Source organism: Lygodium microphyllum, chromosome 17 (genome assembly GCF_053477565.2).
Source record: "Lygodium microphyllum isolate KBCC chromosome 17, Lygodium_microphyllum_v1.1.10, whole genome shotgun sequence".
In the NCBI taxonomy this organism is placed as follows: Eukaryota; Viridiplantae; Streptophyta; class Polypodiopsida; order Schizaeales; family Lygodiaceae; genus Lygodium; species Lygodium microphyllum.
Window position 1 is genome coordinate 98,235,967 of NC_141151.1, and position 72,089 is coordinate 98,308,055.

The 72,089-nt window shown below is 41.3% G+C and overlaps 1 pseudogene; it reads right to left on the reverse strand.

The window, feature by feature from the left end:
* Positions 1–35,316: 35,316 nt before the first annotated feature.
* Positions 35,317–36,143, reverse strand: LOC148022177 (uncharacterized; annotated as a pseudogene).
* Between the last annotated feature and the right edge of the window lie 35,946 nt (positions 36,144–72,089).

Here is a 72,089-nt window from a genome sequence, read left to right on the forward strand (position 1 = left end):
GCTTTGTTGAGGATATGAAAAATAAAGGTCGCTTGATAGCAAAAGGAAAGAAGAAGGGCAGAATGTTTACGTTGGATGCAGACATGTCTGAATTGAGTGCAGCAATGTTTGCACATGGGACCGGTGTAGTTGCAGATATTGATATCTGGCATAAACGTATTGGTCATGTTAATGTACAGCGACTTAAATCAATGCAGGCTCAAAATATTGTTGCAGGATTGCCCAAATTCAAGGTTGCAGAAATGCATAAGGTATGTGAAGCCTGTCAGTTTGGAAAACAGGCAAGGAAACCATTTCCTAGACATGTTCAAGAGAGTGAGAAGCCATTGGAATTAATCCACTCTGATGTGTGGACTACTAAAGCTGCATCTCTTGGAGGCTGTCATTATTTTGTCACTTTTATTGATGACTATAGCAGAAAAGTTTGGGTGTATTTTATGAAAAAGAAAAGTGAAGTTTTTGGGCATTTCAAAACTCTTAAAGCTATGGTTGAAAAAGAAACAAGCCTGCAGATAAAATGCCTAAGGTCAGATGGAGGGGGAGAGTACCTCTCAAATGAGTTTGCAAGGTTCCTGCAGGAGCATGGCATAAAGCAGCAATATTCATGCAGTCATACCCCACAACAAAATGGAATTGCAGAAAGGAAAAACAGGCATATTGGAGAGGTATCTCGTGCCATGCTCAATGAAAAAGACCTGCTAGATTTTTATTGGGCTGAAGCAGTTGCTACAGCAGTTTACATAATGAACAGGACTCCCACTGCAGCAATACATGGAATGACTCCAGAGGAGAGGTATACTGGTAGGAAACCAGATATTTCTCATTTGAAAATTTTTGGTTGCATTGCCTATGTACATGTGCCAGATGAGTTGAGATCCAAGTTGGATCCAAAAGCTGAGAAGTGCATCTTTATTGGTTACTCTCTGCAGCAAAAAGGGTATAGATGCTATAACCCTTCTACTCGTAAGTTTACAGTGAGCAGAGATGTTGTTTTTGATGAGATGAGTAGCTAGTATAAACCAGTAAATGTGATTGATGATGTAGATGCACAAAATGGTAATGCTGCACAGAATTCACAGCAGCAGTCACAAAATATTAGTGGACCTGGAGCGTCCTCTAGCAGTGGTTCACATTCTTCGCCATGGACAGGCAGATTGAGATCAGGAGAATCTTCTCAAAGCAATGCAGATAGTGGTATGCAGGTATCACGAAAAGGAAAAGAGAAGGTTGATCAGCCCATGTTTGATGTGAATGCAGGTCACTCTTATGTGGATGGTGAATCCAGTGGCTCAGAACAGAGCATTGATGATGAGTTGGGTATTCCTTCTATTGTTACACCTGGAGTAAGGAAGACCAAGGATGTTTTGAGAGCACCTGGGAGTGAACCTACTTTGCGCAGGTCTACGAGAGCTAGGTATCCTGTGGATAGGCTGAAATATGATGGATTTACAGCCATTCACTATGCATATATGGTCAAGGTGATACAGGAACCAGAACCCACTTCTTTTGAGCAAGCCATGGGAAAAGAAAAATGGGAGAAAGCCATGGATGAAGAAATGGATGCCTTCGAAGCAAATGCTGCATGGAAATTGGTACCTTTGCCTAAAGGTAAGAATGCAATTGGCTGTAAGTGGGTTTATAAGGTGAAGCACAATGCTGATGGTTCTGTGAACAGATACAAGGCAAGATTAGTAGTCAAGGGGTATGCACAAACATATGGCATTGACTATGAAGAAACATTCAGTCCGGTTGCAAGGATGGCAACCGTAAGAGCAGTCATTGCTATTGCTGCGTCAAAGGGATGGTCTTTACATCAGATGGATGTAAAGAATGCCTTCTTGCATGGTGATTTGCAAGAAGAGGTCTATATGGAGCAGCCACCAGGTTATGTGCATGATGTTCATCCTGAGTTTGTTTGCAGGTTGAAGAAAGCCTTGTATGGCTTGAAGCAAGCACCTAGAGCATGGTCTGACAAGATAGGACAGTATCTTGTCACTATTGGCTTTCAGATTTCCAAGGCAGATTTCTCACTTTATGTGAGAAAAACAGAGAAAGGTATTATGCTACTTGTCATTTATGTTGATGATTTGATTATGACAGGTGACAGTGATGAAGATATCCTTCATGTGAAAATGCTATTGAAGCAGAAGTTTGAGATGAAGGATTTGGGAGAGCTGCGTTATTTCTTGGGCATTGAGGTGATTAGATCACCAAGTGGGATATAGCTCTTGCAGAGGCAGTATGGATTGGACATGCTGTCCAAATATGGGATGACAGGCTGTAAGCCTATTTCAGTTCCTTTGGAGCAGAATGTGAAGCTGAGCACAGATGCAGGTGAGCTTCTAGAAGACCCTACTATGTACAGACGCATAGTAGGAAGCTTGATTTATATGACTATTACCAGGCCAGATTTGAGCTATGCTGTTGGATTGGTAAGTCAGTTTATGCAGGCTCCAAGGAAACCGCATTTGGATGCAGCTAGATGCATACTCAGGTATGTGAAGTCCACATTGCAGTATGGAATATTTTATGAGACTGGGGTTCAGATACGGTTGCATGGATACACTGATGCTGATTGGACTGGTAGTATTTCTGATAGACGATTTACCAGTGGATATGTGTTCTCTTTTGGGAGTGCTGCAGTCACTTGGAGCAGCAAGAAACAGCCTACAGTTGCCTTGTCGAGCACAGAGGCTGAGTACAGGGGTGCAGCAATGGCTGCATGTGAGGTAGCTTGGTTGCATAAGCTACTTTATGATATGCATCAGTCTACAGATGGGCCAGTTGTCATTTATTGTGATAACATGAGTAGTATACACTTGGCAAATAACCCAGTCTATCATGCTAGAACAAATCACATTGAGGTGCATTATCACTATGTGCGAGAGAGGGTTTTACTAGGTCTTATTGATCTAGTTTATGTCAGCACAGAGGATCAGGTAGCTGACATATTTACGAAGGCATTGGGCGCAGAGAAACTGCGCAAGTTCAGAGACTTGCTTGGTGTGCAGGAATTGGGATTGAGCTCGAGGGGGAGTGTTGAGATATCGAGCTCCACTCGTGATACGCCAGGGTGACCGTTGTGCATTTATGTCACCGACGTGTTAGTTGCAGATGCGGTTGGTACACCGCCCATGAATAATAGCTACATGATAGCTATCCTTATCTACTCTAGTTCGTGGCTCAGTTAGTATGCCACCTTAGTTAGTTGAGTTTGGTTTGAGACCCATATATAGGGTTCTTCTATTTCTTTGTATGAGAGTTCTTTTGGCTTACACAACTAAGAAGAGGAAAACTATTTTCAGCCTCCACCCTTGTGTGTATTCCCCCATTGTGCAAGCAAGAAAGCTACAAGTGAGACTCCTTCCTTCTCTCCCACAATCTTGACACTCTAAAGGTGAGCTCCCAGTAGGTATGTGAACATATTCCTTTGCATCCTTTTCAACTATTGGAAATGCAAGACTTTCAAACTCAGCAAAATCTTCTAGAAAAAACTTCTTACAAGAGTTCAAGACATGGTCAATATCCTAGTTAGGGTTGAAAATATCCTTTATAGTTCCGTAGTAAGATAACTCCATGCCATTTTGAAGAAGAAAGTTTAGGAGCCTTTTTGATGGAGAAACCTCTGTGATCTGAGACAATCCAAGAACCCTCAATGGTGACTTGTCTTTGATTGGAGACTTCCTAGGCATTCCCACACTTGTTGTACTGAACAAGGGGAGGACGCAGTGGGAATTTCAAGGGAGAAGGTAGGACAACCAAAAGCCCTTGACCACCTTGATGATAATATTCTTCTTTTTTTATTAGGGGTGACTTGCTCTTGGGAGCCTATAACATCCTTTGGGTCAAACATGTGTGAAAGCATAATACACTGCAAAAATGTACACCCGACCTCATGAACAATGCCTCCTCGCTTTGTATTTGGGGATCCATGATACGGCGCGAAAGTGTGCACATGATCTCACAAACAATGCCTCCTTTCTTTGTATTTGGGGATTCATGATACGGTGCAAAAGTGTGCACTTGACCTCACGAACAATGCCTCCTTGCTTCGTATCAAGGAATGCACGTAATGGCATGAATCAACAGATGAAAAACTGCAAGAGGAGCTCAAATCTAGCTAGGCTTGACAATTTGTAAAAAAAATCATAAATTTCTATATAGATAAGGACAGTGATTTGCCACGTGGAAAGCCACATGGATGGCCCTCGCAAAACCTAGCCAATAATAACTACCATGTGTTGCCTACCCCACAGGTATAAAAGACCAATGCCAGCTTACCTGGCCCATTTTTTGCATCCACGACCGTAAAAGACAATATAGAGTGAGTGAACACTTGCATTATCAACCATCTTCAAACATCGAGCTGTATATCAGTTAATCCCATTTCAAAATTGGCTCAAAAAACTATGCTTTCCAAGATCTGAAACAGAGATATGACGCGAATACACTTGGTGCGTTATCTCGGTGTGCCTTACAAGTGATGTTTGATCTGTAGACACAAGGCGAATATCCAAAAACATCGAGCCAATGATTGTTGCTTCACGCTGTATCTATCATTTACTTGAATGTTGAGTCGAACAAGTCAATCTCTACTTGTAGATATGGTGTGAATACCCAACAATGTCGAGCAGCCCAAGGATTGTTGCTTCACGCTGTATCTGTCGTTTGCTTAAACATCAAGCCAAAGGAGTCAATTTCGACTTGCAAATACAGCATAATTAGGCAAATTTCAATATAGCACTTGAGTGCATTCGTGTTGTATTGGTCATGCAAGCTTCTCTCTACAAATACGACGCGAGTAGACAAAACCTTGTTCATGCCGCTTGAGTGTGTTCACGCTGTATCTGCCGTCTGCAAATATGGTGCAAATGTATGGCTCGCGATCTGATTCTTGCTTGCATTCGTGCCATATTTTCTATACAAATCTTTTTTTCATAGATACGATGTGAATAAATCACCTTCCATCTTGGGCTTCCCTCCCTTCATGCCATATCTAATGTTTTAAGTTTCTGATTAGGGTTACAGGTTTTTGATTTGTGTTTAAGGCTTCTGATTTATGTTTTATGTTTTAATTTTTTGATTTGTGTTTAAGGGTTTTTATTTGAGTTTAAAGTTTCTAACTTGTGTCATTTTCCAGCAAGTGATGGCCAAGACAAAGTAGACTGCAAGGAAGGTGTATATAGATAGCAAAGATAGTGAGGAAGAGACAAGGCTATCAGTGGTTCCTCAATCTTTCCCTCGTGAGATCCCTCCTACCCCTAGTTTCCCTCAGTCTCCTACCATGCGATCTACATAATCTAGTGCAGAGACATTGTCTTCTCTTGCCCATAGTAAGCTTCATTATGTTGATAACCAACACTGTGACCTTGCTGGACAGTCCTCCCCTACAACTACCAAGTTTCCAACCTCCCCGAGAGCCCCTATTCAATAGATAGAGCAACTTGGACCCTCTTATGCCCATGGAGAAGATCCTTTCAATTTTAAGAGAAAGAGAAAGTCTATATTTTATTATGTTCAGAAAATTTTTAGTGAGATAAGGAAGGCATAAAGAGCTACACAACATGTGATTCCAAAGACACCATTTATCAAAGTTGTCAAAGACATTTCTTATATAGTATCAAGGGTGTCCACTGAAGTTGGCATGCAAAAAAAAAGGTAGCTTGCAACCATTCTTTGTCTTTAGGAGACTGCTGAAGACTTTGTTATTGATTTTATGAATGATGCTTACATTATTGCTGCTCATGCGTATAGAGTGACTTTGATGAACAAAGACTTTAGTATTAGCAAAATCAAGTATAGGTTCGACAAGGTATTAAGGCCCTTGTTGACTACTATTGACAAAAAAGCCTTTGAGATCCTTAAAGTTCCTCCAAAATTGTCTAGGAGAGCGAAAGGACCAATGATCGAGGAGGTGACACATTTATACTCAACAAAGACCACGTCCCAACAAGTGTCTATCCAACAAGAATGACCACAATAGGTTATAGAGTTGGATATGAAATTTGCAAGAGAAAAATAATTATCCCCTTAGCCCTCTCAATCTAAAGAGAATGGAGGAGGTATACGAAAAAATGGTTGTGAATGTCTCTTGCACTTCTTCAAAAGAGGACTATCTAAGTATATCCCCTAAGGACAAATCCATGCTTGTTAAGAAAGATATTCAATTGCTAGATTCTGTAGTCTTTTGTTGTATAATTTTGACTCAAAATTTTTACTATATGGAATGATGGTGTTGTTCATTGCAAGCGACATTCCTTTGTTTTTGCTATTCATTTTAGGACATTGATTGTTTCTCTCAACCAAGAAATCTCTAAAACTATATTTATTATTGATCCACTATTATCAGTGGAATTTTTTTCAAGATCTCGTTCAAACATAGAAATTATTTTCAAAACATTCGATCCAATCACAAACACCCTTTTTTTTTCCTTACTCCAAAAGGTATGTAGTTTGCAAATGACTTAATGTATAATTCTTTATTGTATGCATTTCTTACTTACATTTCACTTTGCAGAGGATATTGAAGCCTAATATATATTGATATTCTCACTAGAGAAATTATCCTTATGAACTCTCTCAGTGGTATCCACGGCCAAGCAAAAATGTGCGTTGAATAGAATAATGCTTACTTTTTGGTTTATTGTTTATTTTATTTGATTTTCTTTTTTAGTAACATGTTTCCATTTACAATGCTAGCAGGTTAGTGGTTACCTTTTTGGACACCACATCTAAGGATATTGTGGATCCTAAAAAATGATATAGCTTTCTCCAACAAGAAATGCCCTTGCAAAATGATACGCATTCTTGTCGATGGAGAGTGATTTCAAATGTTTGTAGGACAATAGATTCAAAGATTCTCAAGATAAATGGGATTAATGTAAGTATCTTTCACATTGTTTTTTGAGCAACATGTCTCTGAGTTTTCACAACAATTGTTGCATTATCATCAAATTTTATAATCATTCCATTTCTTCGTTTTAACTCCCTACGAGTATGAACTATTACTTCCCTAACAACTTTCGATTTTTTAAGAGACATGTTGGGTACATTTTCCAACTTATTACAATTTTTCTCACAATGCTAAGATTACCTCAATTCATACACATGTGGATAAGAGAGAGATGTATTGAGTTGAATTTGGATAGGGCAATCACACTAGTCAACCCCGATTCCCCTCCACTAAAATCCTCAAGTAAGAGTAAGGGTAAGGTGAAGGGCAAGTCATCAGGAAAGACAAGTAAGGTAAACTCCAAAAAGAAAGAAATGCTAACACTTTCTCATCCATCTCCTCATCAGCCTGAAGAGAAGAGGCCCCCTATCCAAGTCAAATTCTTCAAGCAACCAAAGAAAAAAGCCAATGTAAGGAGATTAGACATCTTTGCAAAAAGTGATGAAGAAGTTACAAAGCTAAAAGAATACAAATAGATGCAAATGAAGCAAGATCCTTGTATATTTACACTTCAATTTTGTAACTCTTGATTCAATGAAAAGGTTTTTGTCAAATGTAAATGTCATCAATGTTTTCATATTTATGGCTCGAAGCTTATAATTGTGGGAGGCAAGTAACTCATACAAGAGAAAGAGCGTTCAGCTCTTTTCCCAACTGTTTTACTATTTACTTTCAACTTATATTCAAGGGATGTACAGTCTAGCATCTCCAAGGTATCCCTTATATCTTTAAGACTCCAATTGGAAGTGATATTTACCTCCTTTTCTATAACTTACACCTTAAGTTTGAAGGGCGTGCAATCTATGTCATAATCCAAGGGAATCCAAATGTCTAGTTTAATTTTGTATCTCCTATAATCAAAGCCCAAAGTAAGAGTAGGTTGTGCTATATTATAACACATAGACAAGGATTGGGGGCATATACACCTCATGGTGTCGCCCTTATGGTCAACCTCTCTAGATTTCCAAAGCCTTCGTATAATATTATCTAGTTCTGCTTCTGCAAAAATTTTACATAGCCAAGATGCTTTTGTTCTTTGTAAGTTTGCTATTTTGAAGTAGCCCACAAAGATATGTAAGGGGATAAACCATGACAGACATATTATTCTTCAGATCCTTCTAGTTGTCATGGACTTTTGAATATCTTGACATATTTTGAATTTAAAACTATGCATCATTGCTTTATTAGGAACCTCCCAAATTAGAGATGAGAGACTTGGCAATGGAAAATCCTCGATACGTCCATATGTACCCTCTCTAGACAGAATCACAAACTGTGCATAATATATAAAAATTCTTCTCTCACTAAAAGAACTGATGGTCTCATTAGTATGGATAATGTTTGCAAATGCCTTATGAATTGCATTGAAAGTTCCACTCACACTCTCCACATGCTACCATTTAGTACTTGTTAATGTAAATATATCTACAAACAAGAATTCAATATTAATACTTGCTTAAATGATAAAAATATCACATATGTTATCAACTTAAGACTTACAATGTGTCTGTTGGCAAACATGTTCGTCAGGAGACAAGTGCATATCCTTAGCCATGCAAACATGTTGCACTATTTGAACAACCGCCCTTCATGCATAATTTTGAAAGCAATGATATGCACCTTCCAGTGATGCTTTATATCCTCTCTCTTTTTTCTTTTCACCTTGTGAGAACCTTTGCAAGAGGGCAACATGGCAATCCAATTTTTTATGTAAAAGGTTTTGGGCTCCCAATTTTCGTCTACTCCTTGGCTATAGATAGTGCAATGAGAAGGGTGCCTTTTGGATGCCATACTTAGATTGAATTTGCAGAGAAAAATGCTCACTAAGAAAGGCGAATGAGCAAAGAAAGAAGCTCACCGAGAAAGGCGAATGAACTAAAAAGGAATATTAAGAAGACTAAGGAAAATATATTGGGAGTGCCAAAAGATCCCGACTTTCAAAAAGTCATCATTAACTTCACAACATCTTTATCATGTCCTTTGTCAAATTTTATAAGTAAATAAGGACTTCGAGACTACCAAAACATGTGAAACTTTGAAGATTTTGGCTACAAGAGAGGAGGGAATCACAAAGTGGAGTCTACTATCTCCAAAAAGGAGGCGACAAGAATACCATATTCATGCGCATGTGGCAAACTCTCTTTGGACCTTTCCTTAATCCCGTGATTAACAAAAGTGCATTTTTTGAAGCATTTTTGGCCCTAATGAGCCATTTGATCTCAAGCTCATAAATCTCTTCGTTTTCTCACTCCTCTTATCTCATACATGTCACTAACATTCTAATCTACTGCAATACTCAAGCTACCAGCAAGGAGGGGATTCAACTCAAAGGTCAAGCATCATAGTTCAACACCAAGTTCAACAAGCATAATATCTTTTAATACTCATTTTGTGATTTTTGGCATGATTACTTCTTGTGTCTCTTAACACATCCAATTTAAACTCACTTGTTGGTTATTTGTTGATGCTCAAACCTCTAGAGTGGGCAAGATTCACCATCATGTCACTTCAAAGGAACATGCTTTCACACATGGCAGACAAGGATAAAACTAATTTTTATGAAGAAAGGTCTATGGTCAATAATCAATGGCTAGGAGAAGAAGCCCACAGATGCTGCTATAAGCCTTGTAATCCTCATGTAACTTGTGAACTACAGCCTCTACACACTTAGTGAGGCCTTGTGATAGCCTCTAGCTTTATATAGTTGGGTTTTCCATGTCTACACTTAGCAAGGTTCTACTCATGATAGCCTCTATATACTCAATCTTCTTATGGTTGTGATTGAGAAGGGGTGTTGAGAAATATGCAATCACACTCCTATAATAGTCTCTTTGTATGGAGTAGCAAGGCAAGGAATATACAATAGCCTAAAAGAACTGTCATGTATCCCATACACATAGTAGGGAAAAGTGGAACTATCTTGCAACTATAAAGCAATGTACTTGACAATGATTTTCAGATTGCAATACTATTGTACTTTGTACTTTTAGTCTATGTCTCTGTCTACTCAAGATTGTGTTTATAAGTGATCCAAGGTCATCTATCGTAGAACCTAATTTCCTTGAGTAATACCCTTAGTCATCTTGCTTCTTGTCCATCAATTTCAACCACCATAGCTAAACATTGCTTAAGGATCTGTGTTTCTCAATAACCTAGTGGTAGCCATATATTATGTAATGGAGACAAGAGGTGATTTCATCCTTGTAAACATGGACCTTGACAAGGCCTATGACAGATTGATATGGGATTTTTTATTGGTTATCAAGGAAAAAATAGGATTTGGAAGTCCAATCTATAAGATGGTGGGCACCCTATTCACAAACACTATTGCCAAGGTTGGTGTCAATGGATTTATGTCACATACCTTAAGGTTACAAACATTAGTGAGGCAAGGATGTCCTCTTTCCCCACTCCTCTTTGCAATAGCAACAAACCACCTACTTAAGGCAATTGAATATAGGGTGGACAGAGGCCTTATAAAGGGGCTTCCCCTTCCCAATGGGGCACAAATGTGCACACAACTCTTTGCCGACAATAATTCCAATATAGTGCAAGTAGAGGATTAGAATCTTTAGCGATTTTTGGATGTGTATGGTGAGTACACCCAAATATGAAGGGCTACGATTAGTAAACTGAAAACAAAGATGCTACTTTTTGTTCTACAAGACCACCCAAACCGGCAGCTCCAGAGGTGTGGGTTTAAAACAATCAAAATGAGCAAGGTACTTAGATATCTAGGAGCCCCCATTGGATTGGCTATAACCAATAACCAAAAGATGAACTAACTTCTCTAGAAAATTGAGTAGAAGATATTGAAATATTTCAAGATGTCATTGTCCTTTGCAAGGAGACTAATGGTGATAGATAATATCCTATTCCTAGCATTGATGTTTGTGGCAGTGGTCACACCCTTCACTAATACACAAATGGATAGACTAGAGAAGGTACTTAGATCATTCCTATTGGCATTTGATAATGTTAAGAAGTGGCATGCCATTCTATAGGATATGATAGTTGAAAGTATCTATAATGGCGGCTTTGGGCCTTGAAAAACTTGAAGAAAAGGTCAAGAGATTTTCCTTCAAAGTGTTATGAAGGATAGAAAGTGATGATCCATGGGCAATTATCGCAAGAGTTTCTCTCCAAAAGGGCACCTTGAAAGGGGGCATATGGGATATTAGCAAACAAGGGCATTGTTAGATGGTTGGACATGTGGAATGAGGCCAAGGGTGAGTTTCTCAATGCCCAAAAGATTAAAGACGTATGCACTAGGAACAGAGGATAGGAGGATGATAGTAGTAGTGCTGAGAGACAAAAAGGAGGAATGGCCACCACCTATGAAGATAGGCCCTACCAAGGTCTAATTTAGCATGGGAAATGCTAAGGGTAAACCTACTTGCAAGATGAAGAGAGAGAGAGAGAGAGAGAGAGAGAGAGAGAGAGAGAGAGAGAGAGAGAGAGAGAGATGGCTACCAACATTAAGTCGAGTTGGTAGGTACGGCTCTCACATCACTCACCATCAAGGTTTGGGAAAAGGAGGGTTTGCTTCAACCTAGAACTTGTTCACCTTGAGAAAAATCTAGCTGGTAGGCATTGCTCTCACATCACTCACCATCAGGGTTCGAGAAAAGGCAGGTTTGGTTCAACCTAGATACTAGAACATGTTCATCTTCAGAAAAATCCTTCTCAATTTTTTGGAAGAAGGAAATAAGTTCTCTTCAAATTTCTCAAAATATAATTATATTTTTTAAATGTATGTATAAAATACCATTTCAATAGAGGATGCTTTCTTACGAGATGATGGTGAAAAAGATTTACTTCCTCTTCCTTAAATTTTTTTCCAGAAACATGTTCATCATTGCCCCCGGGCCCCAATGGTTCCATCTGATTTCTACAGCGATTCGCCATGCTCCGAGAGAGAGAGAGAGAGAGAGAGAGAGAGAGAGAGAGAGAGAGACGGGTCACGACTCACGGCTCACCACTCACACGGCCGTTACGGCCCTCAACTTTCAAGCGTCGAGCGTCAGACTGCGAGAGACAGAGTAGGTATGAGAGTTCCAAAACTAAACGTTGCAACCCAGGTCCTGGTTCCAGCCTCCAGGGGCTGGGCGTCGTTTAGAAGAAGAAGGCTCTCAAGGCACTAACTCTCATAACAGACGTCTCATTGTCGAAGGTTCACCGTGCATCTCTCTCTCTCTCTCTCTCTCTCTCTCAATATTGTAATGCGTAACTAACTGTCGCTCTGTTTATGATGCTCTCTCTGATCTGATAGTTCTGAATATTGTTTCTCGCAAGATACTCTCTGTTTCGGGTTTTCTTTCGCTATAAGTCATAGCAAGCTTTCTGTACGGACTAGAAAATATTTAGTCTCGATAGCGATCTGCCTCTACGAGTGGAGTAGCAGCAGGCTGCAGCTCTCTATCTCAAGGGATCTCCCGAGTCCCGAGTCCTGACGCCTGAACTTTGCTGCCCAGTGCCTAGGCCCTACACTATCCCGGCGAGTCTCTGTCTATCAGCTTGTTATCGAGCTACCCAGCTATTAAAACCGAAGGGGGTACGCCAACTTCCAAGCCTATGACGCTGTAGCTGTTTACGCGAGAAAGGCAAGGCCCAAGAGAGTGTGGTTGGGTGCACCACTGCACGCAGTATTTCGAAATTAATGCATGTCCCGGTTAACGAGCAAAATACCCAGTGGCCAGCTCCATTAAATGGGTAATATAATAATGTGCTATAGCCTATGTCACATCACATGTGTCTTCTCTTCCTTCGAAGTTCGCTTTGTTAGATTCTTGCTTTGCTGTGCTTTGAAGTCTGCGCCCAAGACAGAGCGTGAAACGTGCGTCGTGAAGGTTTGACTGGCGCTAATTTTACGAAATGCCGCGGCAGCTCCAGAGCCCACAGTACGTAGTATTATTGAGGCCTGAGCCATCTCCTTTTCCAGGCCTGAGACCAGCATTTTCGTCATCAAGATGCAACGAGTATCGATCTCTCCCGTTTCCATGCACCATGGATGAGCAGCTGCTCACGTCCTCATCTACCCGCAAGGTACCGGCAACTCAGATGACAGGCTGTGAACTTTTGGGACAGGGCACTGCGCAGCACCTTCCATAGAAGGTTCCCTCGTTCACAAGGAGGGTGGGCCGTGGACACTCGACCTTCAAAGTATATAGTTTTAAAATGAGAAACCGAAGATCATTCGGAGCACCGCCTAATGCAAAAGAGAGACCATATTGGAAGGTGCTAGGGTACTCGTAGACCACTTCTCCCATTCAAAAACAGGTAGATATCTTTGGCACGTAGAAGGCGACCCTTCTTTCTCGATCGCCGCTCATCATTTCTTGAGCTTGCTAAGCGCTAATTAAGAACACCACCACATTCATGTCCATCTAGATGGTGTAGATGTGCCTATTATGCAAGTCCATATGAGGGGAGGGAGACTATATACTTCCCAAAGGAGAATCACCCTCCAATTGAGATCATGCGAGTGATATGGTAGGATCAAAAAGTGGAGCCACTAGAGTTTGTTCATATTCTTTTAAGGGTTCTAACCTCTATCTTTTTAAGGCATGAGATATAGATATATATAACATACATACAAAGCGATATACATATATATACACATGTGTGTATGTGTACACACACATGCACGCATGCACACACATGTGTACACACACACATGTTTATATATCTTAGTGGATAAGCTTGTGTTTTGGATTTTCATGGGCTAGAAAGATGACAAAGATGTTTTTATGGCACCATTTGGGGTAGATCAGTGGCTTTCACAATGGAGGGGGCTAGATATGGCTGAAGAAGAAAGAACATACTTTAAAGGAGGAAATAACAACTACCTATATAAAGCAATAGGAGACAAATGGCCAATAACTTAGGAGAGGGATTGGTAAAAGGTGTGGATGTGGAGATCATACTATGGATCTAAGATGTGGCAACTACGAAAAACTCGTAAAGATGAGAAAGAATGTGAAAGCACTATTTGGTTATGGAGAGTTTTGAGTCCAAAGCTATGGGGAAGAGGCAAAATAATCACAATTAAGAGATACATGGAGGCATTTGTGGTAGCTCATTAGTTGCTATAGGAGTTTATAATCATTAGGGAAATTTTGAAACCAAAAAGGGCATTTCATTAGTGTCCACTACTAACAAGATTAGTGACTAAGCCAATAGGACATTGCCATCAATGGTCTAGTGTAACATTTGACTTTCCACTAATTTGGCCAATCCTCATCTATCTCTAGCAAAAAGTTAAAAAGAAGCCTCCAAACTTATTCTTACAAAATAATTGCAACCAAATGGTATGTCATTAATCATGAAAATTTTGAGTTTTTTTTCTTGCTTTCAGTACCATGATGTGACGTTTTATAAAGTGGGGTCTTTTAACTCACCTCAAAATGACAAATCTAAAAATATTGTATTGTGATTTAAGAGATATTTTCAAGAGTTTTTGTTGTTTGTGCCCTCTTTCTATGCATTCCTCTCATGTATCTCATTGTTTTCTCACCTTAGCTCCTCTGAACTCCTTTGTACACATTACCTCTACTATACTCCAGCTTCATTTCTTATCAACACGCAAGGTTTCTTCTAGGCAACCATCTAAGTCTATACAGACTACACATGGCAAAGTAGAAGAGAGGATGATATATGGTACCAATAACTTACAAGCTCCACAATTAGATAATAATACTTATGCCTTGTTAAACTCCTCCAAACTCAAAAATTTGAAAGTAGAAATGTGAGTTTTCAATGGAAAGGATAAATCTTTTGTTTAGATAATAAGATTCAAAATGGTATGTAGATATCCAATATGTGTATTCTACAAACGATCTTCAACTAACTCCTTCTATGTAGCAACAATTTTCATCCTATTATAAGTTACAAATTTTACATTTCAAAGAATTTTATAATCAATATACATTTTTCTATAAATTTTTATTATCCCATTTAGCTTGTAAACTAATTTTGAGAACATTGTGTAGGTATATTTCCCATGAATAAGTGAGGAATGATAGTTAATAGAGTCACTCACAAGTACATGCAATGTCATGCATGTTGAATTTTGTAATCTACTTAACCCTAGCCATCCTTTAGCCTTTTTCATTGGAAAGAATTTGTTTTTTTCTTTGCAACTTATATTGTTTCCTCAAATGCATAGGCATTTGGAAGATTCCAAGAGCTTACTTTACCTAGTCTCAATTCATTGACAAATTTAAATACTTCCAATGTTGGAACCATCGAAGGCTTCAAGTTGAAGGTCATTCAAGATATTCCAAGCTCTTTGAAGATTGGGACAATATCAAGGAGAGTCACTTTATCTTGATTTATCCCAATTCATGTTTTAGATTAATTTTTCAAGGAATGGGTTTATAAAGAGCAAAAACCATGTGGTTGAGTAGAAAAATACCTCCATTACATTGGTTAAAATCTTTGGATCAAATTGAAAGTCAATGGAGAAAGTATACTTGGGTGACCTTTTTCTCTACAAATGTTTGGAGAGTGTCATCACATTGTCATACAACATTCCTAGTCAAACACTATATCTAGCTTTGCATATAAAAGAGATGGAAGAGAACTAGGGGTGTATGGGACCCTTTAGATTCTCAGAAAAGAAATGGTTTTTATCATGACTATCTATTCAAGGGATAAGTATATGTCAGTAAATAAGAAATTGACATTGATGATTATAAGAGAGGCCATTTAAATACAACAACCATGGATATGAGATCTTGATTTGTATAAATGGTAAATTGATTGAAAGAGGATAGAAAAAGCTTATGCATGTGATGAGTTGCCCTAGTAGGGCATTGTATGATTTTTAAAGCCTTAAATTGACCAATATTATCAATTTTAAAGTGCTTTATTAAACATTATTGTCAATTTTGTGAGAAATATAACATTCTCATGAATTGCTTGAAATATTTAGAAATACCTTTGAGAAGGTGAATGGTTACTTGCCTCATAGAATAGACAAAAATACAATTCTTGAATCCAACAATTCATAGGAGGATGGAAGGAAAAATAAAACAATTAACAAAAATCATTGAGCTTGTATTGATTTTATTGATTACATTCATGATTAAAACTAGGGACAGTTTTTAGCCCAAATCCTATTTTTCAAAGTCTTTTTTAGTCATTGGACTAAACTTTTAGGCTTGAAAACTCAAAAAAAAACCCATATGTCCAAACATTAACATATTTTGGCCTCAAATTAAACAAAAAACAACTCAAAAATAGGATTTTCTCATACAATTTTCCCAATTCTCTAATGTCTACAAACTAAGAATCATGGGGGTCCCTTAAAATTTCCTTTGATTATGTTAGGTAATCATTGAACTTGTATTCATTTTATAGATTACAATAAGTAATGCATATAGAAGAACATGCATTTGTCTTGTTGGCTATAGCTGGCTTCTTAATTATAGCTACCTTCTTTGTTGTTGTAGAATATCTTTGTACATTTGGAGAGTCTAGATTTTGTAGTACCACAATATGCCTATTAAGGAGAATTTTGATTGCTTGTGCCTTGACCCACTAGATAGACTCCTCATTATAGTATGAATTTAGCTTTAGAGAAATAAGTGAATTAACTGGTCGTAGTTATTCTATTATCTTCAAGTATGAATTTAGTCTCCAAAAACCTCCATTCATTAGCAATTACCTTCCATCTTTAGGAGGAGCTATCTAGTTGATGAGGGACTTGCAGGTTTTACATAAAGATCTCTTTCTCCTTGTTCCTTCATTGATGGATATGTTTCCTCCATAGTAGCAAACATACTTTTTAAAAGCATATTTACCAATTTTTTAGTTAACAACTCTCATATGCTTCAAATATCTAGAACCTTGAATATTTTTGCACTTACAATCTCACATCTCTAGGAATGTCATGGAGGGAATTCATGTGGCAAATCTTCTTGAACTTGAATCTAGGATGGCACTACTCTAGTGTGGATTGTTTGGAAATAAAATTAATGTAAGTTCAAGATCTTCAAAAGTTTTTAATTCTAATATAATCCTATCTAAAGAACCAAAAAAAAAAAAAAAAGCTTACCCCTAATTATATGGAATGATCACATATTGTAGATCCTCAAGGAGGAGGACTAACAAGAGACCAACCCTTGTAAGAAGAAATACTTAAACCACATGCCTTTGTAAAGATCACAGGATCCATAGCATGGATTTTCCAAACCTTGACTTGTGGCAATGAAAGCTTAAGACACCTACAAAGATTTACATAATTTAGTATGTGGGACAAAAGGCATGTGCTAAACTAGCTCAAACAACACTAAAAAGGACCTAGAACCTATGGCACAAAAATAGGCCTTTTGAAATTGTTGAAAGGCCTATTTGCAAATTGTAGGGTATAAGTGTAAGATTACTATTTTGTCTTCTTTATACCTCTATATGCTATGGGAGACCATGAGACATACATGAACTAATCCAAAACTAGAAAAAAATTTACATGCTATGGGAGACCATAAGACATACATGAACTAAGCCAAAATTAGATAAAATTTACACATTTTCATGTTTTTTAGTGACTCAAGACAATGCAAACAAAAAATACTTGTTTAGACTTACTCTTTCTTTGAGAAGAGAAGGAATCCAAGTAAGGTTCTTCTCCTCAAGTATGAGCATAGAAGTCAAGTTTGCAAAATTAAGGATATCATCCCTCATATTCATAGATGATCGAAATCTCTTGTATTCATCTTTAAGTCCACCTAAGTATGCACGTATCACATCATCATCATCAATTACCACATTGATAGATCCATGAGCTTTCACAATACTCTTGATATTCAAGGCATAATCATTAATGGATATGTTCCCTCTTTTCACTTGGTTCAGCTCTGACTTGAGTTGCAACTTTGTGGCCTTTGTGTTTACTTCGAACAATCTTGCCAAATTCTTCCATACAATAGCGGGGGTATCAGATTCCTACAAATAGCCCATCATGCTATCTATGATACTAATAGATAGCCAATGCATGATTTGACTCTATCTCCACTTCCAATCTTTCTTAGCCTTTACTTGTTCTACAGTAGCTCTTCGTACAATAACTTCAGGTGCTACTACCATGTATCCTTTAATGTAATTATGAATACATTTTCTCTTCAAGAAAATTTTCATCCTTAATTCCCATGTAGAATAACTGTTCTTATCAAGCTTCTTGTTAATAATTTGATTAAATTTTCCAAGCATTAAAAAAAAAACCTTACAAAAAACTACAATATGCAAGCAAGCTGATACTAGGTGCACACAATTAAACACACAATATTTTTCAATGATTGCACAACAATAACCACAATTTGTAATTTGTATGCAGATGCTCTTTGTGTCTGCAACTTAGCAAACACTTAAAATCTTATAGATTTTAAATTTGTAAATTATGTACCTATAAATGGTTGACATAGTTGAAATTGTAGTATACCCATAATTGCTATTCGGACCACTTATAGGTTCAAAACAGATGCCAAAATGACCTCAAATACCAAAAATCACATTGGGAAAGTCCTAAAAGGGCAGATCTATAGATTTTACAATGTTCTTCCTACTCATTAAGTTTCATTGCAATTGGAGACTATATCCTTATTTGCCTCATTAAGTTTCTAGCAAGATGGAAGAGCTTCTTACCCATTGCCTGCTTGCTTTATTTCATTCTCCAACTATTGAAATGTATGGATTTAGAGCATGGATATGGTAGATGGAACACAAAGATAATGTTCATGATGACATAGATTAGATATTAGACCAACTATTACTCAAGTGAATTAGGTTCCAAGATGGAAGCTTGGACTCATAAACACAATCTTGAGTATGACACTGACTATTACTACAAGATACAGGCCTTATACCGACATTTAAAGTGATGAAAATGTTCATAAAGAAATTTGCCCCCGTCGTCACAAAAAACGTCGGTATTGGCGACACCATAGAATAGTTGGTATCAGGGTCGTTATCAGCGTCGCTATTTGCATTGGTATCAGCGTCATTATCAATGTCGCTATTTGCGTCGGTATCAACATCGCTACTGATGCAAATAGTGACGCTGATAATGACGCTTTGGGATGCATATTGCGATGCTGATGGCGACACGTGCAGTAAATTTGCAACACTAATAGTGACAGTAACATGGAAAAAAAAATTGTGGTAGGACAGCTTGATATAGCACTATGTGTTTTATTTGGGCCATACAAAATAATTTTAGTAATGTGTACAATGCTCGTGTAAATAAATGCAAACTGTACTTGAATCATAACACTAATACATTAAATAAATATATAATCACGTAATGAAAGCGATCGGTACCATCATGGCAAGATACTACTACTGCATAGAAAATGCCTACACAAATCACGTGACCAAAAAAGAAGAGTATGTGAGTTCTAGGGATCCAAGGGTGAGCTATAGATACTCACCATCCAAAACCTCGTCCCGTCGCAAAGGAGTATCGAATGGACTCTGCAAAAAAAGAAACAAGTACACATCACTCCACCATACAATAATGCATTTTAATTAAACTTAGTAACTACGGACAAGAAAGATGAGTGACTTACAGGGCCACCACGTCCATATAATCGGTCGATCAATGTAGTGAGACCTTGTCTCTTTGCATTTTGAGTCTTTAGACCGGTGGGATCGCGGTTTATAATGGAGTGCTGCAAAGAAAAAAAAATACAACTGTTAGAAACACGATTGTTAGTGCAAGGGATATTGCAAAAAAATAAGCAAGTAGAACAAAAGAAAAAAATACAAAGTCCTCTAGATATGTCCTATGGCCGCCACTCCCAAGATGATGGACCACTCCGGCGCCCAGTCGTTCCCTCACTATCTCGCGCTGTTGTCTCCAACACCCTGGAGAATCTGTAGCCTCCACCTTGAGTCAGCGCCATTCGTCCTCATCTAGTCACTTGGGCTTTGAGGCCCCACTCTTAAGTGCCTTGCGTGCGTCTGATCGTCTTTGTGACATGTACATACACATGCACTCCGCCATCTAGCCCGTGGAAAACCTATTTGTTACGGCTCTCGTACTGGAAACTCCTCATGAAAGGATGCTACTATGTAGTCCTTGCTCCCCTCCGGTATGTTCTTCCAATGATCCAAGACTTTGTGCCGAAAAACTTGTTGGCACAACTCTCTCATAGGAGCCATCATCCTCCTTCCCTCATCATGTCATATTATCTACAAGGTATCCATACCCCTCTGGGGTATGCCTAAGATGTGTCCTCTCCCACTTGCGACCACGCTACTGGGCATATCCAGGAGACCCCTGTACATCTGGTGTACCTACGGGGGTAGTATCTCTCGAAGTAGCACCCATAGGGGTTCCACCTATGAACGGTTGAGCAAAAGCTGGAGTGACTGGAGTAGACGTCCCCACTGTGGGAGCTTTCGCTCAACCGCCAAGACCCACGGACCGCTTATTGTTTCAAGCGTTCCAAGCCGAGCACTAATGGCTACCTCTCACATAGCCAACGCGCCATCCATATCTACGGGTGTAGCGAGCTTAGCTCCATGCCGATCGAGTTACCTCCTCTCCTGCGCACTCCGGTAGCTCCATGATCTAAGTGCAAGCTTCAAGCAAGCTCCATCCTCAATCTCCACGCTCCAAGCTCCATTGCCGCGAGCAAGTCAAGAGAAGAGAATAGAAGAGAAGAAGAGAGGAGAAGATGGAGAGCTTCTCCTCCCCAGTCCCTCACCCTCACACACTCACTCCCTCACACTCTCACACACTCTCTCTCAAGCATAAGCTCAAGCAAGCAAGAATAAGAAGAAGAAGAAGAAGAAGAAGGGGAGAGCCACTTTTGGCCACACACAAGAATGAGCTTCTCATTCACTTTTCAACTTTATATACAAAACCCTAAATCCCTTTTGGGCAGTCATCCCCTTATCCCCCTTTTTTACATGGCCGGCCATGGCCCAGGCCCTTTTTCCCATTGTTCTTCTATCTTCCTAGCTTCCTTTCCACCGCCCATCTACATTTACAAATTGCACGGGTGAGAGCCCGGTGCTACTTGAATTAAACCATGATGTGCTTGCGCTCATTTACAAAAGTATTGACTTGTGCTTTTCCTTGCGCGCCTTTCTCCCTTATTTAGGACTTTTCTCCTTGTGCGTCTTTGTCTTCCGTTTCACTTTGCCTTGGCCTTTGTCTTTTGCTTTAGCTTTTCTGGATTTTCCACCTTCGTTCATTTGAGGGTTAACATTACCCCCTCCTAGACGAGTGCCAGTCCCATGGCACTCACCGTCGTAGGTAGCAGGCTTTAGCACGCACCGAAGACGTGGGTGGCAAGAACGTCTGTGGTTGCCATGGAGGAGTGTTGGTAGTGGTGGGGAGGAAGGTCGGTGGGGGCACATTGGTGCTTTAGGTGGCTGGTGGTAGGGCTATTCTTTGTGGGGATTGCACCGATGGAGTATAAGTGGCGGTTGGTTGGGGATTCTCCACATGACGATTCTTGGTGGGCTTGCAAGATGATAAAGGATAGGAATTCAGAGTTGAGTGTCGATGAAGAGCAAATGACACCTTCGTTGGAGTCTTCAATACCTACAATTGAAAACCTCTCATAGGTGGTCTCTCCCTAGGGGTAGTGCTAGTCTTCTCTATCGTGCACAAGAGATAGCTTAATTAGTTTGGGAGATAGGTCAAACTCTAAGCAAGCTGAGAGTATTGTCCCGCACTTGAGGACCCAAAATGTGTATATACTTCAGTGCATATATTATATGAGTGCTCGTGCATACTTAGATATTACATAGGTAGAAGATCGCGGGCTGGTTTCTCATAACGATGTGTGGATGAAGCAAAGTTGTCCATGTTGAGAAGAAGTACACGTGAAGGTGTCTGCGACATCCTTTGCAATGTGACTGCACGACGTAACATAATTGAACATAGGGACACTGCACAATTGGTAAACTGGTAGCTATTGGACCTACGTGATGAGGACAGTGTACTTCTCATGGCCATTCGTGCGGTGCTTACCACAATTGATTGCAATGGTATTAAGGTAGAGTGCAAGAGGGAATCATGTGAATGGGTCAGGGTGACAGGTCTAATCATAGGTGAGACAAGCTCCCTAGGTATGTCCTGCCCTTGGTGTACCCTGAACAATTGTGGGTGATGCTAAGGGGCTAGGGGACTAGGGACGGAGCCAGCCGACCAAGGTCACTAGACGCACCTAATTTGAGGACCCCTAGGTGTTGTGCTGTAATCGTGGGTGCTTGTTATCTTTTCGTTCTCTTCTTTTTTTTTTCCTTTTCTATTTTTTTAATTTTTTTTTCTTATGATTTTTTTTTTGACTTGCCTGAGTACAACCATTGCAATATGTTGAGGCTATCAGCCTTTCAATGGGTTGGAAAATTTCAAGCTTCGAAGGCTCAGGAAATGGATATTACAGTGATGATTGTGCCCTAGCCTCATTGTTAGAGGAGCAGTTGTTGAGATTGGGAGATACACTTGAGATATTGCAAACCTCTTTGTGACACGCGATGTCGGTATAATTGAGGTAACAATTGTCGTGAGCAAATTGTAGAGCTTGACCCAGAAAGAGAGTGTAGCCCATGACTATGCTTTGGGTCATGCGATGTGGGCACTCGTAAGGGTGATTCTCTGTGTTTGGCAGCGTGGTTTTGTCGCGGTTATTTGTGAGGTTGGTGGTCTTGCGGTGACCTGGGCATTGAACACGTTCACACGAAGACCTGTGTCATCCTGCATCCACTTGTCACTTCATGAGAGTATATACAAGTCGCATGTATCAAGTACAACGAAAAAATGCAATCATGTCAAGATATTACTTTTTCAAAATCCTATGATGCTAATTGCAATGCCTATTCTGGTGCTTGTTAAAGACTTGGCATATATTAGCAATAGGTGAGAAAAGTGTGTACAAGTGGGGAGTCTACCCCTTTAACCATCAAAAGACAAAAAGTTATGGCAAGATGGCCATTGTTAAGTTGCTTGCATATCATAGGAGCTACTCTATTTGCACAAGGTGGGGTGAGTCTGGGTGGTCAGGCAATTGAGGCTCTACTGGGGAGGGGCTCCTGTGAAGTTGGGCGGGGAAGATGTCGCCTGGGACTTGAATGGTGTAGTCTCTGACCGCAACCGTTTCCAAAATGCTTTTGAACAATGCATCAAATTCTTCCTTTTCTCGAGCTGCCCTCTCCGCTTTCGAGCATCTGGTGCCCGAGCGTTTGTTAGGGGCCCGCACATCCGGTGTTGCCATGCCTTGTGTGCTCCCTTGAGCTTCTATTCCCTTGGCCTGGGGATTTTTGGGCTTACATCCGGGGCAGTGTCGCTTGGGGCCTCGTTTCTTTGCATAACTTTTGAGGCTAGGCATGTAGTACAGCGGTGGAGGAGCTTGTGCTGCATGTTTCCTTCGACGGCAGAGAGCATCTCTGCAAGCCAGCTGCCCTGGGTGCTCCATGTCTTCCATGTAGGGGGACCTGCAAAATGCGAACCAAGGATTAGGCCTTGTTACAGGATAAAACCATTCGCATGGAAGGGATTATAGTGTGGGTTATCCAGCGCATATGATGAGGAGGGAAGAGGTGAGGCATGCAGTGGTTGTAGTAGAGGGATGGCCCCTGTGATGATGTTCATTTGGCCTCCAGCCATTAGCAAATCTTGGCTTATGCTAAGTTGCATGGACTGGTTGTCAGGGAGCGGGGCAGGGCTCATCTTCGAAGGATAGACCATAAAGGGAAAAGGTGTATGGGAAGGGACGGTACCCTGTCCACACCCTCAGAGATGTTGGTGAGAGCTTCCTATGGTGGTGATGAGGGTTGCATGCCCTCCACCTGGAGGCGTTAATGGTCACACAACTTCTAAATGTGCGTTGAGAGGAGGGACTGAGGAGCTTAGCTTGTTGAACCCAACTCTTCTCCCTGCGCTTGACTATCATTGCTTGTGTGTATTGACATTGTCTATACAGGGTCACAAAAGTCATTGTTTACTTATATACATATCTATGAATCCATGTCACTTTATGAGGATAAAAGCCAATTGTAGAACTCCAGATCGTACTGGAGCGTGGCACATGCATCTAGTACTTGTGGCAGCTTACTCAATACCCATAGATATTTTGCAACATTGAGTAGCATGGAACCTTGTCCGAGTCTACTGGCAACATGTAACTCCTCCTCAGTGAAAACCTTATCAAATAGAGAGTTCTCTTGGTTAGTTTCAGCTAAGTCCATACCCCGAATGGCAGCCAGCACTTGAAAAGAAGTTGGTGCCACATAGGTTGGGTCTCTTTGAGAATGCCATTTGGCCAATTTCTCCTTTGAGACTGTCATGATCTGGGCTCCTAGTTTGGTCATTGCAACGCAATTTTCACACCAATGTTGTTCAAATTGACTTTGACCCTCTTATAGTCGCTTTAGTTGCTCTATCTCTAAGAGATTTGGTTGGCAAAGCACATCATTGAATGTTACAGTTAAGTGTAGCTCGTCGGCTTCCTCATCAGAGATGAGTCGCATGCGTTCATATAGGAGCCTCTTATAGTGCTCGTCAAGATGTTCTTGCTCTTCCCAAGATAAGAAAAATGGCAAGTATTCTTCAAGCTGCTCTTTAGGGAACACACCCATGTCTGCCAGGACATAGACACGTGCGAATACTTTGAGCTTAGTATCCAACTTGGTTAAGCATTCTGTGACATTTCTATGTTTAACGAGGGCTTGCTCGATTGCTATCTCATGCAAGGTTCTAGGAGTTTACCTGGGCTTCAGCGTTGCTGGGGGACTCAGGCCTAGACGAGCAAGTTTGGCCAACAGTAAGATTTCTTATGCTCTTGGGGTTTCCATGTTTCTCCTGAGGCTTCATTATTGTGTCATGTTTCTCCTTGGATGTGACTGGTATAAAATTTTCACCCTGTTGTGACAGCATTGTATCCACTCTTAATTGGTCAATGCGAGTTCTATTGTCAGTGGATTGAGTGTTGCAAGCAGTCGTTGATGGTAACGACTGCTTTGATTTTTTAGAGCACACGGATGTGTCTAAGGTTTCACCGCTATTAGGAGAGGCATCAATGGGGTCATTGGTGGATGGACTCGATGCTTTATTCCTCAACTCTCCAGCGCTCTTGGTGCCAATGTTCTTGGGGTCCACAACCACCTGTAAACTGCTATTGTTTTCACTGTTTTCTCCTCTTTTTCTTGGTCAGTGAAGGTGCATCTCTCAATGACTCAGGACCTTGGACTAGGTCAACTGTTGATGTGCTTGGTTGGGCCTTAGCAATCTCTCTCTCTGGTGTGTCCTCATGGGACATACCCACAGCCTGCTGAATAGCCTCGCTAGGTTGTGAGGGTACAACTGCCTCCCTTTTTGGAGAGTCTAGCTCTTCAGCCAATTCCCTTGTGTTTAACTCCTCTAGCCTAGGCTTTAGGCACTTTGGAAGTGCTGGAGTTGTCAAGGAAGTTGGTTGCAACACCTCCTCCACAGGTAAACTACTAAGGACATGTTCCACAAGGGGCATTGTCACGGCCAAGGGTTGTGGTGATCCTTGATTGGAAGTAGTAGCGGCTAGTCCAGTGGACTGGCTACCCTTCGTGGATTGCGGTGTCAAGTCCCTAGGGTGATCGGAAGTGGTCGTGTCTTTTGTTGCCCTTTGAGCATTCATCTGTGTGAATCGAGAATGAGTTGATCTAGTCACATTAGGTTGCTCAGGCATATCCTTGGGCCAAGAGCTACAGATGGTGTCATGTCCCACCTCTTGGACATTTGGAAGCTTAGATGGAGATAGAGATTGGGATTGAGCAGCCGCCCTTGACAATTGTTGTTGTGCTTCCTATGTCTGTTTGGGACAAGAGGGTGTAGGAGATCTAGGACTCTTAGGTGGACTTGGCACTGCCTAAATGATTTGCTCGAGGCTATTAGACGATTGTGCCATGTGCTTTGTTGAGCGATCAGCCTTGCCATGAGCAATGCTGTGCGTATGATGCCTGTTATCCTCTTGGGAAATCAAAGGCTTTTTTGGCTGAGGCTCTTTCTTTCGAACACTCATGTTTGGTTTCTTTCCTTGAGACCTAGAGTTTCTCTTAGATTTCCTCCTGCGCTTCATTGCTTTTGGTGCAATCTGGCCTTCAACTGATAGAGGTGGTTTAGCAGGGGGTTTTGGTATCCAAATCCATCGGTTACCTATGTAATACCCTTGAGCACATAGCAATGCTTTGGATATCCATCGCGGCGTTGTGCTAACCCTCCATCGATGCCTGCGTCTATAAGGCTTGGGCTTCTTTTGGGGTCTTCTACGATATTTGTAAGTCCAAAGCCCATCCTTGGCCTTGTCTCTTGACCTTCTAGTTTCAGGCATGGTGTCACTCACTCGCTCTCGTTGTTCGACCTATGCTTGTATCAACTCTTCCACCAAGTCCTTGCTCTTGTTAGCAGGCTTGACTGTTATGTCAGCACCCTCCTTGCCTTTCCCTCGAGGTTTGATGAGGTCACCCTTGCTAAAGGTTGTGACTATCCTCACACCCGGTAGTGTCAGGTGTATTCTCTGTGCTACATAGTCGGCTTCACACTTGATCGCCCTTTTGAAGGGTCTTCCTAGGAGGGTTTCCTTCCCGTAATTAACACTACTTGGAGGAACATAAAATAGGATAGGCAAGCTTTCAGTTTCAATTGTCGCAAGGATTTTACACTTCCCTATGAGTGCTTGTGGGTGTCCCCCATAAGGGCTAAGAGTTGCATTAGTCGGTGTGAGATCTGATTGGCCCAATAGGGTCCATGATTCATAGGTCAAGATATTAAAATCTGCTCCTTCATCAATCAGAGCATCGATATTGTGCTCTCTTTTCGCGGTGAGTTTGACCCTAAGATATGCAGGTGGTACTATGTCTTTATCTTCCGGGTCTTGGCTTGTAAATTTAAGCCTTCTGACAAATGCCCTTGAGTCCCCAACTGCACGACCAGATGTGGATTCTCCACTATTATCTTGGATCGTCAGTGCAGTGCTATTCAAGGAGCATCTATCGTCAGGACTGTCATATCTAGTCAATCGCTATTGTAGCTTGATGCTGTTGCTTTCTGCTTTGCGAAATCATACCCATGAACTTGCTCCATAACCTCAGGTGCCATCCAGCATGGGGTTCCAACGAAAGTGTTTCTTGATCGTTGTCTGTCACCAGTATTAAACATGCAAGCAGAAACACCAAAGTCCCCAAGTTTCATAGCACCATTTCCATCAACAAGAATATTCCCTGCCTTGACATCTCGATGAATATGTCCATGATGATGAAGATACTCTAAGGCCTTCAAGGTCTCTTTCAAAAAGGATCTCGTCATCATCTTTTGCAACAGTCTCTTTTTCTTCTCCTTTCTGCTGCTGCAAGCTCTTGATCCCATGAGGTGAATCTGCACTGTCTTGATCTGGATCATCCTCGAAAACATCAAAGCGTCCAATATGCTTGGGCTCCTTCTTTCCAACTCCTGGATGTGGAGGCTTGGTATCATTAGGTATTTTTGATGTAGCTGGAGAAGGAGAAGGCAAAGTCCTGAACGAATACGTGTAACACGTTCACCAGCATCAGTTGTGCTTTCCACTTGACCTTGCTCAACATAGGCTGAAAGCATCTCATCATGCTCACCACTATGCCTCCAACTCCTCCCTACTATACTCATACGCAGAAAATAAATGTAAACACAACAACTAAGTATGTACAAAGTATCAAATCACACACACAACTTTTGGGTGGTTTTCACACCTCGAATGCGCAGCAATATGACATCCACCCCCTCTAATCCTGCGCATCCTCCGGATGGGCCAACTATCCATGATCGTTATCATCAAGATCCACAAACAGATCAATCTCTTCATTATGCATTTCCGGTATATCAACAAGATTATCTGTCATATCATCTGTCTCTTCCATTGGAGTTTCTTCTCGTTGCTCTTCTCTTGAAAATTCTTCCAATGCATAATCTTCATCATGTCTTTTCTTGAAAATCTTGATTCTTTTTCCAGTAATAGGCACTCTAAGCACTGTCCCATCCAATTCTGTGAACTCATATGTTGCATTATCAAAAACATGTCTGACTATGTACGGCCCAAACCATCTTTTCACCATCTTCCGAAGTGTAGTATGCTGATTTCAAGGCTGCTATCAAAGACCAATACCCAATCTCCCTCTTCTATTGCTCTAGGCCGCAAGCGATGCCTGCTATCAAACCTGTCCTTATTTCTTAGTCTAGCAACCTTCAACCTGTCAATAGCTAGCTGAATATCCTCTGGTCTCCTCTCCAACTGTCGAATCCAAAGAGCTAAGAGCTCCTCTCTCGTCAAATCCTCCTGCCAAGGTAAAACTGACCAAGTCAAAGCACAAGTCTCAGTCGGCATAACAGGTTTCTGACCATACATCAACTCTGCGGGCATATATCCTGTGGTAACACTGTGAGTCATACGATCAGCCCATAAAGCAAAAGGTAGAAGTCTCGGCCATTCTCCAATCCGTCCTCTGCATGCTTTGGCTAATGCTTTCACTATCGGCGGATGCCCTCTTTCACTCTTCCCATTTCCCTCTGGATTATATCCTGTGGTTAGAGCCAACTTGATTCCTAGCTGAGAGAAAAACTCCCTAGCTTCATCTGCATCCAATTCACCACGATCCGCAGTGATCTTACCCACACAACCATACCTGTAGAAAATTTCCTCCAATAAGAACTTACACACTGCACTAGTGGTCTTCGTTCTCAAAGATCTGCCCTCAACATGATTGGTAAGATCCTCTCTAGCCAAAATAATGTATCTCATCTGCCATAGACCCATAGGCATGGTAACCAAATCAACTACCCACTTATAATGAATGCATAGCAGATAGGTCGGATGAAGCTCATCTCGATGACGCACTACCGAATACATCTAGCAGTCTCTGCAAGTCTCAACAAAGTGAGAAACATCTCTGTACATGCCTTTCCACCAATATTTCTCCTTGATTTTCTCATAAGTAGCCCACACTCCTCTATGACCAGCCCAAGGACTCTCATGAAACTCCCTCATCACCTGTAACTGTGTCTCTCTATCGCAGACAACCCGCAAAGGTAATCCGCCTCTTTTCTTCGGATGCTTCCAAAGGAATCCGTCCTTGAGAAAATAACCATAGGCTTTCCTTTTGATCTTCTTGAACTCTTCATCTGTCCTTTCATCTCTTTTGCTTAGTGTACTAAGGTACCTGCCAATCTGCAACCAATCTCCAACATAGAGTTCTTCTATGAAAGCCAGAATATCATAGACATGACAAACATGATCAACCATAGTGGCTGAAATTTCTGCATCATCCTCTTCTGCAAGTAGAGTCTCCTCATCATCATATCTGGCTCTGGACAACATATCTGCCACTGGATTATCCTTCCCTACTATGTGTTTAAATTCCGGATTTAATGACTTGATGTATGCAATCCATCTCAACATAGCTATATCCGGAGTAGAGCAACTCGTGATCATACCAATCAATGGCAAACAATCTGTCTCTACCACAACTGAAGCTCCAATAAAGTACTCCTTGTCACATTTAAGAGCCGTAACAATCCCCAATAACTCCCTCTTGATTTGGGATATCTCCTCTGTCTCTCGTTTAGGACTTTCGCCCCAAACCGAATAGCATAACTATTTCCATCTGCATCATCTTGACCCACAGCCCAACCTATGCCAATTGGACTAGTGTCAACTGTCAATATAATAGGCTTTCCACAATTATAATCCACTTTCATGAGAGTAGGAGCATTCTGCAATAACTTCTTCAATTTCCGCATAGCTCTAGTGTGGCTCTCATCCCAATAGAATTTCTGCCCCTTTCGAAGCAGCCGATACAAACAATCTGCTATGTGTGCAAAATGAGATATCCAAATCATATAAAACACACAAGCTCCAATGAATCTCCGTACCTCTGAAGTGGTAGAACAATACTCCGCAATCTTACCTATAGCATTCACCTTATCAGGTGAGGGTTTCCTGCCATAATATCCACACATATTCCCAACAATGACAACCTCATTCACTCCAAAAACAGATTTTTGCCTTGAAAGTGTCAAGTTCACTTCTTCTAACCTGGCCAAAATCTTCTCACATGCTGAAATATGATCAGCCACAAAGTATCTGCATCCCTGCTCATTTAGACTCTCATTCTTCTCTTCTTCTGCACACCCCTTAATGGGCACATCATCCAAGAAAGGCATAGTAAGCTGAGATATATAATCACGAAGGACCTTATGCATGGCATTCATCATATGCACAACAGAATTAGTGGCACCTTGAGGCAAGGTACACATCCTGACAAGCCCAATAGGAGTTCTCATGGTGGTTATGTCCCTGCTTTCCAAAGCCAGTTGAAACTGATCATATCCTGAATACAAATCACCTAAAGAATAGATGGCACATCCAGCAAATGCTTCTGCAAACTCATCCACAACTGGACCTATACCAACATTCCTGATAGTAACTCTGTTCACTGGCTGCATGTCCTGTATAAATCGGAGAGTACCATTCTTCTTTGGAACTGTAAACCACCTGTTTGAGTATGGTGCAGATGAAGGCTCAAGAATTTCCATTCTGATTTTCTCATTCAATAAATCAATCAACTTTGGCAGGTGTGCTTTAGGCACTGGAATAGGTCGGAGATTCCATGGGATATAAGGAATAGTAAAAATGACCATAGGAGCAACAATATCAGGATTCACACATCCAATCTCATGCGGGAAAAAAGCAAATCCCCTTCCATGTTGCTCAAGCATCTCCTGAAAGCATTGCTTCTCTATGGGTAACAAGAAATCACCATTTCCAATTTTCAATTCAGCAAGAGTCTCTGCTGAAAATTTATGACCAATATGCTCCGGATTCCTCAAAATTGGCTGTTTAGCAGCCCTCTCTATTTGCTGATCACTGTCAGGTGGAAGCGGTACAACAACCGGCTTCACCTTCTTATCCACAGTTTTGTATTTTGTGTCAAACCTGGCTTCATTATGCTCTTCTGCATTACTCAAATCTTGCTGTAAATCAGCAATTCTGCACTTCAATGGCTGAATATCCTCAGCCCGCTGCTCTATGGACTGCATAGGAACAGCCCTAAACTCTGGATGCTGAAATACTTCAGCAGTAAACTCTGTTGGCTGAAAGTTTTCAGCCCTCTGTGTCTCTGAAAGCTGATCATAACCAGCTGGAAACTCTATTTGCTGAATTTCTTCAGCACTCAACACTCTTTGCTGAGTTACCTCAGCCTCTGACTCAATCTGTGACACAAAATCTGCAATTTCATGAAACATGTCCAGGGACTGCACTAATACATTACTGTGACAATTCTGCATATCGGTTTTCAACATATCTCCCATCTCTGTCATCGTATCTGCACAAATCACACTGTCATACATCCCATGTAACAGTGCAATCTAGCCGCTTTTATACATTACACACCCGTCCTCCATAGTTGCCACACCCCCTTACACTCCCAGAGCAGGTGGGTAACGTTGTTATCTTCTCTATGACAATACGCACCACGGACTATCATTCTTGCAACCCTTAAGATTATCTTTCATAGGTAGCCTTTTGCAGTGACTCCCCACAGCAGAACATTGAGCCTGAAGGACTTCGTAGCAGAGAAATGGTGGTGTATCTTCTTCAGGAGGAGCTTCAAAAGAAGCTGTCTTCTACTCAAATGCTGGAAAAGATAGAGGCAGAGGTAGAGGAGGCCGATCTGGAGGCTGTGGTAGAAATCAGAATATGCAGCAAACTCAAGAAAGCCAGTCCTATGGAGGAGGACGTGGTAACTCTAGAGGCAGGGGGAGACAAAGAGGTCGTGGTGGATGGCAAAGAGGCCAAAATGCAAACAGCAATGTTGAATGCTACTACTGTGGTAAAATGGGTCATATAGCTAAAGACTACTATAAAAAGCAGAATGACATCATGAATGGAAAAGTGCAACATGGAAATTATGCATCTTCTAGTAGACAGGGCAATGACAGAAATGAACATTTGTTTATGGTATTTTTCAAATTTTTCTCCTTCCTGCATATGTACTGCCTGGCAGTCCTAGGCAACCTAGAAGTCTTCTGATAGCTCATCGAACTGTTTGCTGAAATCCCAACAAAACCGGAGGAGAAAACACTGCTGCCAGGAGGCGAGAACTCCAATCTCCTCTGCTCTGTACCACCGTCGTCTCGCGAAACGGCGGTACCTAATGAAAACCCGAATCCCTCACAGTGGGCAAAGGTGCATCTCTGAGAGTATCCCTGTTTCTAACATGGTTCACACACACAGTCATAAACTGAACTGCTCTCATGCCATCTTTACTGCGAATCCGTGCATAAGCAGATCCATCATCCATGACCTTTGTTTCCATGCGCATCTCTGTGATGAATGGCTGTCCAAGAATTATAGGATAAGAGCATGAATCCTGCACAAAGAAATGAAAATCCTCCTCTACATCACCAATAGAAACCCTGACACTAGGACAGGCAACATACAAATCACCTGCAGTGTTATTGGAAGCTCTCATACGCCACCCATGCTCTACATCCATAGGCCACCTGTTACTCTCATAAACTCCACGAACTATGAGATTAATCTCTGAACCATGATCCACCAATGCAACATAAGGCACCTGTTTCTCTCCAATCTTTACCATCGTCTCTGTAGTTGCTCTAGCCCAATGGCTCCGCGAAAAGTGACTACGCGGTATCAAGACAGGCTCATCAATTTCAGCATAATGCATAGGCTGAACCCTCTTCTCTACCTGCGGAAAAACAGAAGCATTCTCAACCATAACCTCATCCTCATCCTCATCCAACTCCCCAATCAAAACTCCCTGTGTATCAGTGGTAGACAATGCATGTCTTTTCCTCTTTAGGACCTCCTGAAACTAATCCTGAAACTCTCTTTTCGAGATGCCCAAAACCTCAGAAATAATGAAAGTCACCTCACTGCCAAGTATCTTGTCATTAAAGATTTTCTTCATGTCCATAGATGTCTCAATATCGGACATCAATCTAAACCCTGGCTGCTTTCTCTCTCTAGGCTCTTGCCTCTTTTCTCTCTTTTGAGCATCTTCCATCTGTCGATCTGGCCCTGGTCTTGAAGACGGTCCTGCAGTAGGTGGAGTAACAAACTCACCCCCTCTAGTCTTCTTAGCTTCACTTGGATTTTCTTCATCCCTCTTACGATTCTCCTCAACAAGTACATCTGCTCCCTGAGACTTAGCCAAATAAGCATAAATAGAGTACCTGTCAACAGGCGAGTCCCAACCTGTCTCTGATCTGATGCTAGAGCTTGCACTAGTCAAAACAGTTTGCTGAATTTTTCCCTTGTTTGCAGTCTCCATAGCATAAGTTCATAGTGCTGACTGAGTCTCTGATCCCTTCTCAATCTGGACTCCATATGCAGAAGCATCACCTCTAGCTGTCACATAAGAAGTACGTGCCGCCATATCATCCACTAACTTCTTCATTCCACCTTTACCAAAGTTGGTAGCAAGTGGAGCTCCTGTCTCAGTCAACCAAATCTTACCATCTTGCCCCCAATATACCAAATTCTTCCTCCTTGCATCCTGAAAAGATTCACAATCCCTGCAATGCTGATGGTCCGTACTATCGCACCAAATACATCTCCGATCTCTCCTAGGTGCACTAGGAGCACTCCTAGGTGTAGTAGGAGCACTAGAAGAAGTAGTAGGCGCAGTCGAAGAAAACTGCTCTTTCAACTTTCCCACCAACTCCGCTTTAACTGACTCCAGTGTCAAATCTGTTATGCCTTTGATTATGTCATCAAGAGAAGTAGGCACCGATGGAGCGGATGGTTTTGGAGCAGAAGGTGTAGGCATCGGTCGTGGAACAAGAGGAATAGGTAGAGTGGAAACAGTAGGCACTGGCATAGGCCAAGAAACTGGCTGAGGAGGAGAAGAAATAACAGGGATAGAAGCAGGCATAGGAGCTGATGATGGTGTAGGTGTCATGGAACCATTCTGCAGGCGAGTCTTCCATATCCTTCTCTTGGTCAAAGTCGAGACTGCATCCTGAGCATCATGCCAATCCGTTTTAAGACCCATAGGCTTCATGCGATCCTCAAGAAGCTCACCCAATTCTTCTTGAAGAGCAGGATCTGCAGCTTGCAAGACAAGCTCAACTTTTTCAACATCCAATGCTCTTTGTTCAATGGCATCAAGCTGACTATACCTCTCCTCAAATTCTCGAATCAACTCTGAAGCAGCTAGACCTTTGTTTGGCATGTAGACCCACTCTCGGAATGACCGCCGAGTAGCCATACCAAAGTTCTCAAGGAAATATTCTTCTTTCAAGGCCTTCTTAAAATCTTGCCAATGTGTATTTTGAATAAAAAGATCAGTCACTTTTGCCCTCAAAGCGGGTGTGACAAGACGAAGGAAATACTTACTCATAAGTCCAGCTGGAACTCTGAAAAACCCCATCTTGATCTCATATGTCTTCAAATATGTTGAAACATTACGGCCGTCAAATAGCTTCTTCTCATTCTCAACTGCTTCAATAGCCTTAGTCGCGCTGTTTGCATTCTCCTGCTCCGAATAGAGTTGCCTTTGCTGAGACAACTGCTATTGATGCAATTGTTGCTGCTGCTGCATATACAATTGTGTCTGCTGATTTTGGAGCTGCATATACATGGACATATTCTGCAAAATCTGCTTTAGATCCTCTGTTGAAGTACTTGACGCAGCAGTCATTGATGGAGCTGAAGTAGACGCAGCTAGAATTGTAGAAGAGGCTGAAATAGAGGCTGAAGTATCTCCCATCCTGAAATTTCTGCGACGCTTTCACGTCGGGTTCACCAAAGATGTCGAAGGGTTTGTGAAAGAAATATCGCATCCACAGAGGACCTTGACTAATTTCAAGATAGAAGATCAATCAAGCGAGATCAAATTCCATTTGAAAGCTCAATTTTAAATAATATGTGGCAAATATCCAGTTACATCTGAATGAGAGCATGTCCAATAAACAACTTGACGAATACTCATGTCATATAATTTGCAATTCTCTTGAATAGATAAAATTTCTGTGGCAGCCATCCAGATCTAATGTAATCTTGGATAGATATACACAGCTCTTGTACAGTTAAAACTCTGTCATAGGTCTTCCAAAATACGTAATTCTTCACCATATAGAATTGTGATAAGATCAAACTTGAATAACATGCATTTTCATTGCCGTGTTGATAATGGCTCGTGGTTCACAGATCATAATGCAGAATCTGAAAGTCTGAGATCTCTGTTGCAGGTTGAAAGTTTCATAGGAATGTGGAGTATCAAGCTTTGATAGAGTTTTACAACTGGATTCAGTGCGACGAATTTCAGCTCAATCGGACCCGAGAGAGAGAGAGAGCTTCCCTTTTCTCCCTGTTTTTCCTCTTTCACAAGCGCTGTGTAGCCCCAAATGCCGCAAGCCTCCTCCCTAAATTGGTTTTTCTCCCTGAACCAGAAAAGCACCCATGGTCCCAGTCGCAGAATTCTGAGGAAAAGCAGCCCCTTTTTAGCCACTCTTCCTTTTCATAGCATACCACACGCAGAAAAGCGGCATCTTTCATCTTCAAGTCATGCACACGTTCCCAAAGAGGAGGAAGAGGATCCAATATTGTTCGAGCAACGTATTCAGCAGAGCGAGCATGCTTGAAGAAAGAGTGCTTGAGCAATTTCTCTGCACTTGGACGTTTTGTAGGATCTTTCACCAAACACATTGCTATCATCTCTTTGAATGACTTTGAAAACATTTTGTCTCTCTCATAGTCAAGCCCTGTAAGGTCATCAAAAGTACCTTCATAGGAGGGTACTTCGAGAAGGGGGCATGCCCATGTGCTAGCTCCAAGGCTGTGATCCCAAAGGACCAAATATCAGCCTTGAAATCATACCCATGAACTTGCTCCATAACCTCAGGTGCCATCCAGCATGGGGTTCCAACGAAAGTGTTTCTTGATCATTGTCTGTCACCAGTATTAAACATGCAAGCAGAAACACCAAAGTCCCCAAGTTTCACAACACCATTTCCATCAACAAGAATATTCCCTACCTTGACATCTCGATGAATATGTCCATGATGATGAAGATACTCTAAGGCCTTCAAGGTCTCTTTCAAAAAGGATCTCGTCATCATCTTTTGCAATAGTCTCTTTTTCTTCTCCTTTCTGCTGCTGCAAGCTCTTGATCCCATGAGGTGAATCTGCACTGTCTTGATCTGGATCATCCTCGAAAACATCAAAGCGTCCAATATGCTTGGGCTCCTTCTTTCCAACTCCTGGATGTGGAGGCTTGGTATCATTAGGTATTTTTGATGTAGCTGGAGAAGGAGAAGGCAAAGTCCTGAACGAATACGTGTAACACGTTCACCAGCATCAGTTGTGCTTTCCACTTGACCTTGCTCAACATAGGCTGAAAGCATCTCATCATGCTCACCACTATGCCTCCAACTCCTCCCCACTATACTCATACGCAAAAAATAAATGTAAACACAACAACTAAGTATGTACAAAGTATCAAATCACACACACAACTTTTGGGTGGTTTTCACACCTCGAATGCGTAGCAATACGACAACGCTCCTGGTCTGCGAGGCCGTGAGGGTGTTTGTATGTCATGAGCATGAGGTCCGGCTAGTGCTATAGCCAGTGCCGGTCCATTTCAGGTCCCATCAAGTGGAAAACAAACTGCAAAGAATAAAGATTTTGTTCACATCATAGCAACAATCTATGGGTTACCCACTATGTTTTTTGGCAAAGGAAGTCTTCTTGGTGGTGTAGTGTCTCTTGGGCATTCTATCGATGCTATAGGAATTCATATCATTATCGGTCTCATCACATGTCTTGCCTTGAAGGAAAAAAGGACTGGCATTGTTGCAATGTGTAATGATGGGAAAGGCTCTTCATGCTAGAAAATATGATATTTGGAATGAATATCAAAATCATGGAACAAGTGTATTTGATTATTTCCATGCAAGAAGAAATAGAAGATGCTTCTGGTGCTTGGGATTAGCAAACCAGGAAGTGGGTGTCTCCTGCTATGGTACAAAGTAAGAATGAATTCTGTCCCAAGGGAGCAGGGGTGAGCATGCATGCAAGCAAACAAGGAAACTCATGTGACCAAGAGCATTTCCAAAGGCAAATGCATTTCAGAAGGAAAATGTATTTTATATAGAGGTCAATATGATTGTATTGTCAAGAGTTGGGCCGTGCGAGGTGTTCTATTGATTTCTTGTTGGGGTGAGGGAGTAGGAATCCCAAGGCACTAACAAAATGAGAAAGAGAGAGAGACAATTGTGGATGCTAACGTGCTTGTCTAGATAATTGGAAAAAGAAGGAACTCCCTTGTCGAATGATCTCGCACAGTTGGGGAGACGAATTTGTAGCGTCGCTTAAGTAACACAAAGAAATGTGTAAACGTCTCTCTTTGCATCATTTTCAAAATTCGCTTAAGCGATACTGACGTTCGTCATCACTTATGAGATGACAAGTTTTTTTCAAAATTTTTAATGTCGCTTATACGACGAAAAAGTTGCCTATGCGATGGCCTTGTCATCGTATAAGCGTCGCTTGAATATTTTAACCCCCTCGCATAGCCTCCCAATGGCTAGTAGTGTTTTTCCTGAGTGGTCTTCTTCAATGAACCCATCTTCATCATCTTCCTTGCTATCTACATCATCCTCAAACAGGTTCCACAAGTCCTTCCACATAAGGTGGTACATGGTCTTCTTCTTCCAAGCATGAAAGAACTTGGCTATTTGCTTGAGTTTTGCCATGTTAATCAACTTTAAATAGCTGAGATAATACCAAAAAGTGAGTTGCCCAAGAACACAAGTAGATTAGTGTTAATCAACACTAGGTAGTATCAAGAGATACTATGTAGTTGAAGCACTTGATGTTGATCTTGAGTTTGATTTCTTGCTTCCCTTACTAATTTTTTGTGATTTCCTTACTGGATAATCAATGCTACAGTAGTTTAGAGTGGCATTGACAAGCTTGAGCTGAAAGAAGTGAGAAAATGAAGAGTTTTATGAGCTTGAAGGTCAATGGCTATGGCTACTACCCACTTTAGGGTTTTTGTACCTGATTGGTTTTTCTGATGTAGTAGCTTGTGGAAGCAATTATTTGAAAAAAGGTTTGGTGAGGAGGAAGCTTAGAGGGTAGGATTCAAAAGCCCTAAGGTCACATGGTCAAATGTGGTGCATGTAGATGGCGGGAGTTGTACGACCAGTAGACGGTGCATTTTAGATAGCGAGCTAGAAAATTCGTAATGTTGAGCAGGAAAAAGGCCAATGTCACAGTTTGATGTGCTGGCATAAGGACCCCTGAGTAGGAGAAGATTTTCATAGTTCAAGACATGAGCTATCTCTTCTTCTTTGGCTAGATCTAGGGCCTCCAAGTAGGCATGGTGTTACTGGTTATGGCTACCATAGAAGGTCAAGTGAAGATAGAGGTGAAAGATGAGACCTTTAGCTAGACTTGAGCTGAGCAATGATGAAGAGAAGCTGGTAGAGTAAAGAATGGAGCTTAACAGAGCTAAGCCATGACCACCATGGCTCTTATACCATGTTGAAATGCATGGATCTAGAGCGTGGCTATGGTAGATGGAACACAAAGACAATGTTTATGATGACATAGATTAGATAGATCAATTGTCATTCAAGTGAATTAGGTTCCAAGATGGAATCTTGGACTCATAAACACAATCTTGAGGATGACACTGACTATGACTGAAAGGAAAAAGTACAATTGTATTCCATCATTGAATGATAAGAAGGCACATCACTTTATAGGCTCATGATGGTTCCCTTTTTCTCCACTGTACATATGGGATTCACGACATCTCTTCTTGGAGTATACATCATTTGTCATTTCTCAACACCAATGCCTTCACCTTAGCCTTCAATTGAGCTTTACATAACTTTGGGATAGCTATGATACCATGAAAATAAACAAAAGGACAGAGAGGTGAAGAACCCAAGAGTACACACACAAAAGCAATGAAGACTTGAGCACATAAAGAGATAGGGCTTAAATCATATTTCTCTTCTACAAAAAAACAACTAAGTATACTACATGATAAAAGGCTAATATAAAAGTACCACAACATATGTAGATGTGGTCACTAAGTGTGAATCCACTAAGGAATGAAGAGATGGCACAATCAATGTGCCATAATGTAATACTTCCATGCAATTAAAAGTTACTTGGTTAGTTCGAAAGTTAGTTAGTCAATTAGCAAGTTAGTAAGGTTACTAACTAAAGACTAACTAAAGCAAAAAAATTTAACTAACATTAATAATTAACTAACTTAAAATTTAAAAAAATGTATATATATATATATATATGTATGTATGTATATATATATATATATATATATATATATATATATATATATATATATATATAAAATCGAGGATTGTAACCTGATATTTTTCCCGGATTGACAAGGACTGTAGCCACTCATCACGGAAGTTACCATGTGAATGAGCGTTAGGAGTCATATTAGTCATTAGTGTCAATGTGTATAATATGGATGGTCCAAAAATACTAGATTTTTGGATAAAACTAGCATATTTTTTATATTTTTGATATTATTTATTGTAAATATCCTAAAAAGCTATGGAAATTTCTAGATCAGAATGTCTTGTTAAAAAGAAGTAAGTGATTTTTTCAGTTTTAGAGATTTAATGCAAAAAAAAGGAATGATTGGCAAAATCACACACATCATGATTGCAGTTTACAAGCAGCAAACAACACTCTGAGAATAGGGAGAAGAAAGACGAGTAATCTGGAAGATTTCTAAACAAGTGTCTTAGGGTTTTGCCCCCCTTTCAGAGCCAATGGAACGATTAGATTTGTGATTTGAGCATTGGATTGCATCTTAGAAGTTTTAGATTGCTGATTTTACCAAGATCCCCTCCATAAAGAGCTCTTCTTCTCAGCCACAACCCTTCTTCTCTAATTCAGCTATCTATAAATAAGAGGCATGGGGAGTAGTTTAGAGAAGCACAAGGAGACCCCGAGAGGCTATGAGAGAGAGGTAGAGAGAGGGAGGCAGAAGGATACCCCTCCAAGAGGTTGTGAGAAGGAGCTTGAGAGAGAGAGAGAGAGAGAGAGAGAGAGAGAGAGAGAGAGAGAGAGAGAGAGAGAGAGAGAGAGAGAGATTACCCTGAGAGGCTACGAGGAAGAGAGTTAGCTCAATTCCCCCTGTCTCGATCTCTGGCTAAGCCATCTTGTCTTACTCTCTCCCATCTTGACTTTATTCCACCTTCCCTATCTCTCAAACATCCTTACGGATGATGGCTCCAAAGCGACGAGGTGGAAGGACCATGGGAACCACTGCAACCGGTCAAGGAACGAGCATTGCTAGAGATATGGGAGTGCCCGAGGTTGCTAGAATTGCCACTACCAATGGAATGTCGGATTTGGTGAATGCAAGCGCGAATAAAGATGAAATTCCCAATGTCTTCATGCCAAACTAAGTTATTCACTACTAGGTTATTATTTAGCCACATAAAATAATAAGGTTTATGCCAAATTTCTATTAAAAAATAAATGTTAGCCTTTCCATCAAATGGTACAAGATCTACTTGCTAGATTGCACGGACATCAGTATAAGAATTAATTACATAAAATATTAGCTTATATATTTTACACTTACATGAATTAGTAGTTTCATCTAGAAATCATACTAGTACACACATAAACAATTAATCACTATGATTTTTAGTTAGATTAATTGAGACTCTAAATCGTACAATCATGATGCAAATAGTTGCAAGAGGTTATTGCACATATGACTTTATGCACACTCGAGATTAGTAAAATGACTCAATATAATTATTGTCAAATGCGACAAGGTTAAGTGTTGATTAACACTCAAAAAGTGAAACTCTATTTAAAGGGATCTGTAAGTCATCTTGTTAAGTTATTGGCATAATATATTTCTTTAAGGAATTTTTCTTATGTTGGGTAAGATAGTCCAAATGAGAAATTCATGCCTTTCTTAACGTGTTGTAAGAGATGCACTCAACACTTCTTTATGGGGAGGAGAATCCTCATTAGAATGTAAGGTTACCTTAGGATAAGGTCTATCTTGGCTATGGAAGCTATGAGTTGCATGATGGTGTGATTGACATTACATCATTTGATATACATTTGAAAGGATTGTTTGTATTGCTAGAATCTATATCTCTGATTGAAAACATTGACAAATATGATAAAAGAAAATATTGTACTAGGTTACCCCCAAGCTAGCTGCGAGACCCTACTCCAAGGGGGTCATGGTTGTTGCTCCGAGAGGCTTAGGCCGGCTTCATAGCAAAAGGTCTATCCATAGAGATAATCTTAGACAATAGGAAATGTGGGTGGTAGGGGGGCTGTGGTTGTAAATTCCACATTATTCCTAGAATTTGACGAGCTCCAATATAATAAAGAAATTTGTTTTACTCAAGGATTGTTTAAATTGTATGCATGTCCATGAGATGAATTATGTGAAAGAATCTATGATTTAACAGACTAATTAAGGAAGCTAATTATATATGTTCCAATAAATGTACTATAGGTAACTTAAAAACTAAAGATGTGTTGAGATATCGAGCTCCACTCGTGATATGCCAGGGTGACCGTTGTGCATTTATGTCACCACGTGTCAGTTTGCAGATGCGGTTGGTACACCGCCCATGAATAATAGCTAGATGACAGCTATCCTTATCTACTCTAGTTTGTGGCTCAGTTAGTATGCCATCTTAGTTATTTGAGTTTGGTTTGAGACCCTTGTTTTTTTGATTTGAGGCCATTTCGGGGCCTGTTTTGGAGGCGGAAGTTTTCTGCACGCACTCAGGAAACGGCCCAGTTTTATGCTGTGCGACCACTGTTCTACAGTTTTGCAGATTAGCCCTTGTGAGGCTGAAGCTGTGTTCTTTGCAGTGACAGAACTTTTTGCAGTGTTCTGTAATGGCGTCTGATTCTCTCACAGATTGTCACTGAAAAGCTTGACAAGAACAACTTCCAAGCATGGAAGTTTAGTATGACGAATTTCCTTATGGGAAAAGGATATTGGGAATTTGTTGCAGGAAATGAAGAAGAACCAGTTCTTCCTAATGTTCCCAATCAACAGCAAATGCAGGCATTTAAAGCATGGCATGAGAGAGCCAGGAAAGTTATGTATTGGCTGTCTATCAGTATTTCAGACTCTATGATTGTGCATATTCAGGATGCAAGTACGCCAAAGGAGGCATGGGATACTTTGTCAAAAATGTATAGCACAAATACTCAAGCCAGGAAAAATGCAGCTCAAGCAAGAGTTGCATAATGTGCAAAGAGAAAATATGAGCATCAATGACTACCACATGAAGGTGAAGAAGATTGCAGATGCACTTGCTTCCATTGGGTCGCCAGTGGAAGATGATGATTTAGTTTCTGTGACCTTGAATGGTCTAGGAAAGGATTATGCACAGTTTCAAACATCCATTTCCGTCCGTGAAAGATTTCCTGATTTTGAGGAGTTGATTGCTCTTCTAATTTCTGAGGAGCAGACAAATGGTGGTGCATCTTCTTCAGGAGGAACTTCAAAAGAAGCTGTCTTCTACTCAAATGCTGGAAGAGGTAGAGGCAGAGGTAGAGGAGGCCGATCTAGAGGCCGTGGTAGAAATCAGAATATGCAGCAAACTCAAGAAAACCAGTCCTATAGAGGAGGACGTGGTAACTCTAGAGGCAGGGGGAGCCAAAGAGGTCGTGGTGGATAGCAAAGAGGACAAAATGCAAACAACAATGTTGAATGCTACTACTGTGGTAAAATGGATCATATGGCTAAAGACTGCTATAAAAAGCAGAATGACATCATGAATGGAAAACTGCAACAAGGAAATTATGCATCTTCTAGTAGACAGGGTGATGACAGAAATGAGCATTTGTTTATGGTGCAATACATGAACAATTCTGTGACAAGTGCAGAAGAAAGCAACGATGTATGGTATGTTGACTCAGGTACATCAAACCACATGACAGGTCATGCAGAATGGATGGAGGATGCAAGGAAAATGGAAAAACCAGGATTTGTGGAGACTGGTGATGATACTACACATCCTATTGTGCAGATTGGAAAAATTCCCTTGTCTATGCAGGATGCGAAAAAGAAATACCTGTCCGACGTATTTCATGTCCCGAATATCACCAAAAATCTGGTTTCTGTTGGTCAAATGGTTGAGCAGGGCTTGCAGGTCAGATTTAATCCTCATGGATGCTTTGTTGAGGATATGAAAAATAAAGGTCGCTTGATAGCAAAAGAAAAGAAGAAGGGCAGAATGTTTACGTTGGATGCAGACACGTCTGAATTGAGTGCAGTAATGTTTGCACATGGGACCGGTATAGTTGCAGATATTGATATCTGGCATAAACACATTGGTCATGTTAATGTACAGCGACTTAAATCAATGCAGGCCCAAAATATTGTTGCAGGATTGCCTAAATTCAAGGTTGCAGAAATGCATAAGGTATGTGAAGCATGTCAGTTTGGAAAACAGGCAAGGAAACCATTTCCTAGACATGTTCAAGAGAGTAAGAAACCATTGGAATTAATCCACTCTGATGTGTGGACTACTAAAGCTGCATCTCTTGGAGGCTGTCATTATTTTGTCACTTTTATTGATGACTATAGCAGAAAAGTTTGGGTGTATTTTATGAAAAAGAAAAGTGAAGTTTTTGGGCATTTCAAAACTCTTAAAGCTATGGTTGAAAAAGAAACAGGTTTGTAAATAAAATGCCTAAGGTCAGATGGAGGGGGAGAGTACCTCTCAAATGAGTTTGCAAGGTTCCTGCAGGAGCATGGCATAAAGCAGCAATATTCATGCAGTCATACCCCACAACAAAATGGAATTGCAAAAAGGAAAAATAGGCATATTGGAGAGGTATCTCGTGCCATGCTCAATGAAAAAGACTTGCCAGATTTTTACTGGGCTGAAGCAGTTGCTACAACAGTCTACATAATGAACAGGACTCCCACTGTAGCAATACATGGGATGACTCCAGAGGAGAGGTATACTGGTAGGAAACTAGATATTTCTCATTTGAAAATTTTTGGTTGCATTGCCTATGTACATGTGCCAGATGAGTTGAGATCCAAGTTGGATCCAAAAGCTGAGAAGTGCATCTTTATTGGTTACTCTCTGCAGCAGAAAGGGTATAGATGCTATAACCCTTCTACTCGTAAGTTTACAGTGAGCAGAGATGTTATTTTTGATGAGATGAGTAGCTGGTATAAACCAGTAAATGAGATTGATGATGTAGATGCACAAAATGGTAATGCTGCACAGAATTCACAGCAGCAGTCACAAAATATTAGTGGACCTGGAGTGTCCTCTAGCAGTGGTTCACATTCTTCGCCATGGACAGGAAGATTGAGATCAGGAGAATCTTCTCAAAGCAATGCAGATAGTGGTATGCAGGTTTCACGAAAAGGAAAAGAGAAGGTAGATCAGCCCATGTTTGATGTGAATGCAGGTCACTCTTATGCGGATGGTGAATCCAGTGGCTCAGAACAGAGCATTGATGATGAGTTGGGTATCCCCTCTATTGTTATACCTGGAGTAAGGAAGACCAGGGATGTTTTGAGAGCACCTGGAAGTGAGCCTACTTTGCGTAGGTCTACCAGAGCTAGGTATCCTGTGGATAGGCTGAAATATGATGGATTTACAGCCATTCACTATGCATATATGGTCAAAGTGATACAGGAACCAGAACCCACTTCTTTTGAGCAAGCCATGGGAAAAGAAAAATGGGAGAAAGCCATGGATGAAGAAATGGATGCCTTGGAAGCAAATGCTACATGGGAATTGGTACCTTTGCCTAAAGGTAAGAATGCAATTGGCTATAAGTGGGTTTATAAGGTGAAGCACAATGCAGATGGTTCTGTGAACATATACAAGGCAAGATTAGTAGTCAAGGGTTATGCACAAACATATGGCATTGACTATGAAGAAACATTCAGTCTGGTTGCAAGGATGGCAACCGTAAGAGCAGTCATTGCTATGGCTGCATCAAAGGGATGGTCTCTACATCAGATGGATGTAAAGAATGCCTTCTTGCATGGTGATTTGCAAGAAGAGGTCCATATGGAGTAGCCACCAGGTTATGTGCATGCTGTTCATCCTGAGTTTGTTTGCAGGTTGAAGAAAGCCTTGTATGGCTTGAAGCAAGCACCTAGAGCATGGTCTGACAAGATAGGACAGTATCTTGTCACTATTGGCTTTCAGATTTCCAAGGTAGATTTCTCACTTTATGTGAGAAAAAACAGAGAAAGGTATTATGCTGCTTGTCATTTATGTTGATGATTTGATTATGACAGGTGACAGTGATGAAGATATCCTTCATGTGAAAATGCTATTGAAGTAAAAGTTTGAGATGAAGGATTTGGGAGAGCTGCGTTATTTCTTGGGCATTGAGGTGATTAGATCACCAAGTGGGATACAGCTCTTGCAGAGGCAGTATGGATTGGACATGCTGTCGAAATATGGGATGACAAGCTGTAAGCCTATTTCAGTTCCTTTGGAGCAGAATGTGAAGCTGAGCACAGATGCAGGTGAGCTTCTGGAAGACCCTACTATGTACAGACGCATAGTAGGAAGCTTGATTTATATGACTATTACCAGGCCAGATTTGAGCTATGCTGTTGGACTGGTAAGTTAGTTTATGCAGGCTCCAAGGAAACCACATTTGGATGCGGCTAGACGCATACTCAGGTATGTGAAGTCCACATTGCAGTATGGACTATTTTATGAGACTGGGGTTCAGATACAGTTGCATGGATACACTGATGCTGATTGGGCTGGTAGCATTTCTAATAGACGATCTACCAGTGGATATGTGTTCTCTTTTGGGAGTGCTGCAGTCACTTGGAGCAGCAAGAAACAACCTACAGTTGCCTTGTCAAGCACAGAGGCTGAGTACAGGGGTGCAGCAATGGCTGCATGTGAGGTAGCTTGGTTGCATAAGCTACTTTATGATATGCATCAGTCTACAGATGGGCCAGTTGTCATTTATTGTGACAACATGAGTAGTATACACTTGGCAAATAACCCAGTCTATCATGCTACAACAAAGCACATTGAGGTGCATTATCACTATGTGCGGGAGAGGGTTTTACTAGGTCTTATTGATCTAGTTTATGTCAGCACAGAGGATCAGGTAGCTGACATATTCACGAAGGCATTGGGCGCAGAGAAGCTGCGCAAGTTCAGAGACCTGCTTGGTGTGCAGGAATTGGGATTGAGCTCGAGGGGGAGTGTTGAGATATCGAGCTCCACTCGTGATATGCCAGGGTGACCGTTGTGCATTTATGTCACCACGTGTCAGTTGCAGATGCGGTTGGTACACCGCCCATGAATAATAGCTAGATGACAGCTATCCTTATCTACTCTAGTTTGTGGCTCAGTTAGTATGCCACCTTAGTTATTTGAGTTTGGTTTGAGACCCATATATAGGGTTCTTCTATTTCTTTGTATTTGAGTTCTTTTTGGCTTACACAACTAAGAAGAGGAAAACTGTTTTTTTCAGCCTCCACCTCTGTGTGTATTCCCCCATTGTGCAAGCAAGAAAGCTACAAGTGAGACTCCTTCCTTCTCTCCCACAATCTTGACAAGATGATACCCTCATCAAAGGAAAGTGGGTGGACATAACCCTTGACGGGTCCATCCAATGGTAGGGTGATCCCCATTAGCTAGGAGCCTTTTGAAATCAGTAATAGAAATATGAAGACGATAAATTGACCAACTAGTCGTTAGGTAGAATTGACTTGCATTGTTTTAGGGGGACTAGAATGGGATGTTGCCTTATGGATAGGAGGGTTGACGTACCGCACTCCTCTCCATCTCTCATCCTCTTTGAAAGTGCAATGGCAAGTCCGCTTCACATTGAGTAATCTTGTACAAGTGAGAACTCAAAATTACTTACACTAGCTGGCTGTTGGGAGACCTGTCCAATTTTAGGAACTCAAAAATTTAGGTCGATCCTAGTGGATTCGACCAGAAGACTTCTGTTGCGATGTAGACTCAGTGGGGTCTACGTTACAAACCTCATGTTGTTCCAAGGGAGCGTTGGACGGTGTCATTTGGAAAACCTACTAATGGGCTACAAAAAGTTGTGCCTTGGAATGAGCCTGGACAGACACCTCATAGTTGGTATCAGAGCACTTGTTAAAATAGAATACGACATAAGCTTGAGAAGATTTTTTTTGAGATGGTAAATATAGCCTAGGACATGTTTTATTCTCTTTGTTAATGTATGTTTTTGAATTCTGGCAGAGTAACGAATCTTGAAAATGATTCTTGATCTTCCGAGTAATACTTATGTTAGCTATGCATTCATCGAGTTTTTCCTGGAGAATTCAGACGATGCGAGTACTAGATCAATTGTACAACCCCTCACCTCTATATCCTGAAAGATGGTGGATGATTAGAAAAGGATACTGCTATATTGATGCAAGCTTATCTTTAGAATAATCTAAAAAGGGTAAAATGGATGGAAGATCTTAAAGTTTTTGAGATCTATCTATTTTATGAAGCCAGTGTACCTTGTATACTAGAGGCAAGAAGATCAAACTAAACTAGTATATCTATGAGAAAGTTACAAAGATCCTTCCAACCAACAGATAAAATTTGTAGGTTGCTCTAGCCGCTGCAACCGCAAAAAGGATAGATTTCCTAAACTCCCTAAAAAATATAGATTCTTAGATATCTACTCTTAGAATCCAAGTTACTTCATAAAGGATGTATCAGAATGTCATGCTTAGATTGTAGTAGGGAATCATTTTCTAAAAAATAAGATGAGCATGTGAGCTGTTTGAATAATGTATTTTTTTCCATTTGATTACCTTATAAATCTGTTGTAATAAAGATTGATTGATACTTTATCAATCAGAGAAATAATGGAACCTTATTTTCCTTGAAATATCTGAAATTGCAGTTTAACTTTAACAATGGGAAGAGAGTTTTATTTGAAATTTTTTTCAATAAATTAAGCGAGAAATAATTTGAGCATCGAACTCTAGTATTAATGCTATATAAATTTTGTAAAATTTAACTTGGAAATTATTGAAGATTTTCTAGAATTTTGCATCCAAGGCCAATTTCAAGGTCAAGGCGACAAAGCTCCCCAAGGCCGAGGTCAAGTAGCTATGGCAAGAGAAAGAACGTGAAATATTACCCTTAAAGAGATTAATAAGGAGGAAGACCCTATTATGGAAGACGATATTGAAAGAGCAACTGTTCATGCTGCATTCCACAGGAAGGGTCCAAATTGTCAATATTCAGTAATACAGACACTAGCTAGTCATCGAGGTAAATCATTTAAAGTTTTTATTGACTGTGGAAGTACACACTCATTTATTTCACCCGTGTGCTAAGAAGTTAGGAATAGATATAGTAAATGTATCAAAACTGCTTGTGGAATTAGCAAATGGAAAGGAAGTACTTTCTACACAGCAAACTGCCAAGATAGAGTTTAACCTAGGAGAAAACCTTTGAAGTATAAGGTTCAAAGTAATGAACTTAAGAGCTTATGAATGTTTACTAGGAATGGATTGGCTGATTCCCAATGATGCTCATATCCATTGTGGAAAAGGTGAAGTCACATTTCAAGATGATTTGAACAGGGAAATAGCAACTACACAAGGTGAAACAGGGAAACCTAAAGTTCAATTAGCAAAAGCTCTCGAATTGTGAAAGGCTTGAAGAAAGGATTACCTATTTACTTGATTAAGCTTAACAAGGTAAATCAAGATGGTGACAGAAAAAGAACCATCATGGTTTAAAGAGTGCGCTGACATATTGAGCTAACTAAGTTACCTCCGGAAAGAGAAGTCAATCATGAGATCAAACTTGTTCTAGGAGCTACTCCAGTTTGCAAAAAGACCTTACAAAATATCTATTCATGAAGCCATCAAATTCAAAGAGCACTCAAACAACTACTAGAACAAGGGTATATTCGGCAAAGTAGTTCACCATGGGGAGCCCCACTATTATTCCAAAAGAAGAAAGATGGAACTCTCCATCTTTGTATCAACTATCGAGGGCTAAACTAAGTAACAGTAAAGTATAAGTACCCAATTTCGAGGATAGATGAGCTTTTTTATCATCTACAAGGGGCAATGATCTTTTCTAAGATCGTTCTTTGGTCAGGATATTATCAAATCAGAATCAAGGATGAAGATATTCCTAAAATTGCCTTCAACAAAAGATACTGTCATTTCGAATTCATTGTGACGTCAGTTGGGTTGACAAATGCCCCAGCTACCTTCAACAGGTTAATGCAAGATATTTTCAGACCTCATCTCAATGACTTTGTTCTTGTATTCTTTGATGACGTCCTAACTTATTCTAAGGAGGAAGAAGAGCATGAACCACATCTTCGCATTGTCCTAGAGACGATGAGAACACACAAATTGTATGCCAAGAAGAAGAATAGTGCCTTCTTCAAAAGAAAGGTTGAATACTTGGGATTCATAGTGTCTACTAAAGATATATCAATAGATCCTGCCAAGGTCAAAGATGTTCAAGATTGACCACCCCCAACCACTATCAAGGAAGTGAGAAGTTTCCTAGGTCTAACAAGATGGTATAGGATATTCATCAGAATCTATGCCCAAATTGTAACACCTCTTATAGACTACTCAAAAAGGAAGTTTCCATTATCTAGATGCCAATTGAAAAATCTAGCTTTGAGTAACTAAAGCATAGTTTGATAATGGCTCCTATCTTAAGGCTACCTAACTTAAGCAAAGAATTTGAAGTTGTCATAGATGCCAGCTCTCTTGCATTGGGATGCATGTTAATGCAAGATGGTCATCATGTAGCCTACTTCTCAAGAAAGTTGAAAGCCCATGAAAACAGATATGCTACTCACAACCTAGAGTTGTTAGTTGTGATTCACACTTTCAAATTGCGGAGACATTACTTGCTTGGAAATAAGTTTTTCTTAGTCATCACAGATCATAAAAGTCTTAAGTGGATTTTTACTTAGCCTGGTCTTAGTATGAGGAAACAATGATGGATCAAAATTTTTTAGGAGTATGACTCTGAAATTAAGTTCAAACATGGTAAAGAAAATGTAGTAACAGATGCCCTTAGCTATAAAGCCTTCCTTAATGCTATTATCGCTAAAGAACCATCTAGGGCAGAAACTATGGCTACAATGGTATCAATGCCAACTAATCCTATCATCGAATTAGCAAATAAGGACCCAGACTATTAGCAATTATTTTGGGAAGTCCAGAATAAGAAACAAGATCCCAAACTCAAGACTAAGTATCAAGAATTCTCTACAGATGAAGATGAAGGACTTGTTTATTTCAGAATGAGACTATGCATTCCTTCAAGTCAGACTCTCAAGAGAAGGATACTTTCAGAATGAGACTATGCATTCCTTCAAGTCAGACTCTCAAGAGAAGGATACTTTGGGAAGCACATGACTCTCCTTTTTTAGGGCACACGGGATATGTAAAAACTCTTAATGCTATCAGGAAAAGCTATTACTAGCAAAGACTCAAGGGTGATGTACTTAAGTATGTCACTGAATGTATAAATTACCAAAGGGTAAAATCTAAATGTGTCAAGTTACGAAGAAAACTCCAGCCACTTTGACATTCCCCAGATGAAATGGGAGTTTATTAGCATGGACTTTGTATTTGGGTTATTTTCTCTACAAGGAGGATATAATTCAAGAATGGTAATAGTAGACATGCTAACAAAGGTCGCTCATCTTATTGCAAAAAAACCAATTACAAAGCTTTAGATATTGCAAGAATTTTTGTAAAAGAGATTTCTAGGTTACATGGGTTACCTAAAATGATCATCAGTGATTGTGATTGTCTTTTCACATCACATTTCTGGAAGAGTTTATTTGAAGGCATTGGGACCCAACTTTGTTTCAGCATTGCTTATCATCCGGCACAAACTGATGGATAGATAGAACGAGTTAATCAAGTAATTGAGGATATTATGTGCACATATTGTAGCAAGGAACCTAAAAGGTGGATTTAGTATCTACCCTTAGTATTTAGATGACTCCATTTTAAGCACTATATGGTCAAGATTGCCGTATGCCACTTAATTTTTCCAATCCTACTCTAAGGGTAGAAGGTTCAAGAAAAATGTTAGAAGGAATGGATGATCAAATCAAGATTATCAAACAAGATATTCAAGCTGCCAAGGACCGATAAAAGGTGTATGCTGATCTAAAAAGGCAAGAACGAATCTTCAAATAGGAGACATGGTCTTTATCCATGTCTATCCAAAGAAGAGTTCTTTGTCTTTAGGAGAATTTAAGTAGCTAAGTCCAAGTTATTGTGGACCCTATAAGGTTCTTAAATGCTTACAACTAAGCGCTTACAAGATACAACTCCATGAGAATATAAAAATCCACAATGTATTTTATGTTAGCTTATTGAAAGCATGCGTAGCTAAGTCGAACCATATCCTTGATGATCAACAAGTTGTAATACCTAACCAAGGAGTCCTTGAGCTACAACTTGGAAGAGTAATTGATGTAAGTGAGAGAAAATTGAGGAGTAGAATCCTTAGAGAATACCTTGTCCAATGGAAGGATTATCCCGAAGAAGATGAGACATGGATAGATGAGAATGTTCTTTATCAACAATACCCACACTTTCTCTCAAGATGAGGACATCTCAATTTCTCTAAGGGGAGGAGGATGTTATACTTCCACGCACTTAAAAGTTAGTTGGTTGGTTTGAAAGTTAGTTGGTCAATTAGTAAGTTAGTAAGGTTACTAACTAAAGACTAATTAAAATTTAAAAATCAACTAACATTAATAATTAACTATTATATATATATATATATATATATATATATATATATATAAAATTGAGGATCGTAACCTAATATTTTTTTCGAATTGACAAGAACTATAGCCACCCATCATGGAAGTTACCATGTGAATGAGAGTCATGAGCCATATTAGTCATTAGCTATGTCAATATGTATAGTATGGATGGTCCAAAAATACTAGATTTTTGGACAAAGCTAGTATATTTTTTATATTTTGGATATTATTTATTGTAAATATCCTAAAAATCTATGGAAATTTCTAAAACAAGATGTCATGTAAAAAAAGTAAGTGTTTTTTTCAACTAGTTTTGATATTTAATGCAAAAAAAAAGAATGATTGTTGAAATCGCATGCATTGCGATCTCAGTCTACATACATCAAACAACACTCCGAATAGGGAGAAGAAGAAGGAGTGATCTAAAAGATTTCTAACTAAGTGTCTTGGCATTTTACCCCCCTTTCAGAGCCAATGGAACCATCAAGTTTGTGATTTGAACATTAGAATACATCTTAGAAGTTTCAAATTGCCGATTTTGCCAATATCCCCTCCATAAAGAGCTCTTCTTCTCAACCACAACCCTTCTTCTCTAATTCACGCTATAAATAAGAGAAGACATGGGGAGCAATTTAGAGAAGCACAACCAGACCGCGAGAGGTTGCAAGAGAGAGGTAGAGAGAGGGAGGTAGAAGGATACTCCTCCAAGAGGCTGCGGGAAGGAGCTTGAGAGAGAGAGAGAGAGAGAGAGAGAGAAAGAGAGAGAGAGAGAGAGAGAGAGAGAGAGAAGTTATCTCGAGAGACTATGAGAGAGAGAGCTAGCTCAATTTCCCATGTCTCGGTCTTTGACTAAGCCATCTTCTCTTACACTCTCTCATCTCTAATTTATTTCGCCTTCCCTATCTCTCGAACACACTTGCGGACAATGGCTCCAAAGGGACAAGGTGGAAGGACTATGGGAGCCACCACAACCGGTCAAGAAATGGGTATTGCCAGAGATACGGGAGTGCCCAAAGTTACTGGAGTTGCCACTACCAACAGAACATCGGGTGTGACGAACGCAAGTGCAAGCAAAGATGAAATTTCCAATGCCATTATGCTAAACCAAGTTATTCACTACTAGGTTATTATTTCGCCAAATAAAATAATAGAATCTATGCCGAATTTCTACAAAAAAATAAATGTTAGCCTTTGCATCAAATGGTACAAGAGCTACTTGTTAGATGAACGGACAACATCCGTATAGGAATTAACTACATAAAATATTAGCTTTTATATTTTTCACTTACACAAATTGACAGTTTCATCTAGAAAGCACACTAGTACATGTAAAAATGATTAATCACTATGGTTTGTAGTTAGATTAATTGAGACTCTAAATCATAGAATCATGATGGAAATAGTTGCAAGAGGTTATTGAACATATGACTTTATATGCACTCGAGATTAGTAAAATAACTAGATATAATTATTGTCAAATGTGACAAGGTTAAGTATTGAGTAACGCTTAAAAAGTGAAACTCTATTTAAAGGGATATGTAAGTCATCTCATTAAGTTATTGGCATAATATATTTCTTTAAGGAATTTTGCTTATGTTGGATAAGATAGCCCAAATGAAAAATTCATGTCTTGCTTAACATCCTGTAAGAGATGCACTCAACACTTCTTTATGGGGAGGAGAATCCTCATTAGAATGTAAGGTTACCTTAGGATAAGGTCTACCTTGGCTATGGAAGCTATGAGTTGCACGATGGTGTGATTGTCATTGCTGTTGGAAGAGAGGGAGAGAGACAGAGTGGAGCAGAAGATGAGCCTCACCTCATTGTTGTTCTTCTTTCATTATTCTCCCATCATAAAATTGAAAGAGACTTACACACATAGGTATGACTAACCAAGACTAATTGTGATTAAGTTACTGACTACACCGACTTATTGAATGTTACACACATGTACAGCTGTATCCAGCTAATGTCGGTCACACACATAAAGATATACTTGCTAAAGAGTAATGGGAGCTTGAGATTCTAACACTCCCCCTCAAGCTCAACCCATCTAATAAACTCCAAGTAGCTATTTGAAGTATATGAACTTTTCTTTACCAAGAGACTTGGTAAATATGTCTGCTACCTCGTCTTGAGTCTTCACATGAATCAAGTCAATCCGCCCTGTAAGAATCATTTCTCTGGTGAAATGGTAGTGAACCTTAATATGTTTGGACCTAGCATGGTAGACAGGATTGCTAGCCAACATAACACTATTGAGGTTTCACAATGAAATCTCACTCTACTTTCCAACTATATTTCCAAGTCTTTTAGTAGTTTCATGAACCAAACCGCGTTGCGAGCCGCAAAGGTAGCTCTTCTGTACTCAGCTTCTGTACTAGACAATGCAATGGTGGGTCATTTCTTACTATGCTAACTAATCATATTGTTGCCCAATCCAAATGCATAACCATTGGTTGACCTCCTGTCATAGGCACAACCAGCCCAATCAGCATCAGTAAACCCTGTCAAGTCAAGAGATTTTCCATACGCATAAAATAACCCATAATCTGTAGTACCCTTTACATATCTCATGATCCTCCTGACTGCACCTAAATGTGGTTTGCGAGGCTTCTGCATGAACTCACTAATCTACCCCACCGCATAACATAAGTCATGACGGGTAATAGTCAAGTATATCAAGCTGCCCACCATCTGTCGGTACATGGTCACATTCTCTATCTCATTCCCAACATGAATCTGCAGCTTGACATTCTAATCAAGAGGTGTCTCCATAGGCTTGCATTCATCCATACTATACTTCTGTAACATGTCATGAGCATATTGCTTCTGTAGCAACCATATACCTTGAGAAGTAGATACTACCTCAATCCCAAGAAAATACTTTAGTTCGCCAAGGTCTTTGACTTTGAATTCAGCATGTAAATATGATTTAATTTCAGCAATGCCCTCTTCATCATCTCCAGTGATGATAAGATCATCTACATAAACCACTAGAAACATATATCCATAATTTATTGTAACGTGTCCACCTGTTATCTTCAGGACACGTCTTAGGAGTCCATCGGAAAGTATATCTAGAAGGCTCTGCCCGGCAATCCCATGGAATGTTATAGGTTTTACGATCTAGGACTCTCTGCATCTACCACATAGCGAAAGTATTCCGGCCGTTCCCACTTAGGACCGACCTGAATTAGGGTTTTCCTATTGGTCATTTCCTAACGGCAACTAATGTCGAACCCAAGCGAACTACTTTACGCAGAAACACTAGGTCCGAAGCAGATTCATGCTGCACTTGGTCTAAGGAGAATGGGAAACGAGAGGGATGCAAACTCAACCTCTCTTCCATAAGGCATAGTCCCATTCCGTTCCCCTAAAACAACGTAAATCGGGATCAATTATAACTCTAAGTCAACGCTTTTGTTGTTCATGTTCTTTGATGATCTTCTGGTTGTCCATCGTGATTTGAGAAAAGTTCGTGGCCAACCGGGACCACCCATCCGTAGGAGGGACCTATGGCCACATCCACCGCACTTTCCTCAGATTGTTTTAGTTATTTAATTACCTAACACATTTAATTAGACATGTATCAATCAGCTTTTTTAATTAACCTGTTAGGCACTGGTTCCTTCACGTAATCATATCACTTGACATGGAAAAACAATGTCAAACAAGTTCCTTGTTAACAGGTTATCATATTTATCTTGGAAATACATAAAGTCCAGCCCTTAGGCTTATCCACAATCCACCCGAAGGCTTATCCACAATCCGCCCGAAGGCTATCCAGCAATCCGCTCGAAGGCTATCCAGCAATCCACAGGGATCAGTAATCCAAGATTCTGCCCATAGACTAGTATGTGGGCCTCAAGATCCAATCCCGAGTCACGTTAGCCTCTTGTGCAGGGCCCGAAAGGCGAGGGATTTATGGCCAGAGCCCCCCCTAGCACCCAAGCATCCTCCTGCTCCAAGTAGCGCTCAATGGAGAGACCTCACGCGGCGGGTTCGGTCCACTTTCCCGGCGCGGTTAATAACCCCCTTGGTTAGGGTCAGGTAGGTAGTCGGGGGTAACTAAAATTGCCTCTCCCTTCAGGCCTTCAACCTGAAGAATTAGATATCCATTTATCATTTAATTAATTGATCAAACAAAGCAAAACAATGCTCTTAAATCTGTAACAAGCACAAACATTTCCATTGGTTGTTATTGTTGGCCAACTACTAAGGAATGAATCCTTCTTTTCGAATGCATCCAGCCCTACATTCTGTGAATGTGGGCAAGTATTTAGGGTTTAGGAGTTTCAGTTTTTTGGCAATGCGTGCGGGCTAACCCTCGTCCATTCCTTGGGATACATTGTATTGAATTAACCCTTTTCTAAACGAGTACTCCGCGGTTTTTAGGTGTTTAGGTTTATGCCAATTTTAACCTATCTATTCTTGAAGATAATTATGCTATTATTCTCATAACCACATGACTCGTTGTCTACGCGTAAATTGATTTTCAACCTTAACTTATCGATTTAAGATCAAGCATAGGTTCGGTTATAACCTAATTCCAATGAATCATCCTATAACTTGCGAACAAGATTCATGCTAAACAAGCAACCTTTTGCTAATAATTATGCAGTTGAAAAACGATAATTGACTAGAGTTATGCAATTTAAGAATCATTTCATGCCTTGCTTTTTTTCGCATGGATTATTAGCACTTTCCTTAATAATTCATTGCGAACAAGATATGTCCTAATAATGAGACATGCAATTTATAATTCCATGCCTAAATGGAGTGCACTATCTTAATTCCATTTTGTAAATGTGGACATTAATCTAAGTTTAGTTCATTGCAATGCATAAACTACTTGCTAGAAATGCATATCAACTTTTCTGCTCACTTTATTTTGTTCGTTTTAAAAATACTAAAGACTGAATTCCTCCATCGTGAGTTAATTTTTCTAAAGCATTTTAGACGAAAAATGCATCCTATTTTCCAAAAATAATCTATGCCCAATTGAATTATAACGACGTAAAATAAAAATTAGGAAGAAAAAAAGAAACCTGGACTTGTGGTGAGATGTCCACGTGGATGCTAGGAGACGATCCTCCTGTGGTTGCACCTTGGGTTTTCTTAGGAGGCATCGCGAATGCAGCCTTTTCGTCGTGGATGCAACTTTGCGAACTTCCTTTTTGAAATACCACCGTCCTTTATGAGTCTTTTGTTCTTTCCTTTCGTAGAAGCTCTTTGAAGGGATACTTGTGGAGGAGGGAAGAAACCATGGAAAGGGTTCAAAACCGGGAAGGGGGCATTTCAAAATCTTCCGCGAATAAGGCCCATTAAAGCCATGGGAAAGGCTTAATGGCCTTTTAATGACTCACAAGAAAGGGGAATAAAAGGTGTAGAAACCCTTACGAGGGCTTTTGTATGGGGAAAGAAGGTGTCAAAAGACCCTTTACACCCTCTTTTCTTTTTGTAAGGAGGTAATACAAAAGGGTATAAGAGGGCCCTTAGGGAGCCCTTAGAAGGGAATTATTGCTAGGGTAGATAAAAAACTTAAGGGTCCATAGGAGGGTCCCTCCCGCAAAAGTCGGGGTGAAAAAGGGGCCCAAGGGAGCCCTTAGGGAGGAATTTTTGAGGGGGTGGGAGGAAGGGCTTAAGGGTTGTGTGAAGGTCCTTTTTAAGTAAAGCTTTCTTAAGGGGGGAAAAGGGGGCTTAAAGGGCTCCAAGGGGGAAGTTTGAGAGGGGGGGGAGGGGGGCGAAGGGCTTTAAATAGGCCCACATGAAGGGGGGCTTATTAAGGCCTTTGGAAGCTTCCCCAAGAAGCTTCCAAACCTTCTGGGATTTTTGTGGAGCCATGTGGAGGGAGGTGGCTTCCCTTGCGCAGCGTGGCGACGGCCAGGGCCCGGACGGCGACGTGTAGACGGACAGAAATGGACTGATGCGGTAGCTCAGGACTCCTTCTACAGTAGCAGCACAGTGCGGTGATCAGACTCCTCCTTCACGATGGCGTACAGCTTCAGGCGGTGGTGCAGCTGCTTCATGGCAGCACCAGCGTGACGGCAACTTCAATCTCTCTCTTCCTCACGATGCACACACAGAGCCTCACTCTCTCCTCTCCTTCACCTTCTAGCAGTCGCGATTTAAATAGGGGGAGGGGATAAGATCCTCCCTCCCCCACGCGTCGATGGGCATGGGTCTCCCCCCTCCAAGCTCAAGAGCTTAGTGCCCACCCTTCCCTCCCTCTCCCACGCGTCGATGGGCATGGGTCTCCCCCCCTCCAAGCTCAGGAGCTTAGTGCCCACCCTTCCCTCCCTCTCCCCCAGCTCGACAGTCGGCTAGGGGAAGGAGGGAATAAAAAAAAATTCCTAATTAAAAACAAAATTATTATCCCTAATAATTATCCTACCCTAAGAGGGGTTTCATATGCAAATTGCATATTATCATTTCAGAGTAGTTAGATCTATCTTATTTGTGAATAGATTGTGATCTGCATCACCCAATCTAAATCCATGTTGCTGTAAATAACTGTTGATCCAAGCATTCCATGCTCTAGGTGCACGTTTCAGTCCATATAAATCCTTTTTCAACTTACATACATGTGTAGCAAAGTCCGAGTGAACATAGCCTTCAGGCTGCTCCATATATACTTCCTCAACCAAATGGGTGTTCAAGAAAGCATTCTTGACATCCATTTTCCATAATTTCCAACCTTTACATGCTGCAAAAGCAATGACAGTTCTGAGTGTTGCCATTTTAGCCACCAAACTGAGAGTCTTCTCATAGTCAAGGCCATATTGCTGTGCATACCCTTTGCAACCAGCCTGGCCTTATAGCATTCTAATGAACCATCTGACTTGTACCTAACCTTGTACACCCATTTGCAGCCAATGGAGACTTTGCCTTCAAGCAACTCAACCAATTTCCATGTCTCATTTTTAGCCAGGGCTGCATACTCCTCATCCATGGAAGCATACCAGTTATCATCTATAAGTGCATCATTAGTGTTTGTAGGTTCTTTGTAACTTGTCACACTAGCCATATATGCATAATGGTGGGCTGAATAACCACTGTATGTAAAAATGTCAACTGGTTTTCTGACTCTCTCATATCTCCATAACTATGGCTCACTCTAAGCTTGCCTCTCATGAGGCGGTACTACATAATGACTATGCCTTGCTCCAGGCATCATAACAGATGGAATGCCCAACTCACTATCCAAATTGTCATTGTTAGATGACTCGTAACCTACTGTAAGTGGACTTGTCACATCCTCAAGCATCTTTTCTTTTCCCTTATCCAATCTCCCCCTCACTGACAATCCATGTTAGTGGACGTAGGAGTGCGACTCTATAAGCTTGTTAACCAAGGACTTATTATAGGTGACCCATCACCTCTAGGACCACTCATAGATGTACTCATTGTAGGTGTATTTTCAACATTACTAGTGATGGCTGATCCATTAGTAGCCACTGCAATAGGATTACCATACCACAATGCCAACTCATAAAAAACAACATCTCTGCTAATCAATGTCTCATGTGTGGATGGTACATAACACTTGTAAGATTTCCGGTCTTGTGAATAACCAAGGAATACACTCTTGATAGCTTTAGGATCCAATTTCTTCCTCTTTTCATCAGAAACATGCACATATGCAATGCTTCAAAATACCTTCAAGTATGAAATGTCAAGCTTACGACCATACAACTTCTCATATAGAGTTACATCATGAATCCCTGTTGTAGGGGTTCTATTCAGCACATAGACATCAGTCACTACTGCTTCAGCCCAATAACCATTTGGCAAACTCTTCTCATTCAACATACCTTTTACCAATTCCATCAGTATCCTATTTTTCATTTCTACTACACCATTTTGTTGTGGTGTATAGCTGCAAGTTAACTATCTTCTAATCCCATATTTAGCAAGGTACTTGTCAAAGTAATTAGATACATATTCTTGACTTCCATCCGATCTACGACATGAAATTTTACAGCTCAACTCATTTTCAACATGCTTCTTGAATTCCTTGAATGCATCAAACACATCATACTTATGTTTTAGTATGTAAAACCAAGTATACCTGTTGAAATAATCAATGAAGGATACATATTAACGAGCACCACCAAACGAAGCATTATTAGATGGACCCTATACATATAAATGTACCAACTGCAAGGGTCGTAAGCTATTCCATATGTCTCATAAATGGAAACCATGCTTGCTTTCCAAACTGACAAGCATCACATACATGTCCAAATTCATGATACTTGAACTTCGGCAGTCCAAGCAAAATCTCCTTCTATTGCATATATTTCAGCTTTTGTACATTCACATGGCCAATTTTCTTATGCCATATCTCAACATCCCGTATAGCACCATCATCATATGCAAACATGGCTGCTTGCAATTGTGGAATTGACACATCAAGAGTAAACATTATGCCATCTCTTCGGCCTCTAGCAATCAATTTGCAGTCATTACCATATTCTTCAACAAAGCATCTATCTCTATTAAATCTCACCTCTAGATTTTGTTCTGCAGGCTATTTTTCTTACCATCACGCATCAACAATGGAACAATTCTCGTATTCTAAATGTCATGTTGGGTGTCATCCCTAGTACACACATAACCATGTGAACTTGCAATCATCTCATCAAACCAGTCTCCATGGGGTGTCATATGTTTTGAAGCCCCTAAATCAATGTACCATCTCTCATCTTTGTTCTGCCTAGATGCATTCTTAGACACATGATTCATGGCAAACAATCTGTCAACCTTCTCATCATGAGTACCGCTAGAAGATACATAGTACCCATGATGTTTACCCTCTGCCTTCATATCTCCCTGCTTCTTATAACAATCCTTTGCAATGTGTCCATATCTGTCGTAGTAATGATAGTCCTTATCTCTGTTTGACTGATCATTTGACTACCATGAACCAAACCCACTACCTCTACCATGGGGTGATCTCCCCCTGCCTCTAAAGCCACTAGATCCATGCTGGCCCTATGTATTTGTGCCATACCAGGCATTCTGCCGATGTTGTCCATAAGTGTTTTGAGTGTCTTCTCGACCTCAAAAAGAGCCACGGCCTCTACCGCCTCTACCATGCTGGCTAGAGTAAACAAAAGTGTCTCTTCTTTGAGATGTACTAGAACCTGTATTCAGCCCAAGCTTAACTTCCTCATGCAGTAGCAAAGCAATCAGCTCATCCCAAATCAAGGGATTCAGCTCTCATAGACATAGATGTATCAAATGCTTTAGACTCTTTGCCAAGTCCATTCAATGTCACTCCAATCATATCATCCTCAGATACTGAAGATCCAATGGTGGCAAGCTGATCCGCTATATTCTTGATCTTTGTAGTGTAGACCTGAATGCTTTTGCCATTCCTAAATATGTTGTTGAACTATTGCTTTAGTTGAATCTTTCTTGCATGTGTTACATTTCCATAATTCTTCATAAGTATCTCCTATGCATCCTTTGGGGAAATGCATCTAGTAATCTGTATAACCATAGCATATGATATACATAAGGAAAACCAATGTAACATCTTGCATGCTCTCTCAATCCATAGCCTATGAGCTATTTTCTGATCATTTGTCAGATTCCTTTCATGTATTTTAGGTTTAGCCTCATCACTTGTACATAAGTCCCAATAACCTCTACCAACCAAAAAATTCTTCATAACGGAACTTCCATAAAGAAAAATTTTTATTGTCAAGATTTTCTCCCACAATTTGAGTGATATTGTTAGTGCCTTGAGCATCTTCCATAGTTGTAGCTTAGGTATTCAGTGATGTATACAACCTGTAAGTATTTGACTCCTTTTCCTGCAGTTGAGGATCATTTTCTTGCTATTCATGACAATTTCTTACAATTCAAGATAGTTTTCCTGACAACGTGCTTGTTATAAACTGTATTCCAACAATGAAAAAAACTGTCAACTGAGCATAAACCAAGCTCAAATTAGTTCAAAACATTCTATGGTACTGGCAAAACATCCTAGCAACAAACTATGTCCATACAAGTATCAATGTTTGTAATGTATGCAAGAGCAGTACCAAATACACCCAGCCCACTGCTATAACTAGTAGTATTTTCTCTATTAAAACAAGAGTATTTAGACCTCAAAACATCCCCAAAACATCTCATTCAATTGCCACTCTATGCAAGAGTTGATACATGTCCAAGCGGTCAAAATATATTGCACATATGTCAAGTGAAGATGATAGGTATCCTTCCTGCAGACAATAACCAGTCAATACCCTAGTATAACTAGCAACAAATTGAACTTTCAACACTCACAATATTCCAAAAAGCATCTACCACTCTGGACCTAGGAACCTAGATGCATCCTCTATAAGAAAGAAGAGTAGACGATAGAAGAAAAAGAGAACTGAGGTAAACATAACACTCAAGACCAAGAGTGAGATCACATTAATCAAGGAAAAATAGGTCACTGATGCTGAAGCAAAAACATCTACTCCTAAGATGAGAGAGAAGGGAAGTACTAAGGTTGGAGAGTATCCTGACCCCAACCAACAACTAAAGGCTATGGATTAGGTCAAGGAATGGATAAAAGAAGTGCAAGCTCATCTTCATGATGCTCAATCTATTATTGAGGATGAGATTAATGAACTCTCAACTATGAGACTACTAGCCTCTCCCACATATCTGAGACTGGGAGAGACAATGCGACCACATGAGGAGTTGCATGGATAGAATCAGGGGGGCATGGCTATGTGAACAACTCAAGAGCATTGGCAAAGAGCCCATGAAGCTAAGGAGGGAAAGATGGATGGAAAATTGCTAATCACACTAATAATAGCTCATGTGACATTGTTATTGGGAGAATTACTTTGTCAAGGATTGAAGCAATGGATAGAACACAATAATGAACATAAACTACAAGACTTCCAAGATCACGATGCCTTGACACACATACCAACTCTAACATTGAATCCAATGTCCAAGTCCCCATAAGTGAATGCCTTTTGGGAGGGCATTGAGATGCATGCAGTCTTACATGTCATTTCCTTAGGAGATACTACATGAAAGGTGATAGTAGACACACGAGCAGTAGTAAGTGTACTTAGTCATGCACTCCTACAAGCTTGGGGAAACCCATCGGTGGAAACCACATAGTTTAATGTCACTCTAGAAAATGGGATGAAGGTTAGACCTTTCAGAGTCTTGAAGGACTAACCTCTAAAGATAGTGGGAATCCAATTCTCTGTGAACTTCATAGTTATGCAAGGAGTGGATTATGATATCGTGCCATGTAGGCCTTGGATGAGAAATGCCAGAGTGATAGAGGACTAGGGTAATGGCCTAATATTCTTGGGCAATAGATTAGAAGCAATCTGAGTAGAGATTTGGAAAACCTCACCGTGGACTTGGATGCCATCTCTATCCTAATAAAGGGTGACTCAAGGCCTAGAAGTGATTATGGACCTCTAACAAGGCACATTCCTTGCTCTGAGGATGAGCGAGACTAGGTACATGTATTAGCAACCATTGATCTCCCATTCTTAGAGAATGAGGATGAATACATACGAGTTGTAAAATTAGCTAGCTACCCTAACAATGCCACTACTTCTAACCTAATTGTTGGTACCTTTGTGCATGATGGTGTGGAGTTCCATCAACCAACCAACATCAATCACCTACCATATCCCACCAAACAAATAAGGACTTCACAATATCCTCGAGTACCTATCAAGGGAGCTCACAAATAACTCAACTGTCAGTTTAAAGCTCCTCAAGGATGTTATGGAAAGCAAAGAGTGGCAATGGACTAAGGTTCACAACTTAAACTTTTCATGTAATTGGACTCTCATGACAAGTGTGGTAGAGCTCGCAAGTAGAAACCATGCAAGTGACACATAGTCCCAGTATGAGGATTCTAATGATGAGTATGAAGACTGTTGTTCCATCAATGAGGAGAACTAAGAGGATCTAGAGACCATAGAATATGACACGGATGGAAGAGTGATTGAGAAAATTAGAGCACACACACCAATCGTTGCTATCTCTCCACCTCGTGATTACAACACATCAAAGTTGTCAACCTCAACATCATTGAAAGATTGATATGATCGCAACTTTGAGAACCATAGAAGTAGATGTCAAGAAAACACCATGAGACTATCGAAGGGTGAGAGGGGAGCTGACAGCCATCACATTGAGAAGACAAGAGATGTGATAGTATTAACCCCAAGTCAAGATGGTGGAAAAAGAAAGGAAAAAGCAAAAAAAACATGAAAAAAGAGCATAAACACACAGGCGACCTCCAAAGCTAAGCCGAGGCAAAAAGCGCAATTTTAAATGAAGGGCGCCTCAAAAAACTCGGAAAACTTTTGTAAAAGAGTGCTAGGCTCCCTCCTGTGCCAATTGTAAAATACTAGACGGGTGTAGGCTAGAGGCATAAGGCTAGAAGAGGGAAATGGAAAAAAGACCTTGCCATAAGGGCCGGTCATGTAAAAAAGGGATGGGTGCCCATGGGATTTTAGGGTTTGTATATATAAAGTTCAAAAAGTGAATGAGAGCTCATTCTTTTGGTGTGTGGCAACAAGAGTCTTCTTCTTCTTCTCTTCTTCTCATCTTCTTGCTTGTGTGTGCTCTTGAGAGAGGGAGTGTGAGAGTGTGAGGGAGTGAGTGTGTGAGAGTGAGGGATCAAGAGGGTGAAGCTCTTCACCATCTCCTCTTCTCTTCTTCTCTTCTCTTCTCTTTTCTTGCACGCGTGGCTATGGAGGATGGAGCTTGGAGATGGAGGAGGCTTGAGGATGCTTGAGCTTGCATCTAGGATCCTGTAGCTACCGGGGTGTGTGAGAGAGGAGGCAACTCGTATCGGCATCAAGGTAATCTCACTACACTCATAGGATCAACGGCGCGTCGGCTAGGTGAGAGATAGCCATTAGAGCTCGCTTGAAATGCTTGAAGCAATAAGCGGTCCGTGGGTCTTGGCGGTTGAGCGAAGGCTCCCACATTTTGGTTCCATTGCCATGACCAATGGATTCAAGCTTGAGCACTTGCATGCCTCATATCGAGCATCAAAGTAAGGGATTCGTCCCCGAAACAGAGCTTGAGATAGGTAGGAAGTTTGGGTGTTTTTGATCTTCAAAACAAGTATGTATTTTGAGATATTTTGTTTATTTGATGATTGGGAAACATGGAGAAATTATTTCAGTTTTTTGCTTTCGATTCTTGTTGCATTTAGAGTAGGTTAGGATTAGGAAATTGCACCGGAGAAAGGTAGGGTTTACTGTTGCAAAACAGGGCAGAACAGGGTAAAAAATCGTGCAAAACTTGGCAAAAAGCTCACTTGTGATGCCTAAGATTGGCAAGTGAGTGATTGGGGCATCTACACCATACCCAGAAAGGGGCATAAGAGCCAAGAGGCCAAGGTAGAGCTCATTTGTGATCGTTTCAGTGAGAGAGAGAGAGAGAGAGCTATCACCCGATTCGATCCGATCGCACCATCGACGAGCCTACCGCTCTACTCAGGTATATAAATCCCTTCCCCTATCCCCCTAAATAGGATCTGGAGGTTTGTGCTTGATATGATTGAGTAAATCGCAAGAAACGATCGAAATCAAACTCTCGTTTTGTCAATGTTGCGCCGTGTTCGGCCCGTCCGAACGGTCACTTCTGGCCCGAGTCCCAGAATCGGCCCTCGGCCCTTTTTCGCTCAGCCCACTCGGCCCGAAACCCTAATCAACCCTCAACCCAGACCTACTCGGCCCGTCCGAGTCGACCATTTGGACCGTCGACCAATTTGGCCCTCGGCCACGTGTCATTCTCAGCCCTCGGCCCAAGTGTCTCGGCCCGTTCGAGTGACCTCATCTGAATTGACCACTCGGCCCGTCCGAGCCAACCTATCCGAGTGACTTCGTCCGAGTCTGCGCCTCGGTCCGTTCGAGTCTACCCTATTCGAGTCCCAAATTTGGCCCTCGGCCCATGCGCCTCGGCCCATCCGAGTGACCCACTCAGACCCTGCAATTCGGACCAGCTAGGCTGAGTGAAAATTCTTATCAAATTCTCAAAAAATTTGACCTGACCCGGCTGGAGCTCAGCAACACAAATTGTCTAAAGTCCTTCTGATGCTCAGAAGTTGATTCTAGCACTTGGAATAGACGGAATCATAGGGAGCAACCGCTTGGCAGCTTGAAGTAGGCAGCAACAAGACCTAGAGACCTAGACGAAAAAAGCACTGAGCAGTTAAAACCTGATTGGCCAAGAACAAACGAGGCAACATACTAGAAAGACCCTGAACCCTATCAAGGCGGCCAAAAAATTGACCAACAAGCCTATCAGGCCCGAAACAAAGCAAGAGTGCATAAGACACTTCGAGGTTGTTGCTGCACTCACCTTGAATTTTCACACTTGAATGCACTTAAAGAATTTGAAAGCCTGGTTGAGCATAAGTGCACTAGGAGCGACATGCACGCTGAGTGACCATAACTTGAGGATTGTATTCAATAACTGTAGGAACTCACTCAGATAAACTACTCAAGAAACCCACCAGTAGGAGAGGACTCAAGACGTAGACAAACCATCAACGTGCGAAGTAGGACCAAGCAAGTGGCATCAATGACGTGGATCTGACAAATCCACTCAACCTGATCAACAGCTTGGTGGAGCACAACAACATAACTATGGCAGAAGAAGGCTCAGACCACAGGTCTAATGAGGAACTTGACTTAAACGTCTTCCCGGAGGCTATTTAGCAGCTGGTCAGCGGCTACGATACACTCGCCCGGTACGAGCACCACGGTAGGATGGCAGACGCTATCATCACAGACCTAGAACAAGAGAGGAAACTAGCCCGCAAGGCTTTGCAAAGAATAGTCGAATACAATAGGGACCAGCAGGCTAGGAGCCAAAGGCAAAGCACGGAGTTGCGTGAGGTGCAGGGAGTGCTGAACTTAGCAGGAAGAAGCCGAACAGATCACGAGAGAGCCCTAGAAGGAGACTTGACGTTGAGCGATCTTCTCATGAAGTGGTTGCTAGATAACACGGCAGCAGAGCAAAGTGCTGCGGCACTAGCCACATCTCTAATCACAGGATTAGGAGCGAACCAAGGCTCAAAGATCCAGTCTAAAATCCCTATCGTTGCCAAGCAACTCGACAAATACCAACCCCACGACGATCCATATAGCTTTGTAGAGTAGTTTGAACAAGTTTGCGAAGCCAATGGCCTCAACGACTTGACTCAACGCTCTCAAGCATTGGGGCTCTGCTTAGGTGACAAGGAAAGGACTTGGTATACAAGCCTAGATGCCGCAGAACGAGCCAACTTCAGTGGCCTCAAGGATCTCTTCATTAAGAGATTTTCTGAGCCTAGATACTCCGACAATCTGCTAGTACGCTTGATGAACGTCAAGCAGAAGGAGAAGGAGGACATTCGCGACTATGTAACCCACGTGAGGAGTCTCTTCAAGAGAATCCCTATGGGCGAGCGACTGACAGAAAGAGCAGTTTCGATTGTATTCCTCAACGGAATTTGAGATGATGAGTTATATAAGGCTTTGGTAGGCAATTCGAGCTTGCAGGGAGACACGCTAGCTAGAGTGTTTGAGGAAGCCATCAAAGTCGATGAGGAGTGGAGCTCCAGGAGCTCGAACCTAGAAGAGACCAACTCACGAAGCTCAGAAAGAGCGTCAGCCTCTAGTGAGCGATTAGCCCCATCATCCTAAGATAAGGGGAAGGCCACCGAGACGAATCAAGACTTGGCTGATGTAAAGATGGAGTTAGCCAGGTTGCAAGACATTCTGAGATGACCAATGCGCCCACACGTCCAATGCGTGTACTGTGGCGGAAACCACTTACCAGCCGAGTGTCAAGACCCTAGGTCAAGACCTTGTGCTAACTGCGGTAGTTTGGTCATGACATCGCGCATTGTAGATTACCAAGAAGACTTTCGTATTCGCAACCCTATGGCCAGACTTACCTAGTGAACAGGCCGCAGCCATTCTTCGGAAGGGGATCCCCATTAGCCCTTCCTGCGCCTAACGACATTAAGGCAGCTATTCCTAGGATGGACATAAACCCTACTGGCATACCCAGACCACCTATTCCTTACGTGACCCATCCAAGGAGCGATGCTCTAGTCCACTACGTGGAAGAACCAAATGAGGAAGAAGCTTACATATGCCCTTACGTCTCGCACGATGATGAGGGCAATGCTGTCCTCATGGATTATCGCCCCGTGCCAGTGATGGCGTTAGGGAGAGGACGAGGTAGAGGTCTAGGAGGGCAGACATAGGAGCCAATCACCTACTGGACTTGTGGTCCACCCAGGTCATGTCTCATCACGCTGCCCTAAAAGGGAGCAGCAAAACAGAGACAAGGTCGACCAAAGGTGTGCTGAGTGCGGAATCACTCATCTCTTTGTCAATTGCCCAAAGCAAAAGCCATCTTCTAGCTTAGCCAACATACCATCTGTCCCATTGGGGCTATTTGGAGTCGAGAACCTCGATGGGGAGGCGACACCTATTCCATTACGGGTCATGACCCAAGCAGGTCGGCATATCACTGCCATGACCTAGCAACCTTGACGCAGCTTCAATAGGGAAGAAAAGTCGCAGGCGGAAGAAGAAGAGATCAGAAGCTAAAATCGCACTAAAAATGGAGAGTGCTACAACTCTGCCTACTGGAAAGAAGGTCTCTGATGCAGAGGCAGAGACTTCAGCCCCTAAGATGGCCAAAAAGGGAAGCACTAAGGTAGGGGAATACCCGCATCCTAAGTGACAGTTAGAGGCCATAGAAAAAGTGAAGGAATGGGTGAAGGAGGCTCAAGAGCATTAAAAGACGTTGAGCCCATCATAGAAGACAAGATTGATGATCTCTCCAGCATAAGCACGCCAATCTCACCTCCTCAACCAAAGTCGGGAGAAGCAACCGCACCACAAGCAGTACCGCTAAGGCCAAGCCTTGGTGCTACAGGGCAGCGGATCATTCACGGCCATTGGTTAGGATGATCCAAGTTAGGAGAGAGACGAGCACCCAACAATCTCCGATCACATTGGTGACTACCCTTGTAACTCTTAGCCTGGGAGATCTGCTTAGGCAGCACCCCACCCTATGGCAAGATCTTAAGCAGTGGGTTAAAGGGTCACGAGAGCATGTCATGGCAGACCCTCATGACCATGATGTAGAGACGCAAATACCAAGTTTGACGCTGCATTCTATGCCTAAATCCTTACACGTCAATGCCTTCTGGGAAGGCTCTAAGATGCATGCGGTCTTACCGGTTTTAGCCCTAGGTGATACAACGAGAAAGGGAATCGTGGACACGAGAGCTAGGGTTAGTGTCCTTAGCCATGCGGTGCTTCACACTTGGGAAAACCCGCCTTTCGAAACTGCTAGGTTTAATGTCACATTAGCGAACGGCATGAGGGTCAAGCCATTCGGGGTGCTTAAGAATTGGCCAGTGAAGATCGCAGGTGTCCAATTCACTATGGACTTTATAGTCATGAAGGGAGTGGACTACGATATCCTGTTAGGCCGACCCTGGATGTGCAACGCTAGAGTCATCGAAGATTGAGGTAACGGCTTGATCTTCCTTGGCAATAGAACGGACGCCATGAGAAAAGAGATGGACACTTGGGAGACCTCACGGTCGACTTAGATGCCATCTCTGCTATGCTTAAGGGTAACACCCAGGTCAAGAAGTCCTACGGGCCCTTGACCAAGTATATCCCATGCCCAAAGGACGAGCGGGATTGGATGCACATTCTCGCTACAATGGACCTACCATTCTCCGATCAGGAGGCATATGAGCAAGCCATCAAAACAATCGGCAAGTCTAACGACACACCCTCTGCACCAGTTTGCATGATGGTAGGAACCCTTCAGGGGAAACCTAAACCTGTCAACTTCCAAGTCCCAACCAACAAAAGGGAACTCCAGGAGATATTGGAATACTTAATGGACAAGCTAGCTGGCAATCCAGCTGCCAACTTCAAACCACTCCAAGATCTCCTAAATGAATCCAAGTGGCAATGGACCAGAGTGCATGACTTATACCTCATGTATAACTGGGCCCTAGTTTCTGACCAACGACAAGAGATATATCAAGCCCTTGGAGACGACGAGCTGTCTGACAGAGAGGACTCAATACAAGCAGAATCCAAGCCGCAGAAAAAGAGTATCTTTAGGATAGAGCGAGGAGCCAGGCACATGGAATGTGATCGTGCCTGGTTGGAACACGTAGGGGCCATAGATCTTGAGCAAGCAGGCCTAGCCCAGCTAGGAATGACATCAGTGCTTAGGACAGAGTCGCTGTCCGAACTGTGCCCACTAGGGGAGACTACCTCTTCTAGCAACGGTGGGGAGTTCAACTCTGAGTCGGAGATTAGTTCGGATAGTGATCCAAAAGTCCCTAGGCCACCTACGGCTAGATGCACCAAGGGGGATCTACCCATCCACCTGAGGCGCAGATGATTAAGGCAAAAAGAGGCAAAACAACCCAGGGATACACAAACGGAAGAACAATGAAAACCGCAGGACCTCCCTAAAAAATTTACGAAATTCACAAAAGGGGATAGGGTAGTAGTTCTGTTAGGTGCCAAGCATCCAGGGCAAATGAGCCAACCAATTGAGGGACCAGCCAAGGTCAAGGAGATGAACCTAGCCCAGGAAGGGAAAATAACCTGACCAGTATTCATTGCCGATGACTTGACTAAGGAAGAAGAAATGAGTCTTGTCGCTCTCTTGCGAGAGTACATAGGTGTGCTTGCCTGGTCCTTAGAAGAGCTTAAGGGGGTAGATCCGAGTGCCATGACTCATAACATACCCATGATGCCAGACGCAAAGCCGGTCAAGCAGCAACCGTACCCTATGAATCGAAAACACGCTCATACTGTCAAAGAGAAGATTGATAAGCTGATGAGAGCGGGATTCATTTACGAAATTGAACACACAGACTGGGTGTCACCCATAGTCATGGTGATGAAGAAGAATGAAAAAATCCGAGTGTGCATCAATTACAAGAAGGTGAATGCTGCTACTAAGAGGGACAACTATCCATTGCCGTACACCGAGCACATGCTTGAGAGAGTGGCGGGCAAGGAAGCCTATAGTTTTTTGGATGGCTTCTCAGGGTACAACCAGGTGCAAATGCATCCTGCGGATAGTGCCTTCGCCACTGAGTGGGGTGTCTTTGCTTACATAGTCATGCCCTTCGGGTTGACGAATGCCCCGGCCACCTCCCAATGCCTCATGTGCACCAACTTTAAAGGCATGCTTCACAAGGAGTTGGAATTCTTTGTTGATGACCTCTGTGTTCACTCGACCTGGATTGAACACTTAGACAAACTCCGCGCAGTCTTTGAGCGGTGTCGCTTATATCGTCTCTCCTTGAACCCCTTAAAGTGGCATTTTTGGGTAAAGCATGGATGCATCTTAGGGCACGTGGTGTCGAAGAACGACTTTGCCACTGACTTTTCGAAAGTCAGGGTTAATGTTGACCTTCCACCCCCAATCAACTACAAGGGAGTTCAATGCTTTCTAGGCTATACAGGGTACTATTGCCGGTTTGTACTGAACTATGCAGTGATCATGAGACCCTTGTACAAGCTGCTGATTGTCTTTGAATGGACCGAGGCATGACAACGAGCATATGAAGAGTTGAAAAAAGCTCTAACCACAGCACCAATTCTACGAGCCCCAGATTGGACCATTACTTTCCACGTGCATATCGATGCTTCTAAGTTTGCCGTGGGGGCAGTGTTGTGCCAACCTGGCAAACACAACTTAGACTATCCAGTGAGCTTTGCTAGCAGACAACTCACTAAGACGAAAATGAACTACTCGACGACAGAAAGAGAAGGAGAAATCAAATGATGTATGCCTAGAAGAGGCTTTGTATAAGAGAGATGACAAAAGTTATATGCTCCAGAAGAGATGTCCAAAATCCCATAAGCACAGAGAGGAAGAGTGGTACTATCCAAAAAAGCTATATAAGCATGTAATTGATACTCGTTTCAATGCAATGGTACTTTCATTTTTGTGTCACTCAAGATTGTGTTTATGAGCCCAAGCTAATCCATCTTGGAACCTAATTCACTTGAGTTACAATCTTTCACCTCTACCATGTTCCATATCTATAATCTCCATCCTCCATAGCTAGCATAGCTCTAGATCCGTGTTTCTCAACATGGTATCAGAGCCGTGGTGAGCTATGTCTAGCCACACCCATTCTTCCTCTTCTACTTCTACTACCTCTTGTTCTAGCTTTCATGGTAATGATAACATTTAGTTTAGGAGGAGTAAAGTCAGTTTGATAGTGTAGGAGAGAGAGAGAGTTCTATTATTGCGAGTAGGTTCCTTAGTAC